The following is a 60,948-nucleotide window of genomic DNA, read 5'->3' as shown; positions in this document are numbered from 1 at the left end:
AGGCTTTGTCAATAAAGTGATATGAGGAAATGCAAAGATATATATTCTAAGGAAAGGGGTGTCTGTGAAGAACATGGAGACTATCTTTAGTTAAAACCCTTAAATGCAAAAGAGGATGCTGCCATTCAAACTCATTCACCACTCTATGACAGAATTTGTAAACTTCTTGGTACTTCAAGAAATGAACTTAGGTGAAATTACATTTATTGCCAAACTGGGCACATTAACCTAATATGACAATGTTATTTATCTTACAGATTAGTTTACAGAGAGGGCCCATCTGGGGTCTGCAGCTGTGATACTTGATTTTGACCATAACTTACAAGGTCTGCTCTGGGGCAGAGTTAATGAGTAATGTTGTGCTGGTACCTGGCAACTGGGTTGACAGGGTCCTTGTGGTGCCTGGCTGAAAGGGAATATTTCTTGGGATAATTTTAAAAGCAATATGCTCCTCCTGAGGTCATACATTTTTGTGTGGCTTTGTGTGTGTTGTAGAAGGTATTATTGACACCTGTGTCAGCAGGTTGAATACCATTGAAATAGTTCTTGGTGCCCACAGAGAACTCCAGCAACAACAGCCACCTGTACACCTGCAACTCCCAGGCCGAGGATCTGTGTTTTCCTTTGTTGGATCTAAAAAGATTCAGCTGAAGGATGTTGTTGCAATCACGCAAGAGAGAGGTAGATGATGACTAGACTTAGCATAGTGGCTGTTTGAACTAGGAGAGATGAAGAAACATTTAACTTTTGAGCTGGGTTTGTCTACAGTTTAAATTTATTCTCCTTCTCTAGGGACTTTGAGCTTCCAGAAGGTAAAGTAACAATGCTTTTTTTGGTCTCTATATATGTACACATAGGTGTATGAGTTCTGAATTTGATCTTAATTAACACATCTAATGCTGCAGGTAATTCCATTCAGTCCTAAGATGCTTGGAATTTCTCTATATATGTATATATATTCTAGGCAGAATGAATCTTTTTAGATTTTTTACTGCAACACAGATGAACCCAACACCCAAGGTAAATTTTAAGACCAGTTAATATAGTTTTAACAATTCTTCTTGGAACATTAAGCTTAGTAGTGTTTGTAGAATAAACATAGAGCTAGAATTCAGGTCTGAAATGAATTTTATTTGGAAACAGTTCTGGCTCATTGTTTTCTATTGGTTTGGGTTATCGCAAGGTGCGGGAGAGGAGGAGAGGATGACTTCAAATTTGAAGCACCCGTTGTAGGAATGTGATGATGATTTATAGAGCCGGTTTGTTTTTGTTTCGGTTTCTCCAAGACTTTTGGAATGTTCCTCCCCGCGGCCGCTCCAGCCGCGTTGCGCTGCGTGCCGCGGTGAGCGGGCGCCTCGCAGCGGCGGCTGGCGGGAACTGCAGCGCAGCTCCTCCCCGGGGGCCGGGGACTCGCGGGAAGTTCGCGCGCAGAGGACGCTGCAATCCAAGGAGAGTTTAAGGATATGTATTTATGCAGCGCGCTGTTCTGTAGATGACCGCTTCTGCAATTTAAACGTCACCTCTTCCTGTAAGCCTTCAAAGTCACAATCTGTAGGTAAGTTACATTAAAAGACTTACAGCTGCCAACTGCTCCACATAACATGGAGCATATGGTACACTGGTTAGTACCTTCCCTAATTATTTTTGCACTTAATTAAAGAAAAACAAACAAACCAAAACCTTTGGTTTTGAACTATTTGTCGTTCTTATTATCTAAACCTTTCATTTTGAACTATTTGTCATTTATATTATTTAATTGGGCAATAAAATATTGCAGGCCCACAGGCTTGCATCCTACACAGAGGTGTTTTCTTTCTATGTACTCTGCAGTTTTAGAGCAAAATACTGATATAGCTAAACTCCAAATAGTGAACCGGGGAGATTAGTTGAATAAGTGTTAACAATAATTTTGATCAAGTAATTGTCTGTGTCTGCTCTCCATTCAGACTGTTGATTCAAGTCCCTGTTTTCTTTGATGTAAGGTTAGGGGACTTTTAGATACCTACATTCAGGATCTCTGTCTGGAAGGGCTCTCACTCTTGGAAATGAGTTCAGTTGTGCCTGCATCAGTATTTATTGGAGGTGCCACAGGGAATCCCATCTGGTCTCTGAAAGGCCATGGAGCTATGAAAGGTGTCTGACATTGCAGTGAGCATGTGTATATTATACTCGGACACGAGCTACGTGCAACTAAACTGAGTCCTAAAATTTTTTCTACCCAAAATAGCTACTGCAAATACCAGCTGTTCTGTGACATGAAGCTGTTTCTTTCTTTTTCTAGTCTTTTCTTAAAGCCTTCATACCAACTAAGAAACATTTGCTGACTGATTCTTTATGTCTGATATTCTAAATCAAGCTTTGATTTTAGAATACCAAAATACTGAATGCTACAGTAGCTAAGCTTTGTTGCTATGATATTGCCACACTACAAGTTCCATTGTTTCCACAAGCTTTACTGCTTAAATGTGTCCAAAGTGGCCTAGAAACTTCTGATAACTGTATATGTAGACTATCAATATAGGGATATATTACCCTGAGTTATGCAAACATAATGTTCTGTTGGAAAATGCATTTACAAAGAAAATGGTGTAAGTATCCTTACACTGCCATGAATCAGCATTGAGTGCAAGTGATTTAACTTAAATTTCCCTATTGTTAAAGGGAAACAGCTAAATGTTTGTTACCTGGTATTTATTGTGTGGCAGCACTCAGAAGATCCAACTCAGAATGGACTCCTTTGTAGCTTGAAAGGTTATAAAAATATACATATAAAAAGACAATGCCTGGCTGAAAAGTAATCTAATATTAAGGTCTGGATTTAATCAGAAGTCACTGGTTGGAAGCATGAATCCATCTGAGTAGGAGGGAGTTTGATGTTCAAGGGCTGAGCTGATGTCAGTGTGCCAGTGCATATTGGTGTGTTCTTTTTAGATCAATCTGCTGACTATTCCCACTGACTGTACTTTGCTTTGCATCCTGGAGCAGTCTCAGATTGAAATGGATTACTCTTGGGTGAAACACCGGCTGAAGTGCTCCAGGAACCATTTAAAGCTCTCCAGACACAGATGGGTGTTCTGTTCATGAGGAGAAGTCCAAAATGAATGGTTAGACGAACCCTAACCATGTCTGGTGTGGATGTCAGGTCCACAGGACCAAGTAGTTTTTGTTTAAAAATTTCCTCCTATCTTTTTCACAGTGTCTCCTGGTAGTCTGCTGTGTCATGCAGCCACATGCCGTCATGCTTCTTTGGTAGGTTGTGACTTCAAAAAAGGTTGTCCTGGCTGATAGAGAATTATAGCAGTGCTTGGCAAGATGTGAACTTACCTGAATCTAGTTTTGGCTAAGTAGCCTGAAACTTGAAGTTAGAGTGAAGAAGCAGGGAGGTATCATGAGTGGGAGAGGGGACCCCTTTCAGATACTCTTTTCTAATTCGTCTAAGCCTCCCTGTCCCAAATGAAAGCATTGTCATGGATTCAAAGTAGTGTATACAAGTGGACAGAAGTTCTCTGTCAGGAACCCATGTCAGATAAAAGAAACTTAAAAATAATTAAAATAGGGCCTACAAGAAAAAGAAAGGTGTTTTTATCCTAAGCTAGACCAATTTATTTTCAAGTATATGTCTTCAGTTAATCACCTTCTGCTCTTTCCACAAACAAATTAGACATTGATTTTTTGGGGAAATATCTTGTGCATATATTCCTCATTAAATTACTGATGTTTCAATCGTAAATGTTTTTTTACTGGATTCAAGCAAATTGATTTGCACATGAATGATGATCTGTGACACAATAACAATGTAGTAATAGTATCTTCTATGTTACTAGCAATGATGTCATTAGTGTAACAGAATATTGTAGTTAGGACTGAAGGCATACATCCACTATGAGTTTAGTCATCATATGAAAAATGAACATCTGAGTTATCTTACACTCCTTTTATTAAAGTTTAATCTTGTATCAAAAATTACTAATATTACAAGGGTCTTAGCCATCTTGCATTGTATATTTTCTGCTCATGAGACAATTAGTGAAAGGAAGATGACTATTCTTTTTTGTTTCTTCTTAGATAATAGTCTTTAATGACATAAAATAACAATGTTAAAGGCACTTTTCTCTACAGCATGGTAAAGTTTTCTGCACTGTTTCAGTGTAGCATATCATACTTACTTCCACAGCTGCCTAAAATGGAGGATAACCATGCTGCAACTCAAGAAAAACAAGAATTAAAGCTTGCAAGAGTGGCTGCTGTTGGATTCTGTTATAATAGTGAAAATGAGATCAGGAGTTAGATACCTGTATTTGCTCTTAAATCTAGCTCTCAGACCTTAGAGATGATGGAGTAGCAGTACTTGGTTGGTATGTAGGTAGGCAAGAGAACAATTCTTCACTGTACCCAAATATTGCTGCTACTCTGTGGTTTCTGGACCTACCTGGAACACAGAGAGTCATTCTCAAACTTTTAGTGCTTGCTGAATCAGGAGAGACCAGTCATGTGCATTTGGGTTCTCCCACCAAATATGAAATTATGGTAATGGTAGGGACTGTTCCCTGTCTGTGTCACCAATAAGGCTGGAGTGTGGAGCAGTCTGTACTTTACGGACTTTACAGACAAATCCATAAGGAATTCATTTAAGTAACCAGTAGCATCACCTCAAGCCTCTTTCATCTGTGATTCTTGTTCCACCATTAAGTTCTGCAATTCCTCTCCTCTTCAGTATCCTTAGAGCTGAAGTGAAGGGTGTCTCACCACTACCGGCTCTTGAGAGCTAAATTCACCAGCTAGCAACATTGGTCTCTGCCTCCACTGAGCAGAAAAAGGCTGATTTGGTGGGTCATTTATGGTGTCTCCTGAATTGCACAAGGAAACACCTTTGTTCTGTTGACTCTAGAAAGTCTGTAGATCAGCTAAATTAAATGTTTCATTTAGATAACACAAACTATTTTCTGCGCTGACAATGCTGCATTCAAGTTATTTATTTCAGATACCTACTAATTAATTTTGCATTTTTGTATAGATTTATTTTCTCTTTATTTCCAGTAGCTCCTCCCCTTCACAGAAAGGTTGTTTCTCTAGTCTCACCAGAGAAAGCTGATCTCCACTGACTGAGCACTGACACTGGAACATGAAAGGAATAAACACACAAGCCCCAAAGATGGGAAAATGTGGCAACAAGAACTTCTACTTTGTTCAGATTCACTCAAATCTGGTGGGGAAACAGAAGGATGAGCTGTAAATAGTTGCAGACAATTTTTTTTCCTGTTACAGGACATGAATTTTAAGGGGAACATGAGCCCTAGAGAAAATAGGTTGTTGCAAGGAGTTAGCAATAGGCCACTGGAAAGTTCAGAGCTACATTAGCTACCTACAAATCTGACAAGAAAACTTGGCATTGGAATATCTAATAGAGAGAACAGAATTATATTAGGGTCTAGGTAATTATGACATTGCAAAAATTCTTAAGATTTTCACACAAGCCAAAAACACAGTTTAAATTGAACAATATACCTTATGTTTGCTGCTAAAGGAAAAAAAAGTTACCAGCAATAAGGTATGCAAAGAATTTTTTCTTCTTGCAATGAAGAGAAAAAAGACCACAAATAAGTTACTTGTTGTGATACTGTGTTTATTTTCTTGAGATAAACTCACCAGATACTCTTACAACTAAATAAGTCATCATGCTTAGTAAATTTTTTTTGCCATATATTTTCTATTTTCTAGATGTTGCAATCTTTGACAATAGGACAGTTTGCTGAAAATTAATGCAGGAAATTGGTGGAAAAGTGAAGGCTTAGACATGAAGCTGCTAGAGCCAATCATCTCCAGTATAACAGGGTGTCCTGGTTCCAACTAGGGTAGAGTTAATTTCTTTTCAGTAGCTATTACAGTGCTGTGTTTTGGATTCATAATGAGAATGGTGTTGAAAATACACTGTTCTGCTTTTTTGCTAAGTCAAGTTTATCCTAAGTCAAGGACATTTTTCCCTGTCTCATGCTCTGAATGCAAAAAAACAAACTGGGAGGGAGCATATCTGGAACTCGAACTGACCAAAGGAATATTCCACATCATATAATGTAATGTCTGGTATATAAACAGGAGTGAGTTACCTGAAAGGGGGTCCAGGGTTTGGGTTCAGGAAGGGAGGTCTGGCATCAGTCAACAGCTGCTGAACAATTGCATTGGTGGTGGTTCATTGCATCACTTGGTGTTTTTTTCCCCTTCTTATTATAATTGTTATTATTACTTAGCATTATTATTGTATTTTTCTTTATTTTCAATGATTAATCTGTTCATCTCAACATACAAGTTTTACTTCTATTCTCCTCCTGATTCCACTGGGATGAGGGGGGAAGAGAGGAGGGGTTGAGTGAGTGGCTGTGTGGTGTTTTATCTCCAGCTGGGCTTAAAACCATGACAAAGGCTATTGGGAAATGATATCAGAATAATTAAGGCCATGCTAGCTAGAAGAAACAAGAAAATCACTCTGATCCACATTTAATATTGGTAAATTGCAGAGTAATGTTAATGAAGCATAAGTTATGTGCTAATAATTTGGTTGCTGCTTAGAAAATGTCTGTTGGGACGTGGAGGCATATGAAGACCCAGATAAGGAAATCATCCCCAAACACTCCTAGCTAACAAAGCTTGTCTTGATTTAGTGTGCAGGGAGTTCTCCCTATTTCATGAAAATAATGATGGGAATGATTCTACACTGTGCAATGAAGCACTGTGCAATTACCAGGACAGTTGCAGAGAAGCAACTTCCTATAATTATGAAAGTTTTCATCCCCTAGAAATATGCAGTGCATTTACTGACCCTCACAGAAAGAGGTTAGAGAATAAAAGGTTATGAGTGTTCTGTTTATCTGAGAAAGGAACAGTTACTGCAGAGGCTGTCTGCACCCTGTCTTCTCTACAGCCAGACTGGATGTGGAATGACTAATACCTGCTGTAAGTAAGCTGCTGTCTACCTGACACTGCAAAGATATTTGCCTGATTTTTGGAAGCATTGTTCCCACATTACTTAGTCTGGAAGAGTGCTGTGAGGATATTATTGCATTGTTTTTGGTGCTGGGGCTGGTTCAGGGGTGCATGCACTGCTAGCTTCTGTGCAGCTTAAACACGTCCCATGTATAACTGCTGGGAAAGAAAGGCCACAAGAAATAACCTTCTAAGTCCTATGACTTTGACATCCAAAATAGCTACACGCTTTGTAGAAATAAGCAATGCTTATTGAACTTGAGATAGCAGGGAGCAAAGTGGGTCGGACTCGGGCATTTTGCCTGAAAGGGCGCCACCTTGGTCTGGGCAGTATTGACAGAGACGATTAGAGCCAGTTCCATTACTGAACCACAGAATGCTGCAGCCAAGGTCTCGGGGAGCTGTCCCTGCTGTGACAGCCAAGCCTGCTGTACATTTGTTGTTTGAAGTGATATGTAAAAAGCACTCATCTCTCTTGGATAATTCAAGAACTCACTTGTAAGGATTGTGGAATGTAGGATCTCATTCTGCAACGTCAAACAATGCTATAGCTATGATGTAGTTTCAGACCAGTGATGTCTGTCAGCACTGATACCTTGTAGCTTTCCAGATGTATTTAGCCTCACAATTTATTGTTCTTCTAGCTGTCTTGGGATAGTTACATGTATCCATGCATTTGTATATTCTTCATGTATATTCTCCATGTATATGGACATGCAATTATCTCAACTTTATTCACATATTTCACTCTAACTTTCTGGGGCATATTTTTAAAGGAATGTATGCTCCTTTTAAAGGAATGTTCTCACTGAAATGTGAGAGAGCATGATAAAGATAAACCCCCAAATGTTGCCTTCAATAGATCTGTGTCTGGTATGAAATAACTTTCTCTACAGTTGGAAGAGATGACTTTCTGTATGTACAGTTTTGGAGCAGAGCCACAGCTGTAATTTGAAGGTATTTTATTTTTAGCTGAGTGTCACACTTTCTAGAAATTTATTGGAGAAAGGTCAATAGAGCCACTGTTCAATTTCAAAGAGAGGTTCTTTTAAAAATGCATTTTGGAGGAGACACTGAAATAAATATTTGCAATGCAGCTTGGTAATTCTAAGCACCACTGTGTCGCTCAACAAAATAGTCAGCTGTGTAAGGGTTCTGTAACAGAGAACTTGCTTGTATGCTTATGAAGGTGGTTTATAGAGCAAACAATAGCTAATGTCAGTGTGCAATACTGCACACTAAATCAATGCCTTTGACTTCAGGTTTGCTCAGGTTCACAAAAGAATTCGTTGACTTCAGTCTCAGTAGTCAGCTATGAGACGTTATCCTCCTGGTGAATGCTTTCTCATTTCTTTATTCTAGGACCTGTAGGTGACTTGCTGATAGAGGGATAGAGGATGTAATCGATTAAAATAACTGCTTTTTTTTGCTTTTTTTTTCTTTTTTTTTTTTGGTCCTGTCATGCATTGTAGGGGTAAATGACTGAGCGGTTGTCCTCACTGAAAAACTTTAAACAATGGCACTCTGGTTTATGAGGAAATACAGTTGGTTCCACATAGTACATCCTGTTCCTTAATCTAATATTTTGTTATAATGGAAAAGCACACTATTACTGATGAAAATAGGTTTTTGGTACTGAAAACTTGTAGCACTTTTAAATAATATAAAGTTAAACTCATGTTACCTTGGGTAGTACTAAATTCGGTACTGATGTCCCTAAAAGTCCTCACTTCTTAATAAGTGGTCATGTGAAATGGGGAAAAAAACCCTAAACCTTGCAAGATATAAGGTATGTAATTTGGAAAGCAAAGCTCCATACTTTTTGCCTAGGAAATGCATGAAGAAAATATTCCTAATCCCACCTTAAATACATTTAAAAATATCCTTGAATGTGTCTCTGTCTTGCTTGTGTGCTCATATGCAAAAATGGCCACAAAGGATGGTTAAAGGGTTTAATAATTATTTCATCTTGACATAATATTTGAAATTATTCTCTTCCTACCTGCTAAGTTTCTCCTAGGAATGAGTACCTACTCATTCCTTCAGGCCTCTTTCTCAACGAGTGTGTGGTTTTCCACCACCCCAGCTATGTCTGTCTATTGGAGACACTCAGGATGCAAAGACCAAAACTCCTTCCCTTCCAGCCTGCAGATGGGAGAGAGACGGGTGCGGCTCCACAGGCGCATCCTGACACCGGCCTGCTCTAGGGAGTGACTGGCTGCTGCTGGGAGAGGCGGCGACGCCCAGGAGGATGCAGGCTCTGACACTCCCAGCCGCACAATGAAGAAACCAAGAAAGTAATTAAAGGAACTCTGAATTACGGAGATTTTTCCAGTAGAGTGGCTGCCCGCAAATTACTTTACAGCGGGGCCTGTTCACTGGCTTGTGGTGAAAAAGGGTGGCTGATGCCACTGTAATAAACGCCAATCACTTGTTTTAAAAATTTATAAAAGTTTAATAAAAATAAAATGGAAAAAAATTAATACAAGTATAGAAATAAAGATTAAACAATTAGAGCTAGGACAATTAAAGAGACAATAACAGCAAAAAAAATTACAGCCCGGGCTGGGTACCTCTTTCTGGACCAAAAGTGAGCCAGGAGAAGGACCCCGATAAAAGAGAATTCCCTCTTTAAGAGGGGTAACCTGTTGCATACACAAAGCACTTCATGAATATGCATATTTTTTATTTAAAACAAGAAATTCGTCCGGTACTTGATGAATTCCTGTTAATCCCAGGCGCCTTGAAGTCTAAGTCGAGTTTGGAGAAGTTTGGTTTTTTTTGTTGATAAAGAAAGCCATAAATTCCTCTCCTCTGGAAGATTTAGGGGTTTCTGTAATTGTTATCTCTGTGTGAAGAATTTCTTGATTATCTTCTCCTTCTCTTGAGCAAAAAGAATACCACACACACATATTTTCTATTTTAACTACTAAAGCTTCATTTCAATTACAAAACTACATTTACTATATTATTAAAATGTTACTACAGCATAACTTTCCAACCTAGCATAATACATATAGTAAATATCTGCGTAGAGACATATAATATGCATTTTTCACACCACCATCTCACCCACGTGAGAGGGTCCAGGGCACTGACTTGTAGGAACAAATTCACCCGGGGACACATCAGTCCCCGAGGGGGGCGGAGGGGCAGCGAGGAGCTGGGTGCTGCCAGGTGCTGCGCAAACACCCGAGGGACAAGGGCGCTGCCGCGGCCCGCCAGGAGCTGCCCTCTGCGGGGCTTGGCCGGCGGGGGAGGCGCAGGGCCCGCTGCCACCCCGCCCTTCCTCCTGCGCCTGCCGCCCGCAGCCGGGCCGCTGGCCGTGCTCGCAGGGCTGATTTCACCCGGTGTCGGCGGCGCTGCTGGGCTGCAGGCTGCGCGGGGCCGCTGCTAGGTGGCGATGTGCCCCCAGGAACGGCGCCTCAGCGCAGCCTCCCCCGCCACGCTCCGAGGCCTCCGGCGTGACCGCCCCGCTGGTCGTGCGGTGCTGCTGGGCGGCTCCTGCGTCAAAGCATGCACGGATAGATAAAAATATATACTGTTATCGATTTATGATTTTTTAAACTGCTCACATTAAATGACAAGAGGTTTAGAATGGATTATTAGGAGAATGTTCTCTGCTGTGAGGATGGTGAGGCGCTGAAACCGGTTGCCCAGATAAGCTGTACATGGTCCCATTCCTGGAGGTGCTCAAGGCCAGTTTGGAAGGGACTCTGAGCAGCCTGGTCTAATAAAGGATGTCCCTGCCCGTGGCAGGGGGATTGGAAGTTGATGATCTATCTCTAAGGTCCCTTCCAACCCAAACCTACAGTAACAATGCGGTCGAACCCTGGATGCAGGGAAGAAGTGATGATGTCTGGCTCCAGATCAGAAGGTTGAAGGATAGCTTTATTAAAACTATACTATATTACATTAATATACTATTTAAAGAGATACTATACTATTTTACATACATCTTACTTATCTAACAAACTTGTGACTCTCTGCTGAGAGTCTGAGACACAGCTGGATCCAATTGAACTAAAACAACCTTCACTAGAATCTAATTAAGCAATTACTTTAGGTAAACAATCTCTATACTACATTCTACATGGGGAAAATAAATGAGCAGAGGTAAAGATTGTTTTCTCTTCTTCTCTCTGTGCTTCTCTAAGAAATCCTGAGAGACAGAATTATGTCTCTCTGTCCAGAGAATGTGAATGTCACACAAGCCTCCCTATGATTCTGTGAAACCCTGTTTTGTAATATACCTAATTGATGTGGTGAGGGGAACAGAACCCAAATCCCTGCTCTGCCTTATATTAACACACAGGCCGTATTATGGGTGTGGGTGCCTCTGAAGCCTGGGTGCTGCCAAGCCACCCGAAGCAGCCCCAGCCCCTCTGTGCCACACATCAGGGTGGCTGGGAGCCAGCAGGAAGGGGCTTGTTGACTAACTTTATATAACACTTAAAGAAACTACTGGCAGGGATAGGCTACTGCTTTAGAGGCTGGTGAGTATTCCTGGGTTTTTTGTGGAGTCCTTTTCTCTCTTTTTCTTTTCGAAAATACTGCAAGATGTAAACCAAAGATGTCTCCATATCTGCCTGCTACCTTTGCATGCTAACAGTGTTACCTTCCAAATGCCTTTCAGTCTGGCTCTCCTCCTCTTTATAAAAAAACCTTATGTTAACTTGACTGAACTCGAATTACCCTGTGCTAATTGATGTGCTGGAGGTAGCTTTTCTTCAAGAAAGAGACAGAGTTCTGGGTTGAGAAAGCTTTGCTCTGTATAAACAAGTGGCATTTGTTATAGATGGTAACGTGTGTTCCAAGTTTTTGTTCTGAGCGAGATATGCCAAGGATACATCCAGTATTTTTTTTTATGCTGGTAATTGGGGGTGGAAAGGGAAAATCTTTTCATCTGTTTCTGATTGTTATTTACTCAGAAATGACAATTATTTTAAAGTGAATTAATTAGGAGCCAGTCACAGAACTCTAGTTCAGTGCAGCCGGCTGGGAATGACTGATTGAAAAGCAGTAATTATTACAGGTTTGAGAAGAGAGCTGAAATGATCCATATAGTTAGTCTGATTAAATTGATCCAAAAGTCATCAGAAGTAGTGCTAATTCCCTGCTTCTACTGGGTTCAGCAGTGCATTATTACCTGTGGTATCAGGGGACAGATTCTAGTGAATCAGCTTGAGGTGACAGACATACCATAGCCATCCTGCTGTAACTCGATAGACTTTTGAAGCACAGAGGCCCTGATGGTGAAAAGCTGAGAGGTTAAAACACAGACACTGAATGAAATGGACTCCTTCTGCCAATCTGTGGCTAAGTGGTTATTGGCTCACACACCATAAAGGGAGAAAACAAACTAAAAAAACTGAGAAGAAGAATGAAAACAGGAGGAGACCCATTCAGAGTTGAAGCTCTCTGGAAAATAATCAGGACACAGGTTAAGTAGTGTTTTGTTTTCTATCATGTCTGCAAGCATTATATTACAACTAACACCAAGCTTGTTCAGTATTAGTCTTATATGTGACTAGTTTTGGAGCACTTCATGTACTCTGACAGTGCTACCTGTGCAAGGTAGCACTGTTAGTGGAACCTGCTTCTCTATGATAAAAAGAAACATGTGACAGAAATATTTAAAAGAAGTGAGGAAAAAAGAAAAAAATGTGTTTATGTGAAAATGGACTCATGACTGCTAAATCTGGTAATGGTGAGTTAAAAATATTTCTTTTTTCCCAAAAAATTGGGCCACTTAAGGAAAGAGCTGTAGTAGTATTAGAGAATGCACCAGTCAGGAATCTATGAGGTTGTAGTGAAGTAGTGGTGTAGCATGTGAAGTCTATGAGTTTATATATAATAATTTGGTGGAAAAGGACATCAAAATACTTGATTGCCTACTAAAGGAGTATGTAGGTTCAGCCTGTGATCCCTTCTTAACTCTGCTAAGTTGCAGGATGGGGACAGTGAAGTGTGATTTATCATCTGTGACATTTGTTCAAATAGAAATTGAAAACAAAAAATGGCTCTATAATTAAAAAACCAAACAACAGATGTATGGATGAGCAGAGAATTGCAGATTGAGGCAACAAAGGCAAATCAAACTAAACCTTGGTATTTTTTGGGATCCTGGTCACTAGCGTTAATCCATAAAAATGAGGCTAGAAGTACCTGCAATAGAAAAGGGCTATGAACAGCAGGAGTATCTCAAGATATGGCCATTGCATTGAGTGAGGTTGTCATTCCAGACAGTCCCATGTTCAAAAGTAGCAATTTCTGCTGGTTCCAGAAGGAAAACAAGACAGAGAATATGAATTAGCTGGCCTGACCAAGGAATAAGGCGACAGACAGAGCAGTGTTAATTTGTGGAATTAATTACCTTGGTATCACCAGATAACTGTGATGCCCTTATCAGGACAGGGAGATCACAAGAATGAAATTATTCACAAAGACATCTAACACTCCTTTTAAGCTAACATATACATGTGTATATTTCTGGCATTCAGATAAATACTTGGCATATGCTGGTAGTTATTTCTTGTTACATTTGCATGGGGAGGTAAGACAAAGCCAACTGTCCCCCTAGGAGTTTCTGGAACAACCTGCTGATTGTTGTGTGCCTACTTGTGTTAGAAATCTGACACCAAATGGAGCAGATCTCTCCTTGAGTTAGATTTCAAATTCTACAGTGTGCACGAGACAGACACATATGTGACTGATATAGGTATCATACCAGTCTATCCTTTATCAGGAGGACTAAATTCCAAAATAGTAATGCCTTTTTATAAAAGTTTAATGTGAATTAGATGAGACTGTCCAGCAAATGGCAATATACTTATATTTCAAACAATTATATTGGATAGCCTCTCTTCAAATATACTATCTCATTCTTCTCCTCTGTACTCATTTCTTTAAAGCTTAGAAAATCAGCAATTGCTCTATGCTGTTAATCCCAGCCATTTGTTTCTCTATATAATTTACACTATAAATATTAAAAAAGTGTAATTACCTGAAAAGTCAAAGTGAACAGATCTTCATTGACAGGCTGTAATGACTTAAATTACCTTCCTGTCCATAGCACTATCCTTGAAATGAAAGCAGTTAAAAAAGCATAATTTTGCCTAATTACTGTACAAATATTTTAGAAAATAGGGTTTTTACCCCAAAAAATGCCTGTTAAATATATACTGAGCTGGCAAAGACGCCAAATCAAATGGAAGAGATAAGAAAGGCTGTTAAGAGGAAGGATTAAGTTATTCATCTCTGAATGGCGTTTCCATTACTGTGGAACTACTTGGAATAAAATGGGCAAATAGCTTTGTCTGAAGAAAAAATAGCTGCAGTGTGGTGGTAGCATTTGCTGAGGTTATTATGAGATGACTTTGATTCAAAATAAGGGTGAAGAAGAGTTGGAAAGGAATTTTAATCAGTGCTAGCAGCAAAAAAGACAGGATAGAATGTAAGTGATTCATCTAGAGGAGCATACCCTGGGCAACAGGTACTTACATAGTCAGGAAGACTGAGTTATTTTCCTTGAGTGTTGCTTTTCTCTTCCTCTTTCCAGCCAGGCTGTGCATAGACCAGTTAATGTTTGCCTGGTGCCATTTCCAAACCTCCTTCTGTGCTGATCCGTGAGGCTGGCAGTGCAATGTGCTTCCTGAACTGAGTATGGGCAAAAGAGGAAAAGAGGAAAGAGTTCAGAGAAGAGCAAAGGAGGGCGGTCCGAGGCCAGTCTGCTTTGGATCAGATTGCATTATCACTGGTGACTCAAGCACGGAGCCTTGATTTGCATGGCATAGTTTGGAGATTATGATGAGGGTTATGGATAGTGGGAGAACTGAACACCAGTGAAGGGAATGTGACTGGAGTTATATCAGGGATAATACAGTGGTTGGTGCTACCTTAATTTCTTTTCTTTGAGGCACTGTAAAAGAAACTGCTTTGGGTTCAATTACCACAGCGACTTCTACATAGAAATGGAGCACGCTGTGGTTCTGGAAAAACCTGGAAGCTTCTCAGCCCAAAAGAGGTGTACCCTTCTATATTCTGCTGTTGCAAGGAAGACCAATGTCCTGTGGAGAGCAAGGGAGGGATTACTTTGAAATGCCAGATTGCTTCTCAGAAACCCCACTGTTGTTCTCATTGCTTTTATCACTGTTCAGGAAAATGGGCTTGTTTTTTGTTTACTTGTTTTTTCCTTTTTCTTTTTTCCTTTTCCTTTTCCTTCCCAATTCTACAATTTAGTGACAGCTTGTGGTAAGCACTTATTGCTCCCTTACGACTTGGGCCCAGAATGCTCTGGTGGCTTACCATTATGCCTGCTATTATAAGTTGTGGAACTTTTAGCATTTTTTACTCTTTTTTAAAGAAAAGAACTGCTACCTTTCCATGATAATTTGCTTTATCATCTGTACAGCCTCTTTTACTAAGTTCAAAATAGTTTCCTAACATCTTGTGATTTTGTACATCTTTAGGAAACAGGAAATTTAAAGCAGCATGCAATAAAGTGGGAAAATTAATGCAGTAATGTATATCCTCATTGGTAGAGTCTATGTGCTACCACGAACCACTGCTGTTGAACAGTATATTTCATCTATAAATATAAACACACAGTTGTTCAAGTTGTCCAAAACTAGCCAAGCAGGAATACAAATGGACTTTCATTCCACAGTGGCTCTGCTATACCGATAGTCCCTTGAAATTTGTTTCCAATATAATTCAATATAATTTCTTGCATATTCTGATTCAAAGTACTCTTTTTGTGCAGCAAATATTCTGCCAACTGTAATACTATCTTTATTAATGCTTATCTAAATTGTAATCCAAACATTGTAGCAGGACACACTCTTGCACTGCAGACATATGTGTGTGGGTTTCAGTATTGTCTTTAGAATTCACTTCAAGTATTATTAAGGTACTTCAACCAGGGAACCATATATTGGATCACATTTTGACCCGATAGAGAATAAATGTAAAATATATACGATGGACAGAAGCACCATATAAATAGTCATACTGTTGGGAAGCAACAGAGCACCTCTTTATTTACTTATTACGGAGCCAACTTTATGAGAGATCTTCAAAACAGGCATCTCTGTGTAGTGTGAGGAGGGTGAAAGATGTAATTGTAGTTTATATAGCCTTGTTCACCTTCTGATGGGACAGATAACAGTTGTGTGTTTTATATTTGTGGACTTGGTTTATGAGACCTAGTAGGTATAAGTATTTTATGAAAATATTAAATTCTAAAATTTATTTTAATTTTAAATGTATTTATATTAATTTTTATTATTTACTAAATTTTAATGATTGTAAGTTACATTATTTCAAAGATGCCAAGTTCACCATCTGCAGAAGCAGCAATCTTCTCTCATCAATGTGCTAAAAGGCAAGTTGTCAAGAATTTAAGCATCTGTCTGCACTGCAGGCAAAACTGTGACTGGAAGCAGAGAATGTCAAGCTCACACTCAGTTTCTCCAGGGCCATATTGTCTTCTTTCTTTTAATAGACCTTCTGTTCCACATCTTTGTTGCTCTCCAGTGGTCCTTCCACAGTGTGCACATGCATGATCAAGTAATATGATAGTGTATAGTTTCCTAGCATCACAGCACTGTGATTTTCATTTCTGTTACTGGTAAAAAAATTAATCACTCCAAATTTCCACTTAAAAGTATTTATGTTGTGTTCCATCTTGTTGCTCTGCAAATCCACCTTAACTAGCTGTTACTCAAGATGGGTTCACATTAAAACTTGAAAATCTCTCCTTTTCCTTCCTATTCTTGTCTGCTTTGGAGGTTCTTTATACATTGAACTGATACATCTATAAAAAGTTTGCTCTCATTTTCAAGCAAATCCAGGACTCCAGTATTTTCAAGTTTTCAGTATACATTACATATGCATATATGCTGTAATGGCTTTTCAGCTCCTATGTTGTGTAATCAGATTGCTCTGACTTTTTTCCTGATCTGTAATCAGTTTGCTCTGACTTTTTTCCTGTTTTGTGACACCATAACAGAATATTAGATTATAGTGATGTAATGTTATACATAATAACATTAAAACAGGTAAAACCTAGAGCTCTGCATAGCCAATTTGCTTATGTCTTTAAACCCAAATTTGATTTCTTTTCAGAATGCTGCTTCAATGATTAAAACATTTTGAGCCCTTCCATAAAAAAATTCAAATAACTTTTTTAAAAGCAGACTTTTCAAAAGAGTCACACCTTTATGAATCAGACATTGTGCACTCTAGAGCAGTATATGAATAAATTAGATTCTTGCTAGAAATTATTTAGTAAGTTGGACTGGCAAGCACTGAATCAGCATTTAAAAATCTGAAGTCAGTATCATGTTCCCTATGTCAGGCCTTGAGTTTGCTCTCTTCTTCTATCTATTCCAGGTTAAAATCTCCAGAACCTCTAAAGCTCAAACATTTCAGGACTGGAACTAGAGCAGAGCCTGAATGAATCCTGCATTTGATTTTTTGCCTTTCTCACAGGTTTTCCTCTGGTAATAAATCAGTCTTTGAGCTGTAGAAAAAGCAAAGGCATAAAAACACACGTACATGTGAAAAAGAAGACAATGACAATTTTACAGTTATGGGTTTGTTTGAAAGCTGTCATTTCCAGGTTTAGATACACAAAAGATTCCCTACTACCTACCGTGTATTCAAAATAACTATTCTTAATCTTTGAAAGTTTTTTCCAGTTAGATTTATGTTATATGGAGTCCTCTTGCAGACCCTACAAATATTATCATTGTATTTTATTTCCAGTGTAGGTTTAGCCCATTTACAGCCATTCTGGGACAGCTGTTTTAGGTTCCCAGAGGTTTGTTCTTGGATTTCTTTCTATTTTTGCTTTGCTGTCACTAACCATTTATACTACTTACCTTTTACTTTTTTCCAAAGGGGAGAATCTGTTGATTGCCTTCATATGGTCAGAAAAACCTGACAGATCACTGTAAAGAGTATGCAATGTAACACTCCATTAAGTATATATATATATATATATTTATGTGCATATAATATGCATATTTAAATGCATGGCTAGCTTTTAAAACTAGGCAATCTTAGCCCAAGTGATATGTATTTATGATAAGCAAACCTGACAAAAAAACTAGAGAGAAGGTACGGGGGAAAAGACATACCCGAAGCAAAAACTGAACTTATTTAACATTATTGGCTAAGAGAAGAAATATTATATTCACCTCTGTATAACATGAGCCTTCTGAAAAGAAACAAGGATTTCAAAAACTGCAGGGGATGGTAGAAATTCCAAGTGGCAGGCAAGAGTAAAGCAGAGCACAGATGACATTAGGTGAAAGCAGGCCTCTCTACATTTGATGTCATTCAGAAGGACTTCAACAGGCTGGGCAGAGAAGAACCAACTGAAATTCAACAAAGGGAAATGCAGGCTCCTGCCCCTGGGGAAGAATAACCCCCGGTACCAGCACAGGCTGGGGGTGACCTGCTGAAAGCAGCTCTGCAGAGAAAGGCCTGGGGGTCCTGGTGGACACCAAGCTATCCATGAGCCAGCAGTGTCCTTGTGGTCAAGAGGCCAACGGTGTCCTGGGGTGCATTAGGAAGAACATTCCAGCTGGTCAAGGGAGGTGATCCTGCCCCTCTCCTCTGGTGAGGCCACATCTGGAATGCTGTGTCCAATTCTGGGCTCCTCAAGACAAGAGAGACATGGAGCAGGTCCAGCAAAGGATGACAAAAGTGATGAAGGGACTGGAGCATCTCTCTTCTGAGGAAAGGCTGAGGCAGCTGGGCCTGTTCAGCCATGAAATGAGAGGGGACCTCCTCAGAGGTCAGAGGATGGACCAGGCTCTTCTCAGTGGTGCTGAGCAATAGGACAAGAGGCAACAGGCAGAAAGTGATGCCCAGGAAATTCCAGCTGAATACGAAGAACTTTTTTACTGTGCAGGTGACTGAGCACTGGAACAGGTTGCCCAGAGAGTGTGTGAAGTCTTCCTTACTGGAGATAGTCAAGGACCATCTGGACACAATCCTGTGCCAAGTGCTCTGGGATGGCCCTGCTTGAGCAGGGAGATTAGACCAGATGATACACCGTGGTCCCTTCCAACCTTAGCCATTCTGGGATTCAGGCTTTTACATGTTCCTTGTGGAGAAATGACATCAGTCTTGGAAAGAGATCCTGTAATGGTTAAATGATTCAAACAATAAAGCTAGCAGTTTGGGATCAAGACAGCTGGGTTTTTGGGTTCGGTGAGTGAAATGAGGAGAAAAAAAAGTAGGAAAGGTACTGCCTCGCAACAACTTAAAAGCAAAATCTTTTCCCCTTCATTAAAAAAGGCAAAAACCCCCAGAATAAGTCACTTTCTCTTAGAAAATTATTCTGATTGTTCTGATTAAATTAAAAGGAAAACAACTTTGAAAGGGAAAACATACCCGTTTTTTTTCCCCAAGGTAACCCATATTTTTAAAAGATATTAAGTATTTCTTGACTATAAAGATATAGCAAGCTTGACTTGAATTCATAAGGGCAAAAAGTTGAAACTTCTCTCAGTTTTGTTTTAGAAATGCAGAATTGTCAAGTTTCAATGGCTGCTTTTCAAGGCATTGAGAATATACCAGATGTCAGTTGAAGAAGCTGGAAGAAATTAAAGCATCTGGAAAAGACTATTTAAAAACTACCTATCTGGCCTGCATACTTCTGTCATGGAAAATCCCCTGTTGCTTCAGTTGCTCCACTTGGATGGTTGTGTGTGCTCGTGTTGAAATATCCACTAAAATCAAGGGATAGTCTGCAGAGGCCCGTAAGTTTACAAGTATAGAATTTACTGCTCCATTATTGACTAAACCACCCCTGTAAAGTACGTGTGGCTGAAAAATAGATTGGTCTCTGAAAGCACCAATAGGTCTCAGCTAATGCTTTCACCTTATTAAGTAAGCAATGTAATCCAGAATGAGAGACAGCAAAAAAACCAGTCATGATGGAAAATTAAAATGTTGCTTCCTCTTAGTGTGAGTTAGCCCTTTTTAGAACTTCAGGCTTACTCTTAATTTGTGTTACAGCTTTTTTCTGCATTAAACAAAGGAGGTGCCAAATCATTAATTGATATGGGAATAAAATGATTGATGACCCTCAGTATTTACAAGATGACTGAAACGATGTATTTTAATGCTGTAAAAGTAACACCAAAGTGTTTATTCTTCTGATGGGTGGGATGATGTTTTCACTCAGCAGCAAAAAGAGTGTAACCTAATGCTTAACAATGATGGGATGGGAAGGCTGTGCATCTAAGTGGAGGTCTGTACAGAATGGCTATCTGCAGCATTAACTGTTAATTAGTTCCAATACTGGTTCAGCAATCACAGCCATGTTTCGTGTGACCTCACTGGTGTGGCATCTGGGCAATTATCTTTGGGATAATGTGCCTCTTCATCCATAGCAGAACAACAACATCTCCACTTGGCTTGCAAAAGCTCAGAGCCAGTCTGCTTCTCATCAGGGTGCCTGCCATCCCCTTTGTATCACACCTTATCTCAAGCTTAACCTTTCACATCCTACATGAATTGTTTTTAGATTAAAAATTAGTGAATCAATTTTAACAGCATTGAGGGAGGTGTGGGCGGGTGTGGGGTGGTGTTAATAAGCCCAAATTATCCAAAAGGTAATTTAGATCTTAAATATTCCTGTCTGAGTTCTGAAATGAAAGAGAAACAACATTCCAGATCACTAGTTACAAATGATTGTAATCTTTTTCATCTATGAAGAACTGTAATTAATGGAAAGTATGGTCCTTCCTCCTCAACAGTACAGTTTTAATGAAAATAATATCTACTAACTATTCATATAATGTACAAAAATTATAGAAACAGCCACAAAAAGATTCTATTCTAAAATATTCTATTCTGTTCAAAAATATTTTTGTATTCCACACCATGATGTATAGCAAAGCCTTTAAAACATCTGATCCTTTGAGAGGTTTTTCTCTTATTTCAGTTCATTTTAAAGGGTAATGTGAAGATTTGCTTGATTCCATTGAAATTATTGAACATGTTGTGGCTAAATTTCTGTAAAGCTACTCTTTCCTGTTTTTTGATGAGCTATGAAACTTTTTCTTTGCTTAGAAGAGTACTTGTAAAGACATGTGCTTTCAGAAGGTGTGGCAATCAGTGCAGGAACATGACATGAATTGCTAATGTTTTGGATTGCTTTGTTTCAACAAAGCAGAAATAGTAAATACTTATTGAAGCTTGAATTCTATCTCCATCCCCTAGGTTTTGAAGACTTTATGTGCTTATACCTTTTCTCTCCCACTTGCACATTGCAGATAAGCTTCTGCAGACTTTGATTAAACTATAAAGGAGAGCTGTGGTTTAATTTTCCTCGTGTTCTAAGGCAAGGGTGCTGCTTTCAGCTGAGAGTAGCTATTGAGTTTCCTTGAAATGGCAGCTAGAAACTTACCCAATGCCTAATAAAAAGACAGAATATCAAAATTTATTCTGTTGTTCTCTTTTTTTAATATAAGCTAATGCTAATAACTCATTATCATGTTGTTTGACCTACAGAACATATCTTTGATGGCTCTGAAAATATCTTCCTTGTTTTCATTGACATAACTGTCTTAAATTTGCTTTATATTCATTCAACTGTAACTCTCTACTCATGGTTTACCGTATCTTTGAACTGTATCATAGTTCTTGTTATTCTTCCCTTTGTATCAAACTAATCAAATACTATTAATTCATTTACATTTTAACCTACAGACTTTTCATTATCACACTGAGAAGCTGACAAACTAAGAGACTAACTTGTATGGGATATTTGCTTCAGAAAGTCAGAAGGAGATTTTATTGTTTTTATATATAAAATATATAAAATTCTAAGTTGCCCTGATCATCCTTCTTCATGGCTTAAAAATTACTTTGAATTTCATCTAGTCAACTTGTATGAGTGCAGTAAGTTGAAAAATCTGATAGGGAGTTTAAATTCCACAAGTATCTTAAAGGCAAGGTATTTAACCTCAGAAGTTACCTCTGTTGGTAACAACTCATTTTTTTCACTTGCTTGCATGGTGTATTATGAGGGATGACAGCCATGTTTTGAGAAAGGCCTATTCACACTGGACTCTCTGTACCTCATGAGCTAATACTGACACCATCCGATGGCTTTCTCTCAGATCATGTTGCCTTTTATTTTGTATACCTGGTGAATGTAGCTTCTGTTACTGTGCCTAAATAGCCATTTCTCTGCATTAATTGTCATCTGTGCTGTTCCTCTATTCATCCATTCCTATATTCAGTTTCCTCTTTCAAGTGCTGCCACTGCTTTGATGAGAGAAAAATAAAAAACTCTACTGTTTCTTGTAGCCACTCTTCCTTTTTGGTGCATAAGCAATTTAGTGTACAGGCTCTTTTGCCAATAAAGTTCCTCTTATGAATCTTTGAGACATCACAAATGTGCGGAGTGCAAGTACAAAGAGCACAGTTTGATCAGCAAAGGTTAATGAAGACAGCCTATTAGTATCCTGCTGGGTTTGTTACTGAATGCATTGTAGCAGTGCTTGGAGGCTTTGCTCTCAAGGGAGGCCCAGTACAGTAAGGCAGGGAATGCACCTTAGGTGCACAGAGAAATGAAAAATGCTGGTAAGTTTGCAGGCAAAGCTGAAAAAAGGGTTGTAATTAGATGCTAAATAATAATAATAAAAAAAAAATTTAAAGAGCTTGCAAGGACCATTCAAAAGGGTTCTATTCTCTTTACTTTGCTAAGGTGGATATGGGAATGGAAAGTTATTAAGCACATGGTACAGGCTGAAGTACTATTCTCCTCCTTTTGTGTTTATCAGGGGCTGTGGGAAAACAAATGGGAGATAGAACAGGGAGCACAGTGGAGCTTTATGGATCAAGATACTCTGGCCTTTGTTGGATACAGGGCATGGGATAAGCAACTACAGATATGAGACTGGAAAGTACAGCATATTAGGGTTTTTGAAACCATGTAGTTTTGTAAGGCTGCTAAGTAATGCAATTGGCTGTCTGTAACTAGTGGGAAAATTCTTACTTAAGGAAGTGACTGCTTAGAGCTGTAACTGCTTGGAGCTGCAACAGTATATAATTTAATCTGTGATGAACAATAATTGACTTCAATTACTTCAATAGCCTGTACTTCTATGCTCAGACTTCATATGCTCTGGCTTCAATAAGCTACTTCAACTCTGACTTCTGCTTGGGCTTTGGCTTTTTTGCTTGGATTACTTTTGCACCCCTTCTTTTCTTTGGAGTCCTGTCTCTTAGTCACTCGGCAATGGGCAAGTGCTCCTCTTTGCAGCCAGGTCAAATTCAACAGTTTGGGTGTTGCAAAATCATTTGAAGGTCATTAAGGCCCAGGATCTTTCTGCTTTGTGTACCAGTCTGCCAGGAGTTGCTAGAGAACGCAGCACATCAGCTGAAGTTGCTCAAAGCATTCTGGTCATTGCAGATGAGCAAAACCTGCTTTTGATTCTAGGCGCTGTTTTGGTACTGAAGGTATTTCTGAGGGGTGAGCTAAAAAGAAGTTGCTTGCTTTATAGCAAATGACATCTGTATGCCAGAGACAGGTTTGTCGAGACTCTTTTTGGAGCTGACTGGCAACCAGTGCTATTTTAGATAAATCTTTTGCTTCTCTGAGTGTTGACATATGCAGGGTTAAGTATTAGCGTTTTATAACATTTCCAGCTCAGGAGCTCCAACCTCACAATTCAAACATAAAATTATGAATCATAAAATTATGAAGTCTAATTATTAAGTTTGTTAGATTTGCATTGTTATTGAAACTTAAAGGATTCTGTTTTCCAGATTTCTCTGTGTTTCGACAAGAAGGGCTTGAAGCACTCTGCTAAAAACCCCAAAGGAAAATCAGGCTATTCTGCAGCTGATCCACTTCAGCTGGAGAGTAATAAAAATGCCAAATGGAGCATGACCTGTTGACTCTGAAGATACCATAACTTTCTAAAGGAGAGAGGGTTTTGAGGAAAATATTTTTTATTATGGTGCTAATATTCTGGAGTCAGGCGATATCCTTCTCATGTTAGAGTTATCTCCTGCTAAAACATGTAAAATGCCACATGGATTAAACACAGGGCATTACCAAATGCTCTTGCAGGATGATAGATAAAAAAAAAAAGACAGCAGAGCTAAAGGGAGTAGTTTGAGAAATGTGTTAAATGTAGCAAGAAGTCCTGTGATTTGTATTACCTCTTCCTATGATATAGCATGACAGTGATTTTTAAATGCCTTTGGCTATGCATGCTTTAATATGAGATTAATGTTACACTCCTGTTCCATTTCCTAGTTATATCAGGATATGCTTAAAGTACGGTAGAAACAATATAAGTCTTTCCTGTGAATGACTGTAAGCTTAGAGAGTTCTGACACTTGGGAGGTAGCAAACACATTTATAAAGAAAATACTCAAGCCAATGGCTTGTGAAGAATCTTAACATAAGTTAATGTAAACTGGAAAGCAACAATTAGATGAAGATGGAGAAAATAAAAAATGGTGTTGCATAACTTTATTAGATATTATTTGTCCATGACTAAGAGTTTAAACAGTATCTTGATTTTCCTGAAAAGTTACCTTTATTTAAATTTCAGGAAAGTGAACATTTACTGAATATTGTAAAATACAGTAAACAATTTTTTACTTAAAAAATCACATGCAACTTCATGAGCTTAACAGGCTGGAAAGTTGCTCTCTTTTGAGACATGTTGCAGGTATTTGTGGAATAAATGCAATGATTTAGTTTTTCAGATTAGTTCCTTCTCTATCCACTTCTTTGATCCTCAATGTCAAAGAAGGTTGAATAGATTTTCTCCACTCCTTTTCTCTCAAGTGGGTATCTGCAATTCTTTAGTTTTTATGACATATCAACATGTAGAAATTTAAGAACTCAACCTTCCCTACCTTGACTACTGAGTAACTCCTGTCCAGCTGATGCACTTCAAACCACAGGAGTTTTTGATTATGTGGAGTGCTGATCCTTGCTGAACATTCTGCTAGTTAGGTCTGATGACATTTGCAGTATAGTAAAACTCCAGCAAAATCCACCAAGTTTTACATATAATTTGCTTGTTTGCAGAGACAAGACAGGCTTGTAGCTCTGTAACACGTTGCTGAATGTTTCTTTTATGCCCTCATGTCTCCAGTCAAGAATTTCAAATTAATACTTTAAAAACAACTATAATTTGCCCATGTAGTTCCTAGAAATTTAACAGGGTGTAATATAAAATAAAGCATGTATGCAAGAGCATGAGTTATGACACTTATAGGAACCATAATTTTGTATTTCCTGACTTTTGAGTGTTAAAGGGGGGATTAAATTAATGTTTGTACTAGCATTAATATAGTTTAGTGCATCAAATACCTTTCCTGGCTCTCACACATTTTTCTTCCAGACCTAACCACCAATTTCACTGTGGGGTTTTGGGGGGAAATAAAGAGTGCCTTAGTATATGCTTAGGATCAATTGATTCTTGCTTGACCTGAGTTAACAAATCCAGATGATACTTTAGATAAAATAACCCTGAGTATTCTGCTTAGTTCACACAGCATGAATAAAGGAGAAGGTGAGAGTGTTATTCAATTGTGGGTGCTTGTTAAACAGTAGGGAATGCAGAAACATCTAAAAAATCATGCTTATAGGCATAAAAATTGGGGAGAAAAAGAGTTTAAGTAAAGCACTACTGCTTCTGTTTAACATGGAACTAATTTCACAGTGCTGTAATAACAATTTAGAAGCTAGTGGAGACCTGAAAACAAGGGCTTGTTTCAACCTTAACATGGTTTACTCTCTGTGAATGGATTATCAGCAATTCTGAACAGTAATTGTCAGCAGAAAACAAAACTGTGTTGTTCTGAAAGGGTTTATCTGAAATATATTAAAAATTAAAATAGCTGATGAGATGATGGTTGGCGTGGAATAGAATACTGCTTCTGGGAGAGTCTGGAGTTTTGACCTTGATACTGATTAACATTTTTTTGTTTACTTCCTTGAGTTAAATTTAAAAAAAAAAAAAGTTTGAAACCATGGTAGTAGAGAACAATAGCTTGGGCCTTCACAAAACCTTTAGCTCTCTCTAAACAATTGGTGTAGGTATATAATAAGCCTGATCAGTTTCTTTTCTGAAATACTGCCAGAGATGGCTGTAGAGTTCCCCATTCAGATTATCATCCTGGAAATACACCAAAACACTGTAAAAGTATTCAGCCTTAATAATTCTATGGGCATTCAAATTTCTTGGTTGATTTTTTTTTTTTTTTCCCTCTTTTGTACAGCATCCTACCAATTACAAGGTAGGAAGACTACATTTGTTTTGTCCTGTAAGTATTTATATTTGGCATCCTGATTGCAGGTAGTCACAGTGGTTAGAGGCAAAAATTCCAGGCTGAAGTGAGAAGTTATGTCCCTAGTTCAGAATATTTTTTAGTATGTAGAAAGAATTGTAGGTAAAGAAAGAGAATGCATTACAGAGTACTCTGTGGTAGTATTTTGTATGTTGAGTACTAGGTTCAGTAATTCTGGTAACCATTTATTCTGTTAAGTCCATTTAATTTTATTGCATCATCTTAATTTTACTGCTTCTAGCACTTGTGCTTAGTGGACTGATGGAGAAATGACAAAATGCTTATCATTCTGGCAGCTGATAATCACATTTGTTAGAAACCATGATCATACATAGACTTACTCTTGCTACTCCAGTTGTTAACATTAAGCTACATTTTCCACTTTAATTTCATACGTTTTCTTCAACTTAATTAGGATGTTTTACCTAGATTTGTTGAATTCCATGTGTATAGATACATTATGTTCCATAGAATCAGAGAATGTGATGGGTTGGGTTTGGAAGGGATCTTGAAGAAGCAATAGACTGAGGGAATGAAGAGGATGTGGAAGAGGAATGGTTAGAGAGTAGCACTGCATGAACTGGGTGCCTGTTGAACAGCCTGTTATGGATATTATATGGTGTAGGTAAAAGATGAAGGATTACTATACATAAGTAGTTGCTTTTTTTATATTAGGGTATTATTTGTAGTTATTTTTGAATAAACCGTGGTAACAGCAAAGGTAGTTTAATCAGCCACAACTTTAAGTGTTTCTGTTGATAGAAGCAGGTGAGCAAGAGACTGAACAAGGCTAGGTGATACAAATAGGTTACTTGCTCTGTAGAGGCCTCTATATGGCTCCATGGAAGATTGATATGTTAGGGCAAGTATTCCTTTCAGAAAATCAAATTTGTAATCAGATTTACATCACCAGATGCCTTCACTGAAGGGGGTAAGCAAATGTGTCCTTTCATTGAAATTTCGCTATATATGCGACTGTATATTTTTGTGCATTTTTTGTTTGTTTTATCTGGGAAAACAGATTTGTCAAACACAGATTGTGTTGATATTACTAGTTACATCTTATATCTCTTTGCATTAAGAAAATAGCAGAAATAACATGGATGTTGTGAATTCCAAATATGCTTTGGAAAAAATGTAATTTCTCTAATTTTAGGTTTATGGAGCTGTAAAACTGTGTAGGTGCTAAGATCATCTATGATTTTTGCTGACAAAGTTTATTATGCTCTATACTTGATGGTGCAATACTGTTAAATTTTCCCTTCATGCATGTGCCTCTGCCTGCATTGTATGCCGAATTATACATGAATTTTGAACAACTTGAGGAATTTTGGGGCTGAAGCTTGGTAGTACCAGTTTTGAATTACATTGCATGGAGTTTTACACATAATTCTGAAGTGTACCAAAATGTTGTCACATGCTGAATTTGTGCAGGGCCTAATTGATGAGAGAGTTTAGTAGTGGGTAGTTTTGTGCTCCAGCAGAAACATTGCAGATACAGTGTCTTGTAATGTAGAAACTGTTCTGAGGCTTAAACAGTGACTGTTCCTTCTATTGGGATGATTATTTCCTGGGATAGCTGCAGTTATGAAGGGATTGATACACTGTGCTGTATCAGCCTAGATTGGTTAGCAGTTGCCTTATATCCTCTTCTCCTTTGACAAGAATTGTGACATGTAGTCTTGCAGCATAGTCAAGTTACCCAATATCCAAGCTGCTCTGTATCCTACTAATGGGAATTTCACTTTGCTAAACTGGGGAAATACTTATGGCCTTGAGTTTTTGAAATTGGCATTATCTGGCCATGAGTTTTTGAAATTGGCAATACCCTGAGGCAAAAAAGAAAAGGAGTCCTGTAGAGGAATTTCTGAGAGCAATGGGTCACGATCTGGATGTGCGTGATTTATATGTTTAAAGTGAAGGTTGAGCTACCCCAGCCTAGGCCTCAGATGTGGGTCTCGGAGGCCTGGAAGCCTGTGGAGCAGTTAAGAATAAGTTTGTGGCGCAGTCAGAAATTATGTTAAGGTATAACAGAAAGTACTGAGCTATCTAGGTGTGAATTAGTATAGGTCTGCAATGTGAAACTTTAGCCACCTTAAGACAGGAACAAACAATGTTTGCTTGCCAATAAGAGTGTGCTCACGATTGTAAACTATCTAGAAGTGTATAAAAACTACTGTCTGTCAACAATAAATGGAGAATGTTGGATTAACCACATTGGTTTAGATCTGTGTTTGTTCCTGTCCAGCTCACCTTTTTATTTTTGGTCCCTGCATCAGAGTCCCATGCTGTTAGTATACTTTGTGCAGTTTGGGACTTCTCACCAAGGCATTTTCATTTGGACAACACTCTCAGGGCACGTGGCGTTACTTTTGGGGATGGTCCTGTGCAGGGCCAGGAGTTGGGCTTGATGATCCTTGTGAGTCCATTCCAACTTGGTCTATTCTGTGATTCTGTGATCTTATTTAGGGTATACACAGTGCTATGCAGCCATATAGTCCATCCCTGACAATGGATTTTTGAAGTTGTTTGCTCGCCAGCAGAAGCAGGAAATGGAGGTGTATGCAGAGTCAATGTTTGAGAAAATGGCATTTCCTCTTCTCCATGGTTCCTGTGGAAGCAGAGGAGAATATATGCCAGCATGCAAGCATCCTCAGTAAATAGGCATATTTGTGTTGCCTGTTTCAGTGCTGAAAAAGTTGAGTCAATCCAGGTAGTTGATTTGCTTACTGGGGTTTTATCTGAGTTTGTGAGAAAAGCAAAGACTGGTAGATAAGAATTTTGTAAAAAATAAGATACAGTCTCCAATGCAAGGAGACCTTCAAGGTATGAAAAGGGGCATTCATGTACTCTATACCTTTGCTGAGCTTTTTGCACTGAAGTAGTGATTTGACACAGCTGCCTGAGGAAGTTTTGATTTCAGCTTAGCATTAAAATAAAATTGATCAGGATTCTGATTATGGCGACATTTATGAAACAAACACCATTTTGAACTAGGAATTCTTACTTTATGCGGCTACAAATTTACATCCTTCCTGGGATTTTGTGAGCTTAAATGACATTAAAAATTGCAAAATATTCTTTTATTTTTTCTCTACTCAAAGGTGATTGCAAATTTTTTCTCTACATATTTCCTTGCCCTGGGTAGAAATTCTGCTATTCCATAAGCAAATATGCTTCTCTATAGATGGTTAGTTTAAAGAGAGAGTTACTAAGAAGAGGATAGTACTTTCCTGAGGCAACTAACAGCTGCTAATAATTTGATCATAAGGAAGAAAGCTGAGCTTGATTATAGTCCTAGAGAAATATAACCTAGTTATTCAGAAATATCTGCTTCTTGTAATAGTTTTAGGTTAATGGGCTTTTAAAGCTCTTCAAAAAAGCCTATCACAGGTCTAATATATTTTTGGTAATCACAGGAATTTAAAGAAAAAAACCAAAAGACATTTAAAAGCTGCTTTCAGTTGCACTTTAATGTCATTTTCATATAGACTTTAAATTATTCTATTTAATATTGTTGTAAGTTATGATCAATTTAAGAACACTATTGTAATACACATAGTAATATATAAAAACATGAAAACTGATCTGCTCTTTTCCACCTACAACAGTTACTAGAGACATTTCTGTAAAAGTTGTGGTTACCTAATATAAGTATTTTAAGCTAGATGAGTGCCTACAGAAGCAAAATGACTTGAGAGATAAATCTGCATTTAAATAAACTCACTGAATTAGGTGAGAAGTAAAAAATCAGAATTTCAACTACAAAAGTATGTGTAGGAATTTAATCTGGATATGAGAAACAGATAATGTCATAATATGATTGTCCATTTATGTATAACAAGGTTTTGCCTCTATTTTTTATAATACTTATCATTTTAGATTCAGTGTTTTGAGAACAGCTGAAGCATAAGTATCCAATTAAAATTGATTTGGTGATATAGAATACTTTTTGCTTTAAAAAATGGCTACCTGGATTTTCATGCCATGTGCTTTTTAGTTTAGTCTGATTTTTCCTTCTTTTTAAGTAAAGTTTTACGTCTTAATAAAGGTAAATGCCAGCACTGAGGTGAGTGGTGTTCTAAGAACCTGAGAATGGCTTAGGTTGGAAAAGATTTTTAAGGTCATGGAGTTCAACTTAACCCACCACTGGGTTTCACACAACCATGGGGTCTGGACTAATTGACAATGAACTGAAGATTATATTTATTCTTAACTTAGAAGTAAGTAGCACACTGAATGCTTTTTGACTATTGTAGAGATGGTCTGTAACTCAAATCTAATTGCTTGCAGGCATTTTTTAATTGCTGAAAATAATATTTGTGAAGTAGTGGAAAAGACTTGAAAATGTGGAGAGAATTTGGCCAGTAATTCTTTCAAGAAGAAAAAAAGGATTCGATTTGGAGAAATCTGAATCTTTAATTACAACATTTTTTTAAAGTACAGCTTCTTCCCTTTTCATTGATATGCAGCTATTCAGAAAATGAAAAAAAAAACTGTAATAAAAATACAGAGTTATGGAATAGAATTTTCTCTTAAGTCTTCCCTTTTGATAAATTATCATAATGCAGCAATCTTCTGAAGGTGAGGAAAATAAAATAACATGTTTTTTATTTAATTAGTATAGCTAATAATCAAGGAATGAAGTTAAAGGAAAAGACTGGAAAGGAAATATAATGAAATTAAATGAAATGGAAAAATATTCTGGCATGAAGTGACAGCAATGGAATGGAATGAAACAAAGTACAGAGAAATGGACAGAAACAGGGTGAAATGATACTCAGTGAAATACTGAGATTTCATTTCTTTTTATGAAATTTGTTTCATGAAGGGAAGTAGAATGAGGAAGCAAGTAGAATAGTTAAATGAAAAAACAGAAGAGGAAAGAATGAAATAAAATTAAAAAAAACCCTGAAAATACTTAGGAGAAGTTAAATCACTGGAATGGAGCTGAAATGAAATTAAGTGCCATGAAACTAAGCAAAATTTAATGAAATTATACTAATTGACATCTTGAGATTTCCTTTCATGTAATGAAGAATTTTCTTCACGGCAGGGTGGCGACATTGCTGGCACCCACTCACTTTTTAATCTGTGTCACCTATGGCAATAAGAGCCTCTGCCACAATGGCAAGGTGCAATTAGGGCTAGAATTAGCATTGAGAGAGTGAAAGGGCCTAGACCTTCAGGAACAATGGGGCTGAACAAGACATGCAAAGGTGATCCCCGAAAGGCCCCCGATATTTTTGCACCTAAACATGAGGTGCCCAGCACATGGGTACTGCCAAGATGCAAGATGAGGAGGGAGCAATGTTGGGGCAGTGCAGCCATCCCCTTGTTATTCTTTTTGCAGTTGCAGTGTCCCTGGAGCTCTGGACTTCGTGGTTTTCTAAACCCTAAGCCTAAGGATGACCCTAACCCTAGGTGGAGCTCTTAAAACAGAGCATTTAGTAGAGGCTGGTGCCAAGCAGAAACATGAGGAGGTAGCGAGGTTAAGACAGTACTGTGCTCCTCTTGGCATGCCTTATTGTGGTTGCAGTGTCCCTGGAGCTCTGGGCTTTGTGGTTTTCTGAACCCTAACCCTAAGTGTAATCCTATCCCTAGGTGGAGCTCTAAAACCAGCATTGAGCCGATGCTGGTGCCAAGCAGCAAGATGAGCAGTGAGCAATGTTGGGACAGTACCGAGAAGAAATTTCTTTCATAAAACAAAACGAAATATTGAAAACAGAAGAGAAAATTTCACAACCACTCTGGAAGGGACGGATGATAAAATAAAATGTAATAAAAAAAAAAAAAATTGAAATGGAGTGACTACGACCAAATGGATTGCAATTAAACGAGGTGTACTGGACTGAAAAGGACTGAAACGTAGCAAAATGAACTTTACTGACATCCCCAAATCAGGGAACAAAGTCAAACAAAAAGACAGAAGAAACTGATGAAATGAAATGCTTCAAGAAAATAAAAAGTTCTGCACCAAAGGGCAGACAATAAAATGGCATGTGGTAACATGAAGAGCAGGGAAATGGACCAGACCTTGCCAAACTGATCCTCATTCAATTTGCAAGATTTCATTTCCTTTCATGAAATTAAGAATTTTGTTTCTTAAAAGGAAATAAAATCTCAAAGTCAGAGAACAAATTGAAACAAACTGACTTGGGTAGACTTCTAATGAAATGAAATTCTATAGAAATAAATAAAGGAAAATTCTGAACTGAAAGGATTGTAATGAAATGTAATGAGATGACATGAAGTGCTCCTCTTTGCATGCCTTTTGTAGTTGCCTTGTCCCAGGATGTCTAGGCTTTGTGGTTTTCTGAAACCTTGAGCACAAGCCTAACCCTAAGCAGAGCAGTAAAAGCTGCCTTTTGCTGAGATGCCAAGCACATGAGTGATGCCAAGCATGTGGAGAGAGGAATGTTGGGGCAGTGCTGCAGTCCCCTTGGCTTGGCTTTTTGCAGTTGCAGTGTCCCTGGAGCTCTGGGCTTTGTGGTTTGCTGAAGTGAACATGTGCTATTTGGTTATGAGTGAAATTAACTTTACAAGATAGAATGTTTCCAGGTTAGAACTTTAGATAGATGTTAAACACAGATCAACAGCAAAATTTTTAGTTCAATATCTCAATTTTTTTGGAGATGTTTTATACCTGGATGTAGTTCGGAAATTGAAAATTTGATTAATTTGTCTCTGTCCTTTTAAGACAGTGCATCTTCACTGAAGCGGCCAGAATGTCTCCCTGAGCTTGGAAAACTTTCTTGAATGTCTATAGTACTGGGCATCTACCCCACAGGGAAAATAGTCTGAACATTTGAAAATGGCCACAATCACTTTAGATATTTTAATTGGAATTTATGTTTGAAGTCTCTTAAATTTAGACATGCTGATCAAAAATCTTTTCAACTAGATTATTTTCCTGGTTAAGTGATCTTTTATGATCCCTTGGTAAAATATCCATGACAGTGGCAGAATTAAAACCCCCCAAAAAATAAAAATAAATGTTGAGTATTCCCTTTACCTTAAGTACACCTCTTTGCTTAGCAGTTTGTTTTATGTTAATATTAAATGCACAAAGGAAATAGCAGAAAAGGCTCTTTTCCAGTGCTTAGTGAAATGCCAATGTAGGTTCAAGGAAAGTAGATTTTTAATAGATCAGCCTTTGTGTGAGATGGTTGTTCTAAGCTGTTAAATAAAATTTGGAGTTCTGTATATCCAACAGTTAGATGTATTTGGAATGCTGATCAAATCTCCTTTGTCTAAATTAGAGAAATTGCATCAGTCATCATATGTACATTTGTCTTGTAATGGCACAAGGAAAGTGGAAATATCTCAAAGTGGAAAATTTATTTAGCAGAAATAGCTGGAGGTGAAAGTAAGATGGAGTAGTGTTATTTCTCCCAGAGACATCCTTTAGAAGAGGATTTGCTCACTACTTGCAATAACTGCTTGACGATCAAAAAAACCCCAACAAAGGAAAAGATTGACTATAAAAAACAATTCTCAGAAACATTTTCTTCTGATTAAATGTTATGTGCAACTTGCAAATTCTTCACACAGAGGGAGGAAAGTAACAAAACAATTCTTTGATGTGTACAGGAATAGAAAGAGACAGTACATCCTGGGTCTTTTGGAATCTGCTAGATTTGCTAACATAGGGGAGGAGAACGTGTATAATTCCAAAGGGATTTTGAGTCACAGGCTTACTTCTTGATGAAGGCTGGTAATGAAAAGCAAAGGAGAACTGGAACAGGAAAGGAGGGAAGATACTGACCAAACTCTGTAGGATGTCACTTCAGCTGATGGTAAAGTAATCTTTTCATCTATACAAAAGCCAACAAATATTTTTAGGATCAGCGGACCATTAAAGCCGGAGTCTAGTTTGATTCAACATTGGGTTTTGAATAATCACACTGGTATGCAGAGGAATGAAGGCAAGGAAAGCAAGTTTTACTTGATGACTGAATAGTGTTATTTGATTGTCATATTCAATGATACAAGAATTGAAAATATACTACTAAGTGGTTTGTTTGTTTGCATGTTTGTGGTTTTTGTTTTTTGTTTGTTTTGTGTTCATGTGGCGCCTTCTTCTCATGAACATGCATAATGTCATCTTTATGTTTGGTATTAATACAAATAATAGAGGGACAGAATGTGAGGCATAACATTTACCTGGATGTTTGTAGGCTCCAGGATGTTATTTTGCTGGTGTCTGTTACATGGTCTCTTGGCTTATTTCTAGCTTATAGTTCTAGTACAGCATTTGTGGAGGAATGAGTTGCACATTCTTTCAAAATCAAAACCAACCAAACAAAAAGTCCAGCACAGAATCAGATTAACCCCCACTGGTCTGAAAATGTAATTGGATTAGGAAAGGTTCAGTAATGATCTTTAACTGTGTGCACACTCTCAGGAATATTTGCAAAAGTGGAAGTGAAAATTATCATCGCTGTAAGAGTTCTGTGGGTCAAGGATTGGTGAAGAGTTATAGAAAATGAAGAATTGAAGTAATACTATAATACAAGTGGAACATTGAGCAAAAAATTTCTCTCTGAATGTGAACAAGGTATGTTGTCATTTAAATTTTACTTCAGTCAACTGTCAATTTTGTGTAAAGATTGGCACTATAAAGAGTACAAAACCAGAGGCATCACATCTGGAAATAATGGGGGACACAAGAACAAATCTTTCAGGGACAGGAAAACATTTTGCCCCAAGGGCAATATTACTCAGTGTTAGAAAGAAGTCTATATCTCTTGAATATCCTCAAAACGTGAAAAGTTTGTAATATGAAGCTGATATCACTGGTTTAAACTTACATTATTCTATGAAAATGAAAGAACAAAAAGTCAGAACCGTAGTATGTATTCAACCCAGGCTTTTCTGACAGTGTTTTTGTGTGTGTGTGTGTGGCTGCATGCTTAGTGATCAAAGAAGCAGAGTATATCTCTACAGGAATTATCTGGTGCAAATGTGATATGGTTTGTGCATGCATTACTTACTACTGACTCTACTACCAGTGGGACAACACGTGTGTAACATTAGGATTCAGAAATTACTGTCTGGGGAACTACTTGCTCTTTCAGCCATATTAGAAGCTGGCTACCTTTTTAAGTTATTCTGAATATTGATGAGCATCTAAATGGGTACATTTTTATTTATTGAGAACAAAAGGAATGCTGAGTTGCAAATACACCTCGGCTCCAGAGAGTTTCAACTGAGCTATAAAAAGAGAACTTTTCAAATTTCCAGTCAGAAAGAAAACACAGACTCCTCAAAATATTAAGCTGTTTAAGAATTAGGTGTCTCCTTAGTCTTTTTGTAATTTGAACTAACGGAAACATTGTCTACTGGTCAATAATCACAGGCAAAAACTAGGCCTTGTGGGGGACAATAAGAATTCTGCCAACAGCATCAGGGGAGCCAGGATTTGCATATTCATTTCTGAATGTGTGTGCATTACGTTCATGAATTGCTAGAGTGAAACACTCTGTCTATATTCATAAATCTTCATTTCTTGTTTCTAGGTACCAAATAGGTATAAAATTGTGTATACTATACTCTAGAGCCTCTACCCTTGAATATGAAAAAATTTGGTTCTAAATATGTCTTTTGACAAATATACAGATTGCCTGAGAAAATCCTTAGATGCAAAAATTTACTGCTGGCTGTATGCAGTATGCCTGCATATCAATTGCAATGACACAGTAAAGTTTATTATGGATTTTCAGCGGTGTACTGTGATATCAAGTTTAAAAAGTGCTTGAGGAATATAAACTACCAATGAAAATTGTAAAGAAGAAGAAGTGCACTGTGCCTTATGCATTAGAAGAATGATGCTAAGAGCATTACACCTGATGGAGTTATAAACTAGCTGCATTAATGTATGCATTTTGCAATGTATGTAATACAGCACTATTTTTGGGAACAAAGTTTGGAATAGCCGACTGGAAATTTCTCAGTTTCACTTTAAGGTCATGACTTTGAAGAGGACACAGATGACTGATTTTTTTCTGGTAGCAGCAGACTCAAAAGGTCATTCATATTTTAAAATTATAGAATTTTTTTGTGTATTCCCTTTTTGTTCACTTTCAATCTACATTTATGTAATTCAGCTTTTTTGGCATGACAGTTTGCAAAAAGTGAGTTTCAAAGTCATGTGCTTGGCAATTAAAGTAAAATGGATTTTAAATTTACATACATAAAGTGATCTCACCAGCAGTGTTTGCACATTCATCTGCTTGGGAAACAGGTCTAGTGGTGGCATTCATTTGTTCCTACTCACAGTGAATACAGTGCACAATAATTTGTGATGTCTTTAAAATTGCATTGAGAACTAAGGAGTTTCTCACAAAATGTAAACAGTTGGGTCCCTGTTTTAGGTTCTTTACAAAGATACTGTCATTTGGTACAAAGTCATTGGAAGGCTCAAAACTTTGTCATTTATAAATCTATCTCCTATTTCTCCATGTTCTTGCTTTTAACATATAGATGCATTATGTTTTACCTAGATGAATTCCTCTGGTTGTAGGAATCAAAATTCCTTGGCTTGCAAATTGGTCGTAGGAATCAAAACTCCTTGGCTTGCAAATTAGCTTTGTTTGGTATTTGTTTGTTTGTTTAAAATCTCTATCAAACTAGGTGTCAAAATTGTGGAAGAATTGTAGCCTAAAAGATCCTGGTAGCACATAAGTATCCTCAGCTTGAGCATAGGGTTTACAGCATAACTAGTGCCTATGTCACTTTAGAAGACAGTGAATCCCAGGAGAAATCCTGTTGTCCTTTGATGGGATAAGCTTGTTGATCAAAGGTTTACACACTCCTAAAATGGAATTATCTTTACACATACTTTGTCAGCAAAGACAGTGTGTGCACCCCACTTACTATTCATTCTACTGTCATGCTGTATTTTATCTTTTACTGATATAAATACTTCTAAGTTCATATTTCAAACCAGGTTATTAAATTATAGAGGTCTCAGACTTCTTCAGTGTGTTTTCATCTAATTAGAGATATTTTAGAAAAAAAAGCTCCAGTATTTCATCCAATTTTTGGGTTGCCAATGAGAACCCTGTTTTATATTGTAGGCAGAATGATGTAGATAGGTCCCAGGTTACCAGGTCAGGAGAAAATGTATGTACTTTTTTAGCCAAGGACATGCTAAATCCATGATGAATTTTTGCATCACTTTATAATTGAAATGGTAAAAGAGTGTTTTCTTCAATTATTTTCTTCAATGAAGTTTTGGTTCCCATAGTGCCTTGCAAACCAGCTTGCAAAATCAAGAAATGCCAAAATTATGCATTAGCATCCATAGCCTCTGTCCTTGTGCTTATTTGGGATTGATAAAACTCCTTTTTTATAGTACAGTATAGTAAAACATCAGTATTAAGCACTTCCATTCAGTCTGATAAGTAGAGGTAATTTTAATTTAATTAAGTCTAAAGTGACAACTAAAAACATTACAGGCAGCTGAAAAGCATGTAAGCAAACTATCTTTTCTTCTTTCATTTGGATAGGTTTTTTCACTCCTTCAGTAGGTGTTTTTTTTTTTTTTTTTTTCTGTGATGTATTTAAAAGAAATATTTCTGGTACTCAGAGTATTTCACTAGACCTGCATTTCTTGCATAGAAGGAAGTGCCAACCACAAGAAAACTAAGATACAGCACATTGTCTAAAGGGACATGCAAGCCTTTTCTTTCTGAGTGTTGTATATTCTTTCCCCAAGTATATATTTCTTCTACCCTTGTATGTATAATACATACAGGAGGGCCGGGCCTGTCCTGGGGGGCATCAGGCACAGCATCACCAGGCATGCAAGGGAGGGGATTGTCCCACTCTGCTCTGAGCTGGGATGGCCTGACTTTGAGTGATGGGGGCAGTTTTGGGTGACACAATATAAGAAAGATGTTAAATTATTAGAGAGTGTTCAAATGAGGGCAACGAAGATAGTGAAGGGTCTGGAGGAGAGGCCATATGAGCAGTGGCTGAGGTCACTTGGTCTGTTCAACCTGGAGAAGAGGAGACTGAGGGGAGACCTCATTTTTGTCTTCAACATTCTCATGAGGGGATGCAGAGGGGCAAGTACCAATCTTGTCACTCTTGAGACTGGAGACAGGACTCAAGGAAATGGCATGAAACTGAGTTGGGGGATATTTAGGCTGGATATTAGGAAAAGGTTTTTCACACAGAGGATGTTGGGCACTGAAACAGGCTCCCCAAGGAAGTGGTCAGAACACCAAGCCTCTCTGAGTTCAAGAAGTGTTTGGATAATGCTCTCAGGAACATAGAGTAAATCTTGGGATATCCTGTGCAAGGCCAGGAGTTGAACTTGATGATCTTGATGGGTCGTTTCCAATTCAGCATATTTTATGATTCTGTATGTATGTGTACAGGTGAAAATTCTTTGAAGGGTATCAATACTTAACAACACTATTTATTACATAGGACTTTTTTCTTTCATGGTGACAAGTTCAGACAAGTTCAAACATAAAGAAATTCAATAGGTTATTAAAAAAAGAAGCTAAGTTTATTATGACTTATTTCCAGATTTCTTATGTATTACCTATCTCCAAATAAATAATACTGGTTTCTGTAACACCCACAACCCAGCTTTTTGTGAAGCTCAACCCTTTTGTAAAGCTGTGGAACAGTGAAGCAGGTTGTCCTGAGACAATGTCTCTCTTCTTACTTGTGTGTGTGTGTTTGTAGGTTGGCTTATGTGATCTCCAAAGATTAAATTATTCCATAACTATATGATACAGCTGAAGTGGGAAATTTGTAGCAAAGTGGTAATGCCAGATGATTTTAAATTTAGATTGCAATAATGAGTATCCACACAAAATCACCTGAATGCCAGATGTCCTATGGGGTTCCAGTGGGATAGTTTGCAAAGTAACAGTCATCACATTTTCAATAAGAATTGCAGGAAGAATGGGTATTTACTTTGGAATCTTTCCAGTGGGAGCAAAATAAGTAAAATCTGTCTCTGGAAATGGGAAGACTAGTATAAAGCATCATTTCTATGTAACCATGTGCATGCAACCTGAGTCAGCTTGGCCAAACAAAAACGGCATTTTCAAGCTGATACCTACTTACCAGGACTGCAAGTGAACAAATTCATTGTGATATTATGTGAAGTCTGTTTGAATGCTCTTCTCATAAGCAATCCAATTTTACAAGCACCTGTTACCTCTGCTGTGAATGATCCATACAAGAAGAAAAATCTTGGATGTAAAAGTGAGTCTGAAAACTCCATAAAAACCTTTGGTTTTTCTTGGAGCTTGAAGTGAGGATATAGCTTTGCTAGGTCAATGGAATCTGTAGGGGATTAAAAAGATTCTTTAAATGTTTGCATGGTATCTATTACAATACAGACGAATAGCAATATATTTTTCTGTCAAGTGTACATCTTTCTTTCATACTGTTTCCTCCTTTCAACCACAGAATACTTCCTTACCCACGCTCCATCAGGCTATTTCTATCACCCAGATACGAATTTCAGCTCCTATTGTGGAATTGTGATCCCTTCTTTTGGTGGCAACAGCTATAGCTTTCACAGGAAATGGGAATTATCTGTCCCTTTTGATGTCTCTTTTCATCTCACTCAATGTTACAGCTCTCTGACAGAATTTTATATAGCTGAAAGTTTATAGCAAGCTTTTTTTTCTCCCCCCGGGTGTTCAGCAAATTTCCTTCAGGAAACTGCCAGATTATATTTTATAGAAGTATTTGAGAATTTTGCATTATTTTTCATGGGAGCAACAAGCAACACCTAAGGAAATTCAACTGTTATCCTACATTAGCTTTCCAAACATAGTAACTCCTTTCATGTTTGTTACATACCAAATCCAGACGAGTGTATGTGTGGATGTTTGGCAGAGTGACGGAAATAGTGAAGTTAGGTGAAGCCAGATTTGGTCAATGCTTATTTACAGCATACTGGTTAAAGCAGAGGTAATGGCATAAAATGCAATTTTAGAATAAGAATTATGATAATTTTTGATTTTGCCATAGAAGAGAAGAGCAAGTGAATTAGCCCTCCAAGAACTACAAGAAACTTCAATTTTCAGGCAATTCAAGTGTCTTGGAGTTGTTCTTTCTTGTTGCCTTAAATTTTCTTTTTTTTTTTTTTAATAATCCTTTTTTTTTTTTTAAGAGGAATAAGATTAAATATTAGTGATAGAAATACTCAACATCTGGGATGAATGAATTTGTTATTGATGTGTATGAGTGTACTATTAGAGTGAGATAAGCTAGCAGGCTATATATTAACAAAAAAGGTAGTTAAATCAATTCACGTTCATTTATTTGCTCCCTTAAAACTTAAATATGATATGCAGTCTTAGAATAAACCGATAATTTGGTTTTGCTTAATAAAACTGAATTAAGTGATACTCCAGCTGAATTCTGCATGGTATGTTGATTTTTTCCAATTCCAGAAAAAATTAGTGATCAAAGTTGGCTTGGAAAAAACCTGCTGTCTAAACTGCAAAGCTGTCTTACTCTTTTTTTCCTACTCAACATTAAAATAAATACTTATTCTTTAAAACAGACCATTAGAGAGTTGAAGTGTAAATAACTATTTATTCCAGTTCTCTGGAGGAAAATATATCTAGTTTAGGCATTGATTTAGCCCTGAAAATTATTTGTCTGTAATTATAGAAGACATTCAAGAAGAAAATTAATTAATCTGATAGTCTAGCAGGGATTTATATTTGTCAATGTCAATATCGTAGTAACAAGTTAGAGGAGTTAACAAACTACAACTTTTCCTGAGGGAAATTCTTTGGCATGAAACATCTTTTGCTAATGTTAGCATCCTAAAGAATGCAGTCTTCAAGAACCATGTGGGATGAAGAAGCATGTCAAAAAGTATGCAAACATCACCAAGCTGCTCAACATTTAACTGTGCTACACAGAAATTGTGCTGGTGACAACACCTTCTAGCTGGCTTAGATGTAACAGAGAAGGAAAAGGCAGTTTTTATCGATTTTTAGGTGTTTGATTTCTTCAGCAGGAATGGATCTTGCTTGCAATTTCAGCTATTGAAAATATGTTTTCTGGAAAAAGCAGTGGTCAGGGAACTAGTGACTCCTACTGATCCATCACAGAATGCACAGTTAGTGAAAGCAGGAGCAAATAAGACCAGTTAAGTTCAGCACATGAATATTTAAACCCTTTGATCAGTGCCATTACGCATGGAAGCACGACATCCATTTTCCTGAAACCACAACAGCAGTAAAAAGCACTCCACAACCCTTAACAGATTTCCATATGGTTGGCTTCTGATAACCCATGCCAAGCCTCTAGGAGACTGATGATTGTGTCAGGCTGTGGTTGTATCACACACAGCTTTCGCCATCACAGCTGAGAAGGGCAGCTGTCCTGGACTTGGTTGCTGTGTGGTTCTGTCTTGTGTGGCCCCCTCTCAGCTCACTGAAGGATTTTGCCTTAGCCACAAATCCTTACCTTTCCTCCTCCCCTTCTGCACAGGAAATGATGAAATGATGACTGGCGTCTCAAGGTGCCTTTAGGAATTGGACATTAACTTCCTTGTCTGAAACCAAACATTGCTGGTATGTGGTTGTTCCAAAGAGAAGGACTACCTTTTTGTTCTGAAATCCCAGGTCACTTTTTCAGTATTGGCCAACTTGAAAGGAACAGGTTCAAGACTTGTCTATTTCAAACTTATCTCAGCCTTCACCTGGTCTTCTCCTACCTCTCTTTCCATATGTAAGCAATCATGTCTTTCTCAATGGTATGTAAACAGATGATAACTTATTCAATAATGTTTTGTATTTGCTTGATTTTCCAGCTGATCTGACACTGTTTGAATACAGTGTTCTGTAAAACTAACAGGAAGGCTGGTTTCTACCTCTGAGCATTTATAACCTCTCTGTAAACAGACCTTGCAAAAATGAAAAAGTGCTAACAGTGGGTAAGAATCACAGAACAGAGACTAAATAGCTGGATTTCTTTCTCAGGGCTGCTGTAGAAGTGCTGAATTATTGACCTTGGGATGTGGCTGGTCAGAATGCAGAAATTCATATAACTTCAGAGGAAATAAATAATAATTTTTTTTTTTTTTTTTTAGAAATGGGTGTATCTCTTGTTATCTGCTCAGTTTTCTGTTGTGATCTACTGGAGGAGTTGATTTGTTTTCTGGGACAAATGTGTAACTGTGTCATCTGTGCCAAGAAAAGGAATTACTTTTGAGGCCCAAAAGACTTTTGATTTTATACATTTTTCTTATAGTCCTAGCTCTGTAAACGACTATTATATAGTTACATATCTTCTTAATTAACTCCAGTACATTTCCTACCCTTGCTCTTTGATTTTAGAATAATATCCTGACTTTCTAAACAAATTCCTGAAATATTGCATAGTCTTATTGTCAGGAAGAGGACCTACAAGAAGAATATTTTGTTTTCCAACCAAAATCTGAGAAGTCATAACAAAAAGTGGGGCAAAGAAACCCTGGGACTAACTCCAAGGGGACTGACCAAGGGGTGGGTTACTGGGGCAACTGAATCTCCTATTGGATGTACCTGTTAGATAGCCTAATTAGTTAACCTTGTGGAAAATTGTGGAAATCAGATGCTGGATATCCCTGGTAGCCATCACTACCAAGACATCTGGAAGCTTCCAAATAAAGGTCTGTTTTTTTACGTTGCTATTCTAACAGTGCTGCAAGAGGTTTTTTTTTTTTTTCTTCCTCTTTTAGTTATAGGCAATACTTTGATGAATGTGCCTGTCTTTCAGAGATTATTCAGTGCTTCTGGCTGAGCAGTTACTATGAGTACTTGTGTACCTGTTTCAACTAAGATGATCTGTGCTTGTGTACGCCTTTTAAATAGTTGATCTTTGATAACTTGCCTCAGATTATTGCTGTGGTTGTAGAGGCAAGGATGGCAAGAAGGAAAGTTTACTTTAAAATTCTGAATGCTGTCAGTATCATCTGATTGCAGATATATGAGAAGTACAGCAGTAGGTCATAACTTTTAGCATTGGCAGCTAAAGTCTGATGCAGAAGGAAGACCAACAAATTGCAAAAAAGGCACAGAGATAACTTGGTGCAAAGAAAGCCACCATAATGTGGGGGAAAACCCACTCTCCAAAACACAATAGAAGTGCTTGATACTTTGGGCTAGAGAGCTGGGGAGGTTTACTAGTACACATCAACAGTGCAGCATCCTTTGCTCTTTTAATTCAAGAAACTTAAACAGAGTGTGCTGCATGGTCAACAAAGATTACTCATCCTAGCTCCTAGGAAAGACAAATCTCCAGCATTCATTTGGAGCTGAATGGAGGTTGATTGTTATAAAAAGAGATAGGAATGTTGAAGCTGGTAAGACAAATTTTGGTAGTTGGAGTTTTGTGGCCTAATTTTGTGTTTATAATGTATGTTATAGCTACGTTAGACGAAATTCTTATCCAGATAGTATTTAAACTGTTGAAATCTTAAATCTGGAGTCATGTTGAACATGCTCATGCTCCAGCTCAAGGACACACTGATGTTAAAACAGTTGCTTTTGCCAGTATATTTAAACATCAGTTTATTCAATTTTATCTCATGCTTGATAATGTTGCATCAGGTTGGTTTTTGCCATTAATTTTTCCATGCTGCAGTGCTTTACTCTTGCATAGTGCCTATTTCTGAATGAGCTTTGTGCCATTTTACACTTTCCTACATTGCAAAAGCACTCTGACTCAAACATTGTCTTAAATAATCTCCTTGTCTAATGACTGTGTGTGTGAAAACTGTCCTTTTTCTCTTAAACATGTCAGTCTGGCTATGAAAATGCTGTATTTCAGGTGTTTTAAGGTTGGATACTAATTTTTAAAAATGCAAAATTAAGTTCTCTAATCTTAAATTATATAACTATTAGTATGATGCTGATAATTTGTAATACAAATTACTATAGTGAAATATTTACAACAGTAGAAAATCTCAACTAGGTTATAGGATATTTATCAGATGGATTTTGTGAAAAAGCAGACCAAGGATGTCTTTGGGAAGACTTAATTTGTTGGAATGTTGATAGTGATACTCTGAAGATCAGACTCAGATGTGTGTGTTTTCTGCCATCATGGGCATGGTCACTACATATGACTTTCATTGCCAAATGTCCAAATTTCTCCAAAAAGGCCTGCATTAAAAAAAAAAGGCAGCTACATAGCGATCAACAGAGAATTTAGCGATGTTAGGCATGCTTTGCAATTTAACTATTTCAATCTCTCTTGTAATCATGAGAAACTCTGCTTAAAGCATGCGAACAGTTTGCACTCTAATGTTTCTGCACATTGCTCAGTGTCCTGTTCCTGTCTTCAGTCACAGAGGTGCATGTTTTGTGGAAGATATTAAGCAACTGTCAGATAATCATAGTCCTGGTTGAATAAACAGAAGGGGAAAACAGAATATTTAAAATGAACCATTATTGTGTTGTATCCTTAATACACTGTGAGCAGCTGATAGTGTTATTAGTCATTCCCTTTTTTATTTTCATGAAATATTGAGCAGATTCAGTCACACAGCAAATAAACACTTAGAGAACTTGGGACTTAATTGCACCCAGTCTGTTCTAAGATGTTATCTCTACAGCATTGTCAGTAAAAATAGAGCAGAAGGCTTGTAAAGACCCACCCTTCTAGTGACTTTGTAAAAGAACTTAAATATAACCGAGATTAAAATAAAAAAAGAACAGGAAAGAACAATGCAAGTCCTTTTAGAGCTTCTTCATTTATCTTTAAGCAGAGAACGGGTCATGGGCCATAGTGGTTTTATTTATTGAAGTGTTGGGTTTTGTTAGATTTATTCATATTTGGTTATGAGCAAAGGCTGATTCTCTCTTTAATTCTCTCACTTAAATACAAGGAGGAGTAACTGCAGTCTGTGCTCAGTTAAATTATATTCATGTAAAACTTCTTTTAATTGATTGGTTTGTTGTTGGGAAGATCTCACTCTGATAAAGTTGATGGTAAAATTTATCCCTGATTTTGAATGAGCTGTGAAATTCTCATATACATACAATGCTTTTATAATTGAGAAAAGACAAAAGACAAATTATATAGGAGGTCAAGAACAGCATTCTGTCATTTTTCTGATCATGACATATCTATGACAACAAAGGAAAGCAAATTTTCTAGTAAGACACATTTGTTGTTTTGTTGTTAGCTATCACCTAGAATAGCAAAACTACTGAGGTAGTAACTATATTTGGGTAATGGCTCAGACAGCAGACACTGTTGAAAAGTGTTGGTGACTCACATTTTTTTCCTGTCATTGACTGTAGTTAGAATCCTGTCTCCTAATGAAGTGAATAAGCAGCAAAAATCTGTATGATTTATTCTAGGCATTCAATATACCCCTGCAAGTCACTGTTCATTCCTATGGAACAGTAGGTCAACTCAAAGTCTGGATGTAGCAATTCATGCTGCAGATGGGCAAAGTACATGAGCAAGACACATGCAGAGACTTTGTGCACTTTGCCTTTTCAGCTGCCGATGGGATTTAAATGCCCATTACAAGAAATATGTCAATCCTGGTTTGCTTTGTATTTCCTATTGTACTTGCCGTAGAATCAAAAGTGTTTGCCTACCTAAGCTGTTCTGGTAGATTTTTTTTTTAATTAGTTGGTTGCAGCATACATTTTGTCTTCAGCCTTCTTCACTTCTGTTAGAATGCACTTATTTAAACTTAGACACTTTGGCATTTTTGCCTTTCAGTATATGAAATTTGTTACACTGACATTTCATCACTTCAAGATTTCCACACCAATTTTTCTAATGAGAGTAGACTAACAGTAGTAGAGCAGAGGTTCACGCTGCAATTTGGTTTGCAAATGAAGTACTGGAAGGTCTGATGAATCAGAGTCCTTAAGCACAGAGTTCATTTAAGCTGATGCCCTCTTCACATCAGAAGGAGTATCCCCTTTTTAAGAATGTTTCATCAGGTCAATAAAAACATCAAATGCTGGCCTTTTGTGCATCACTTTCTGATTAGAGCTTTGGAAGACTGGTGTGTGATTACCAAGTAACCTTCATGTCATATTAAAAGGAGCTTCACTGCTCCCACTTACGTTTAGAACTGAAAATCTTTCAAGATCACATAAACTGTTACAGAGAGAACATGAATATGCTGGAGGAACAAAAGAGTGAGTATAATGGATGGGAAATGATAAAACACCTTCCAATATCCTAAAATCCCCATTAATTATTAACCCTTTTCTTGATTGGGGTATTTACATCTCTGATTTTTCATAAGGTATCTGGAGGAATCACAGCACTGCCTTCTATCCACCAAGTACCTAAAAATATTACTTTACTTGGTCTGTGACATTTTCTGGGTGGAATATCAATTTCTGCTTTACTGAGTACTTACCATGCTACTCATTCTGCTTTCCCTACCTTCTCAGGGGAAGTTTCACCAATCCAGATAGCACTGATATATTGGTAACAGTTTCTTATCTTGGGGGAATGAGATGGTCTGTAGAAATTCAGCAAGCACAGTGTGAGTGGTGGTGGGTAAATGTTTATATCCTTATGAGAATCTGTTAAGGCATATTGTATTCCTTCCCAAGTAAATTTCTCTTTATCCTACCCCTTCATGGGATCCATAGAGAGCATAACTTTTTGCACTGAACCCTGCCCATGCAGGGGTGTGCAGCTGCTTGCAAGATAGATGTTAAGTTTGCAATGTTGGGTGCAGTAGCTGTTAGTGGGGCTGTATTGTCAATTGCTCAGTCACCTTGGTGACCAAAGTGGCCAGACAGGTGAGCTAATTGGAAGTGGTTCTGAAGATGATTGTCTTTTCTCCACACCAGCTGTGATTTCATAAATTCTATTTCATGCCACAACAGAGATTGGATACTGCAATGTGTCAGTAATTTTTTGTCAGGTGCTGCAAGGGCTGTGCATAGTAGCCACAGAGCAGATTCCCTCTGTCTGAGATGAAGGAACATGCACTGCCTGTCACCATATGCCAGGTTTGTCCATTTAAAACATCAAAACCTAAAATATTTTCATGATGGCCTTTAATTGTGAAGTGAGCAATTGCCACGTGCCTTTCATTAGGGAGCCATAAAGTGCCCTTGGCAATTTAACACACACCTGTGCAGTTTACACTGCTTGCCTCAGCTGTTTGCCATATGGATCTCATGCCCTGCTTCTCAGCTTCTTGTGTTACTATTGAAATTTGTGCTCCTGTATTTATTAAAAATGCTTCCAGTGGTCCCTGAGGACTAATTGGAGTTAAAATGTATGTGCCATCATCACCTATCCACTGATCAGCCTCCACATCCTGGACAATCAGGCCCAATTACTCATTTTCTCACTTAACGTCCTGCAGTTTCTCCCTAAGTGGGAGGAATGGGTTGCCTCCCTTTTTAGGGAGTTGAAATATGCTTCTTTTACTGAATTTTTTTTTTTTGTTTGTTTGTTTGTTTTTTTTTTTTTCTGGAATGCTTCATTTAGACTCAATGTAATGCCAGTAGGCTGACCTTGAACTGAGACTATAGGAATGCTTAGGAATGCTCTATGAATCCAACCATAATTAATTTCTTTATTATTGAGATTATGTTCGAGGGTTCTTACCTTTTTTATCTTTGGTGTAGTTTTCCTTTCCTCTCTCACTGGTCTGTCTTTGTAATCTTGTCCCTTGGGGGCTTTCTTTTTTAGCTGATGCCTTGTCCCAGCCCATTTCACAGCTGGACCTAGCAATGCCTTATATTAATTCCACCCATTCAGGGAGTTGTTTTTATTATATTCATTATCTCTTTCTATCTCATCCCATTTTGCAGCTAGCTAAGGTTTAAGCATTGTCATGGATCCTCTAATCAGTGGTTTTAACATTGTGAAATGTACTGTAGCAGATAGTGGGACATCATGGGGTCCTCATTTGTGCATGACCGTGCACACATGGCTTTTGTGACAGCTCTAGAGAGGTCACTTAAGGATTTAATGGGGATTATGGAGGGTTCACCTTGCTCCATGGTATCTAACCCTCCAGCCCAATAAGCTATTTGTCTGGTGATAGAATGGGGGAGTTTGTTGCCTTGGATCCTAAACTTAAGAAAACTCCTAAATTTAAGAAATAGCCATTTCCTCTCAACATGATTCTGTCACCATCACTTAGACATACTTGCTGCAAATGTTCAGTTTGTTTCACCAAGAATTCTGCTCTCCCTTGGAAATTTGTCAGTCGCAGTGGAGCCCATGTTTGTTTACATGTCAGAAAAACAAATGAAATGAGAATTTTTTCCTCATGTACTATACTTTTTGAAATACAGTGAGAAATGAATGGGAAGAGCATCAGAAATAAAAATAAACTGAAAATTTCCCGAATGTTAACTTAAAATAGCAAAAAAAAAAAATTGTATAATTCAGTATTTTTTTTTCTCTGCTGCCATTCATAAAGACAATAATGGGAATTGAGGCAGTTTTTTCCCATTTATTGATGGTGAATTTTCAAGTAATTCAATGTTGCTTATTGTCTTCTCAATTTCTTGACAATTTTTGTCCTTTGCCAATTCTCCTCTTTTGCCTTAATTTGATGTGGAATATATATATAACACATATACATACATATATATGACCATGAATATGTATATATATATATGGATTGCTTAAGTTGTGTCCAGGTCTGAAATTTAATGTGATCTGAGCACTCATTCTTTTGATCATCTGTCTAATGTTAGTGAGTTGGTTGATGTTCTCTCTCACACTCCACCATTACACAGGACGGCAACATTTGGTGATATGTCCAATCTGAAACAGCTGTGTGCAACCATGAAGAAAGTTCAGTGAGATTTGAAAATGTCTGCTAACATGCTATTGTGCTCCACTTGTATTGAAATGTTTCCCATTACCATATAGCATTAAGGTTTGTAGTACAAGGGCAAAGGCACAAATGTAACGAGTCTCAGACAATGTGAATGCTCATTTATGTCCTGTCCACTGCACTAATATTCTGTTAGAGAAATGAACCCCCCACCAGAGTTTAGTCTATGCTGCATGCTGTGGTGGTGAACATGAAAAAACAAACCCCCCAAAAGTCAAACACTGAATGCTGCAGACCCATCATAAGGAAAGAATTCTTTTCTATATACTCTGTCTGGTGATGATTACCAGCCCTCCTGGATACTTGATTTGGATAACTCCCATGTGTGCATGTAACTTAGACATATGTAGCTGTCTAGGAATGCTTGTAAGAGGAACAAAAGCTCTTATCACAAAGAACTCTTCTATCTTCTCATACAATATTATATATAAACTCACAAGTCTTTATCTAGAAATAATAGAATTTTCTTCCTGCTGTCATTAGTCTATTTGGAAGTCTTTTCCTGAATTTGTTGTAAAGATGCTTTTATAGCTGACATTTTCATTTAACCTTGTGCTGATATTGCCTACTTAGTTCTCTCTAATTATTTAATAATTTTGTGAGATATTCCAATTAAAGTTAAACTGCACTGAAATTAGTTGTCCAGAAACTTACACAATATTTCTGATTAGGTCTTTTGCTTCCAAATGTCTTTCTCCATGCATTTGTGAACTCATTAGCCCATTCATAACTTCAGTAATCTTCCAGTGGCATGAATCTGCTTTTCCTACTATTAATTTATATTTCATTCTATCAGTTAAAGTAATTTAATGCTTTTATAAGATGTTATGGTCTTTGTAAAAATGATAATTCTGTACAATTTTATATTGTCTGCTGATTTCACCTGTACTTTTCCTGAAAAGCTTTTAGTAAATTACTACAGAGGACTGATAAGACACCTAGTAAACTATCCTCATTCCTTGTCTACCTAGTCAGTATAAGTTGTTGTTGATTCCTCTAGCTGCTATAGAAATTGAATATTAGCACCTGGCTTCTCCACCTATAGCAAACTTTCTCTGCAGGGAGAACGAATGAAATGCCTTATTTAAATATCTGATAATTAATATTATCCTGTCTAATAAAGCAGATAACTTTTGAAAAGTTTGAGATGATCTACCCATGATAAAGCCACATTTTAACTTATGTTGTCTTTTATTTATCTCTTTGCCTTTAACTCTTCCTTCAAATGGTATTCTGAGTGTTTTTTGAAAATCAGTTTATTAAGTCTATTAAGTCTAGTTGTTCCAGAAATTGTCTTTGTTCATGTTCTTTTGAATTTAGTTCTACCTTTACTGTTCTCCAGTCATAAGACACTGCCTCCAAAAACTCTAGCAATTGGAGTGTCAATTTCATGTGACAGTTTCATATTTCTGTATTCCACCGTGGACTATCCAGCCTGCCTTATTTTTGCTTTATAAGGTATTAAGAATGTTAACATTTATTTCTCCCTCAGGTGTCATAATTTCTTATGCACTACCTTCATTTTTGCTCCTTTCTCCACTAATGTCCTCATCATTAAATTTATAGAAAATAGAGGCAAAATATGCATTTAATATGTGGATCAGAACTGTAATCAGATCAGAGTAATTTTAATCTCTAATAAAACTCTGTTTAACAATAAATTCTATATTTGTACACTGTAACATTTTTTGTTCCCCATGTTCCTTTATTGGCTGCAAAGACTTTGTGCTGATTGTTTTAATGGTAAATGAAATCTCTCACACACAAAAAAACCCTAGCTATTTTCCTCTTTTCTATATGCTGTAACTTCTGAGAAACAGTGCTCTCTCTTTGTTCTTGGTAGATTTGCATGTCTGCAAAAGCAGCCAATCCACTGAAGTAAACCTCTTAAGCTTTTTCTATTAGCTTCTTTTGTTTTTTCTTCCTTGCAATTTAAATCCTAAATAGTGCCTGCTCTTTGATTTAAAATAATTCCTTACTTTCTGTGTTTTAAAAGCTTTGCATTCCTAATGTGTATGTTTTATTAGTTCCTTTCTAAAAATCTCAAACATTAGTCATAGGCAGGCCTGTTGTGTGCCTCGTGGTTTGAGAGAGACTGATTCAGTTTATGATCACTACAGCCAAGATGATTTTCTGTGAAAAGCTGTGCTGTAAGACCTTGATTCTTGCTAAACCTGTGTCCAAAGCAGCATTAATTTTCATTGGTTCACTGGGTATTTATTAAAGAAATCTGTCTTACAGCAGGTTCAAGACTACCTAAGCCTTCAGTTCCTAAAGATGGCATTTATATTGCATCCAAGGTGGGGTGATTAGTTTCCCAAGCTCCCACAATCACTACTCTTTATTTCTTAATCTTATAGAGATTTCTCTTCATATTTCATCCCAAGCTTAATATTTCTGTGACAGCACTCCAAAGCTTTCTTTTCTGATGCTTTTCAAATTTTATCCTACTTTTCAAATTTTATCCTAAAGAGATGGATTTTTTCACTGCAGGATTAGTTTTCAACCCATGGTCCACAGGCCCAGGGAATTCCAGCATCTATGTCTTTAGGATGAGTAGAGGGTAATTAGAAAGGCAAATTTAGTGTCAATAGGCTTAAATACCTAAATTATCCCTTGACAGCTTCATGCTGTTCTCATACATTTCTATAACAGTGCAGAGCTACCCAATTACCTCCAGTCTTATTTCTATCCTTGAATAATTGAAAGGTTTAGCTTGTTTGCTCAAATCACAAGTAATTTTTCTGCCTGTTTCCATTCCTGCAATATCCAGTTATATTTTATGCTTGATGTTAGGCTTGCAAGAGCGTGTTGTATATGTTTTACTACAACATGTTTTAAATGAAACATGCTTTACCAATAAAGTAATTCAATGGAGAATGAACATTTGGCTTTTCTTTTGAAACCAAATGAGGAAATATTTGGGGTTTTTGTGAGTTTTCAACAGTTTGTCCAATCTTCCAAAATACAGATTAGAACCAACATAATAATAATAATAATAATAATAATAATAACAACAACAATGTTGTATTATTATCTAAAACTTGAATGTTTTCAATTTTTCTTTTTCCTCAGAAGCATAAAATATTCTATTTAAAATGAAAGTAGTTCTAATTTAAATATTTTTGTCTTCAGCAATACATTTCTGAAGTAGTTCCTGACCAAGCCCTCCATCAGAAGTTTGTGCTTTGCTTCATTACCAGAACAGTAACTAGTAAACTGACATGAAATCATTCAGACATTAGTGTAGGTCCTTCTTTAGGAGAATAAACTTAAACAAAAATACAAAAGGCTGCAAAACATCAAAGTTTTCTCTGTGACAGCTGGGCTTTTAAATTTTAGCAAACAATGGCAGAGCTAAATGAGGTTAGAAAATTGTCATAATTAAGAGGAAAAGAAGCCCCAAACAATCCTTCAAGCAGCTAGAACTAATTAGTAAAGACATTTTAAAATCCTGTTGTTAAAGAGATTGATTTAGAATAAGTATCACTTCCTTTCCCCACAAGAAGATAGAAAATTTCAACTGTTGTTTTTATCAGGATTATCAGGAGTGTTTTACTGCAAAGCCATCAGGCAGGAGTGCAATAACCCACAGTACACTGGTCAACAATTACTGCTAGCATCCAAGTATGAAAAGCTGAATAGAGAGAACTGCCTGTTTCACTGGATATTTTCTTCCATATGATTTGCTACCCTGTGTGCACCTTGTTCTCAGAATTTCCCATGGTGTTCCAAAGGTACCTTGTGACTTTCACAAGGACAAAGAAATAATTTCATCCCCAAATAAACCAGTAAATGGAACTGGATGGAAAAGAAAGTTGTCTATTCTCTGATGCAAGTAGATTTCTAGACATGAAATAATCAACAGGATTCTCAGGAAATAGAAGATTTCTAAAAGTCAATATTCATCAAAATATTAAAATTATTGTCAGTATTTACGAACACTCCTATTGGGCAACTGACTGCACTAGCGTTATTTTAATGATAATATGAAATGCACTATTTTAAAACCTTGAATTAAGTACTTATGATCAGTGCTTGCTTTCTCTTCTAGGGTCTAGGTATTTCACTTTCAAATCTTAACTGATGATAACTTTCTGTATTTGTTCTTTTTCTATCTGAAACCATAAATAAGTGTATTTTGCAAAAGATTTGCTCAGAAAATGAAAGATTAATGGCCAAGAACCCAAGTGACTTATTCCATCTTTTTTCCTTATAGGTTTTAATCTTTGTAGTATGTATAACTTGAACATTAGCTTTAGGTGCCAGATCAGCAGAAGTATTAATGCACAGGGCCAGTACTTTGGCTCTATGAGTTCTTTCTAATCTAAAGAGAGAAAGCTTGAAAGAGAGATGTTTATTTAGTTGTTTGGAAAATTGAAAATAATATTTCTCATTTACAGGTGGGATAATTATGTCTAAAAATGTATAAATTGACGAACAATACATTTGAGTCCTACTTAAAAATACAATGCCCTATTATGCTTTTATGAATGAGATAGTATCTCTGTATTTGTCTTGACTAACAGTCTTGGGGTGCCATGCCATTTTTATAAGATTTAGTATAACAGCTGTAAAAAGTATATTTTGTATGTAAAATAATTTTATGGCTTTTTATCAGGATGTGAATTTCTGGTAACAGGACCAGCTTCAAAAACATTCTTTAAAACTAAAGTGAATAGCTGACCCCAAAGCAAAATTTGAAATAGCTGGGTGAAATTTTCAGAAGTGCAATATGATTTTTCCCATTGAAAATAATATTAACTATTGACTATTACTGTATTAGTTATTAATGATAGCTACTAGCTACAAGATGTTAATCAATATGAGAGATTTAGATTGAAATTGCTTACCTTTTCTAGGGGATCTCGTCTCATCTATTGCGATTTGACAGTTGAATTGCTCTGCAATTCAAAAAGAAATATACTGGTTCAGTATAGAAATAATTGTTAAGAAAATACTTCTGGAGTTTGAGGTTAAAGTATCACATCTTGACATTATGACAGATTAAATAATTTAGCATGCCTGTCTGCCTTGCAGAAAACTTGGAGTTCATTGATACCTATTGGTTGGATGAAGAGGAGCTGGAGACCTGTCCCAGTGCTGGCCAGGATTAGAGGTAATTTTCTTTCCAGTAGCAGTATAGTGCTGTGTTTTGGAATTAAGATGAGAGTGATGTTGATAACACACTGATGTTTTAGTTGTTGCTAAGCCATGTTTACACAGAGTAAAGAACTTTTCTACTTCTCATCCCACCCCACCAGAAGAAGAATATACAAACTAGGATGAAAGCTGGTCCAGTGCCACTGTTTGGGTATGGCTGGGCATCATTCAGCAGGTGGTGAATCACTTGCTTTGTATATTTTAATCCCATCATTAATATTATTGGTATTGCTATTATTATTTCCTCTTCCTTTTCTGTCCTATTAGTCCTATTAAAGTGTGTCTATCTCAACTCGCAAATTTGACATTTTCTCCCCCAGTTCTGTCTCTCATCCCTCTGGGTTGGCGTAGGGGAATTGAGTAGTGAGCAGCTGTGTGGTATTTTACTGCCTGCTATATTAAACCATGCAAAGACCTTGTGCTAATAAGGTCATATAGGTGTTTGCTTTTTAGTTTTATTTTTTATACCCAAGATTATGTTCTGATATGCATATTCATGGCTGGAACAACTGTATCTGGATGAGATCATCCTTGTAAAGGCACATCATCTAAAGAAAATATGTTTTAAGGGCCAGGATTCAGATAAGATTCTGTTCAAGTAGTCAGAAATAGAATCATCACTCCAAGTGCTAGTAACTATCTTTGTACAGTGTCAGAAGGAGTACTGCATATTATATGTGGGATTTTATAGGCCCTTATATGAGTTTGAAATATGTTAATGAGGGTGTGTGTGTCTTAGCATCATAGAATCATTTAGATTGAAGAAGACCTTTAAGCTCCCTTGAATTTCTTTTTGGGAGGAGACAATAAAGTTTTTATAGCATTTGTATATGTTCTGATCTTTCTTTTAGGAATTGTTCTCTCCCTAGATACCTAACCCATGATAAGATATTTATGCCTCTGAGTGTTAAAAGAGATTAAATCTCTTCAGTACTCATGTGCAAAATGTGTCCTTCAGAGTCAATTATAATTAAGGCTGGGGTAAATAGTGTGAAGTGTTTTGAACTGTTAAATGAATTTGTTTCAAACAAGCTTTCTCCTTCTTTTCACCTCTCCTTGCTGTCCAGATAGTCTGTCAATCCTAAACGTTCACAGAATGCAAATCCCAAGGTTTCATGCACTATGGGAAACTGCCACATTTTCCTTTGAGTTGAACAACACTTGTTGAATATGCCTGTAAGTGCATCCAGTTTGGAGAGTATGCAAATATCCTGCAACATAGCTGACCAACTGCAGCTGCTTGGAATTTGACTATTTCAGTTAAAAAACAAGATCAATATATGGATCAAATCTGAGCATTAAATTCACACAAATGGGCAGCCTCCTGGCAGCTTGTCCTAAGCATCCACTCTGTCAGGATCACTGAACAGACTGTTCTGTAAGAATTACTCAACAAGCATTTTGCAAAGTATAGAAATATCCAAAACTTTCTTATACTTGACTGCTAGCTGGTAGCCCAACTTTCTGACCTAATATGATACTGCTCCACAGGTAGTATGATGCAGATGGTGGCAGATCTCAGACGTTCATAGCTCTGAAGTTATTGTATGCCCATATTGCAACATTTGTGTATTTTGGAGGCTTCTGATCAACTCCAAAGAAGGATCTGTGAAACTTTTGAAGCAGAATTTTTATAATTCTTTATTGGATCTTATCGGAGTGTTTGACAGTATCAAAATAATTTTTGCAATGCCAAGAACTGCTTGGTTTTAGCTTCAGCTGGAGTTTCTCCAGAATGTCTACTACCTCTATGGCAACTGGGAATATGCTTGGAAAATATTCAGTGAACTGCAGATTGGGTTTTTTCCCTGCCAAAAAAATCAAGATCTGTTGAAGCTCTGACAGCTGTGCCTTGTCGCAAAGAAAATACTCCAAAGAAAAAACAATGACCATTAAACTTGATAGCACATTAGTATCTAATGATCAGTTATATTTTATAAATCAGTTTTTATCACCTACATATTGCTGTCACAGCTACCCTGAGCAATGACCAGGACTTCATTTTTCTTTGCAAATCACTCTTGGAGCTTCATGTCTTGTCTTTTACTTTTCGTTCAAAATTGCCATTCAGTGTAATACGAATCTGAGGGGAATTTGTTTGAATAAGAAAAACAGTATGAGAGTTATTTTGAAAATAATAGTGGACCTGAAATAACTAGGGAAACAGTTGACAGCAAATGGCTTATTACTACAATGAAAAGGACCTTGCAATGATTAGCAGTTGTATCTCAATGTCACTATTAACTTTCACACATTCATATGGTGTCTGAGAGCAAATAATTTCATTAACATTTGTAATTACCATTACAAAATACTATTCTTTTCTATGCAGGCTTATTGGGAAATTTTCTTTTGATGTAATAGCATCATGGCATGTAGGTTAGCTTGACTGATTTTTCTGCAGCTATGACCTAATTTCATGATCCATACTGAAAATAAACTGAATTCATATCATCTTCCTGCTTCTCTGAAGTGCACTGAATTGCAGAGAAAGTGTTCTTCTGAAATACTGGCATGTCTTTGGAGCGAATGCCAGAAATATAACCAAAACTTTTCATGCCAAGTAAGTTTATTTGGTTGTCAGATATGCAAGGATGAGGTAAGTGGACACTGTACTGACATGCCGGCTGGATTAGGAAAATCTGTTGTAGAAAAAGAGTCATGTGAGCATGAGATTTAGGATCTAGACCGAGGAAACCTTAAACTTTTTTGTATTTAAAAGATTTTTTTTCACTCTATTTCTTTGCTTCTGCCTTTTCACCACTTCTTGGCTCCACAGTTCTGCCCTCCCCTCATGCCAGCTTTGGTGCCTGTCAGATATTTATGGGAACCAACTGAGTTCCATAAGCCAAGATAAAACACTCCCTACCTCCCCTTTTTTTTTTTTTTTTTTTTTTTTTTTTTTGAGCTAATTTTCTAGATTAATGCTGCAGCTTCTCTTACATGGAAGGTCCAACAAATGCTGTGGCTGGTTCAACTGATACAAGTACACAGCAGCTGGGGTGGTGCAGAGGGAGCAAGCAGTGGTATCACTGCCAGCTAAAAATTGTGAGCTTCTGGATATTAGTATCATCCAACTCTATGGGTTTTTTTTAGAATGAGGAGTGAGAAACAATTTTCTAAAGTGCTTCCAGTAACCCAAGATGAGCTAAACACTTCTAATAGCTGGCTGCAGCTCCATTCCTCAAAAGTCAGGGAATAAGTATAAACACTTTACAAGAAGATTTTTTGCTACCTTTCCCTTCTCAGCCCTAGAGTCACTGAACCACTGCCATCTCAGGGTACCACTCAAGGAATATGAGAAAAACTCTGACAAAATAGAGTAACTTTTTCACTGATTGTCTTAAGTATCTGAAACTACAGCTGAGGCAGTTTCAGTTGAGTTCAGTCTTTAAAATAAAGTATAATATGGGGGTGAACAACTAAATCTATTTAATCTGTTTCCCAGGAGGAAAAGTCAATGATAATGCCAAGTATTAAGATGTATTGATAAACAGATAATCCTGCCATTGAAATTCCTCTTTATGAACCAATACTGTCTATGTCAGAGAATAGAACGACCTCATACTTCTGACCCAAATAGTCAATTTTAGAGAAGCTTATGGGTTCTTCTCAAGAGAGGAATAAACTGATAATGGAATCATATTTCTTTCATGTAATGCTGATCATTTCAAAGAAGGAATTTTCTGTTGTCCTGAACACAATGTGAAACAAACAATGAAAAATAATTTCCTTTTTCACAGTTCAGAGCATCTTTCTGGCTGGTACTCTATCCAATCTTTTTCTGGCTGTTTGGTATTTGAATGCAATGGTGCTTTTTTGTTGCTTTTATTTTTTCTTTCTTTTTGTAGCTATCTGATTTGTATTCCATGTCTCATGTTTTTAGAGGTGCCAGAGAGCACACCTTTGTTTTCTAAACTGTTCATCCAGAAAGTTATGGTCAGCTGAATCATCTGCAGACAGAAAGTCAAAAGCCTTTCACATCAGTGGCTGAATAACCAGGCAGTAAATGCAGTCACAGTTCACTTTTGGGGAGGCTAAGGTCGTGAACAAAATGCTGGTCTCAGTCTTACTGGTTGCTTAGGCACATATGATTAAAAATACCTGATAAGGAAAACGGAGACCTAAAATCCTCAGCAGCCTGCCTAAAGAGAGAGAGTAAATGCAACTACTGTTCTCCTGACAGCAGTGAGGTGGCTGTCATTTCAACCTCCCTGTGCAAAAAGGACAGTTTCTGGTGTATTTTCAGTGCTGTGAAAAGTATAGACTTCATGAGAAGGATATTTTTTATGAGACTGTCATGCAGATTGGGTATTCCCAACCAGTAATAAAGTTAGATAGTATTCAAAGCATACTGTCATGAAGAGACTTCAGTTCAGTCACAACTGTCATTCCTATCTTGCACTTAGGCATCTTCTCATGTAGAATGTTTTCCTCCCAATTCCATTTGCTTTGTATTTCTTCTTCTCTCTAGGGCAGAATTTGAATTGAGATACCTCCATATCTTCCATTTTACATGGTCTCTAAAAAGGAACAAACTGAATAGCTAATAAATAAACTAAATGTCACATGCAGAATGGATGCAGTACCTTTATAATGACTGTACTGAGCTTCCTTGTACTTGTCCCAATATAATCATTGTGTCCTGAGTAAATGTCACGGTTTGACACTGGCGCAATGCTAGCGCCCCCATGAAAATGTACTTTTCTAAATAATTGCTGTGAGATGTGATCAGGAACAGAGCAGAGCAGGCCCAAGCTTAATACAAAGAAAAGAACTTTATTAAACTACTACTACTATAAAAACTACAAACACTAAATCCTGGATGAAGACCTTTCAAAACACTCCTCCTCCTCCCACTTAATTTCCAAACAAACTCAACAGTGAGACACCACCCAGGATCCTGATCAAGTTGCCACCCTTCAGATAATCAAATACTCAATCTTTCAAGGGAGACAGGAGTCTCTCCTGTGCCACAGACCCCCCCAGGAAACACAATTGCCACCCTTGTGTTTCCATGTCACACATGGCAGCCACCCGGAGAAAATCTGCCATGGTGACACTCTCCTTTCCATGTCACAGTGCTCTCACCACCTTGCATGGACAGACTGCTCCTAGGGCTCCTTTAAGGATGCTTTGCCATGGACCAAAAGAGACAACAGTTCAGTTTCTCATTTTGGGACTACAATTCCCCCCCATTTTCCCCTGGGGCCGAGGGTCCAAGAACAGAGGTCTTCTTCTCCTCTTCTTCTTCCTCGAAGACAGAGGGCTTCTCCCCACCTTCTTCAACTCTCCTGTGTTCTCTCTACTCTTCTGCTGGTAATCTCTGCAACAGGTCTCTTGGGTCACCAATGCACCCCCCAAAGTGCAGCTTCTGTCAGGAGAATTTGGTTCAGTCTATGGCTAACAAAAGTCCAGCCACAAGCCACTCCATCATCTCCTTCCAACTCAAGAATTTCTTCTTCCATCATCTCGGATTCCAGACCGTCTCTCTTCTACTTCAAATCAAGGAGGAGTAATATTTTACAAAGCCTTCATTTCTCAGGAAAGGATTAAAAGTTCAGACTCCCTGGATGGCTGATATCTCTGCCAAGCAGCAAGGCCAAGGATTCCCAAGGCCAAGGCTGGGCGCCTTCCCCCCCCTCTTTCTTCTTCGGCAAAGTTACAGGTGCCGTCCGGACTCTCTGTCTCATCCCTCTGGGCGGGGGGACGACAAAGGCATCTCCGCTTCTCTCCACCCTTCCATCCACAGGAGCTGGCTCGGTTCCAGTCCTTCTACCCCTCGGCTCACCTCGACCAGACCTCATGGCTTCCCCTCCCCCACCCAGCCCATGGCTGGGCAGGGGAGGTCTGCACAGCACCTTGACCGGAACCAAAGAGAGCGAGCTCTTGGGAGTTCTTGCTTTTAACCCCCTGTGTTCTCAGAGGCGTATCCCTATCTTCAGTGGTCACTTCAGGTGCCAATATCCAAACTTGACCACTGATTGGTTTGACCCAACTTCCTGAAAAAATCACTTCCATATCAAACCACGACAATTAATCAATGTGGTCTCTGAAATTTGCTGCAGGTTCTTGTCGGTTTCAAACAGGGATTAAACTGTTGAAGATAACTTCTGTAGATTTTTTTTCCTAAACAAGGAAAAAAAACCCTAGTACTTAAAAAAAAGGCATACAAAAAATGGGAGAAAAAAATTGGAGTAGCTGAGACTCAGAATATGCTTTCTAGTAATTCTACTCTTGATTGGTTTCCAGTATCCTCTGAATAACCTCTGATAGTTGTAGGGAAAATCCTGCATGAACTGGCTGGAACATGTGTAATGACAATGGTCTATGAATGCAGTCCTTTCTTTTTGGTTTCTAGGAGCTTTGACACTTGCTCTAGGCAGACTCTTTGGAGAACTGAACTGCTAAGCTCTTTGAAAATTTCTGCTGGACACATGCAAGTGACAGCTTATTTCATGGCTGTAGAACCTGGCTTAGATGTAGGTGGACTTATGTCTTTCAAAATGTAGACAGGGTGAGTGATGACTCCATAGAAAATTTAAAGCTTCAAATTTAAATTTGAAGTTTAGGGAGTACTAGAATGTTTTAGTGTAATAACTAAACTAATATTTTTAGGACATTTC

General features: G+C 37.6%; 1 long non-coding RNA gene across 1 annotated transcript; it reads left to right on the top strand.

Moving 5' to 3' along the window:
• The first annotated feature begins 250 nt into the window (after positions 1 to 250).
• LOC137473356 (uncharacterized) lies at positions 251 to 32,721 on the top strand. The gene is made up of 4 exons (XR_010998712.1): positions 251 to 812; positions 19,516 to 19,754; positions 28,795 to 28,981; positions 31,930 to 32,721. It is a non-coding gene; the product is annotated as an uncharacterized lncRNA (long non-coding RNA).
• Positions 32,722 to 60,948: the final 28,227 nt, after the last annotated feature.

Source organism: Anomalospiza imberbis, chromosome 4 (genome assembly GCF_031753505.1).
Source record: "Anomalospiza imberbis isolate Cuckoo-Finch-1a 21T00152 chromosome 4, ASM3175350v1, whole genome shotgun sequence".
Lineage (NCBI taxonomy): Eukaryota > Metazoa > Chordata > Aves > Passeriformes > Viduidae > Anomalospiza > Anomalospiza imberbis.
This window is presented reverse-complemented; position numbering and strand designations above follow the sequence as displayed.